Raw genomic sequence first — 72,089 nt, forward strand, 5'->3', positions numbered from 1 at the left:
AGGATGTAACTCAGGATTACTACAGGGTCAGTAATGTAATGTATGTACACAGTGACTGCACCAGCAGAATAGTGAGTGCAGCTCTGGAGGATAATACAGGATGTAACTCAGGATCAGTACAGAATCAGTAATGTATGTACACAGTGACTGCACCAGCAGAATAGTGAGTGCAGCTCTGGGGTATAATACAGGATGTAACTCAGGATCAGTACAGGATCAGTAATGTAATATATGTACACAATGACTGCTCCAGCAGAATAGTGAGTGCAGCTCTGGAGTATAATACAGGATGTAACTCAGGATCAGTAATGTATGTATACAGTGACTGCACCAGCAGACTAGTGAGTGCAGCTCTGGAGGATAATACAGGATGTAACTCAGGATAAGTTATGTATACACACAGTGACTGCAGCCAGCTTTTTTGCTAATGTGAACACTGTCACGTGGTAATAGAAGAGCACTGTGTTACAGTAACATGTCGACACTGAATAACCGTTGTACGTGGCCATGGTAAAGCAGTACTATGTGAGCCCGGTGGGGAGTAATAATGTAATTCTCAGCTTCTGACTATTGCTCGTTGTCATACTGAATATTGAAAGCTCATTCATGCTTTATCTATAATTCTCCACTTGTCATTCCATAAAATACCCCAAAATAATTCACATACAATTAGTCATCCACAGGTATTGTATATCTCCATTTTATTTTCAAGGAAGCATGACGGCAACATCTGGGTATACGTTGGTGACATTTGGCACATACTTTAACCCCCTTTGTGCTGCAGAGTTCAAATATAACATCTTTCCTATAAAAAAAACAACTCAGTTTTCTACAGATAAAATCAGATTTAATATACATGGCAAGGCCTTTAAAATAATAAATAGAACAAAGAAAATGGTTTAGTGAACGGTTATCCTGTTAGGCAGAGCAAAGGAGAGCGGCGCTTGAGGACACGGTGACTTCAGCAGCCAATTAGACTGTTACTGTGCCGTAGAATTGAGGAACAGTTTGGTTACCGTGGGAACACCAACAGACACCAACTGTGGGAATTTAAAAAATAAATAGAGGTCAACTGTCAGGATAGAACCATGATCGGGACAAGCACGTGATCATGATCGAGCGCCATGGAATTACGTCACTAATCTCCAGCCACCGGCTCCTCAGGAATTGCTTTATTGAGAATATGACATGTTGGGTGACAACCATAGGAATAGTACTGTCCAAACTCCAGAAACGTCTAGGAATCACGTGAATGATATTTTAAGCAGATGGTTCAATAAATAACCTTACCTAAAATTACAACTAGAAAAAAAAAACAACAACATTTGACAGAACATGGTGTGCGCCTTTTGACTGGTCTGCCTGTAAAAAAGACTCGTCACTTTCCTCTAATGTGTAATTCTTTCACTCGGTCTAAATGCCGCTGTTCTCCTGAATCTGGAGATGCTTTTTTTTGTTTGTTTCTACTCCTCTCCATTCATGAGATATGACCCCATCTTCACTGTATATGAATCTAGTCTTATTAGGCAAGGGGGCGTGGTCCTCATAAATAACCTCAGAAGAGTTGTGGACCACTCCCACTTGGCTAACAATACTAAATTTATATAAAGAAAATTAGGGGTCATATTTCAAGAACGGAAAGGAGCAGGAAGAAAAGAAAAAAAATCGCCAGATTCAGGAGTACGGCGGCATGTACAACAGGTAATGACAATTACATATTTATGGCAAGTAGCTAAGTGTTATGGTCACAAGATTAATGCTGCCCGGACCACAGGCGGTACTAAACGTGGACAGACTGAAAATGATCCCGAAATGGGGAGTAAAGTCAAGGAGGCAGCGAGTGTCCAGCTTCTCCTCGCTCAGATGTTTCCGTATAGGAAGAGGCCTGTGACCTAACCTGAACTGGCGGGGAGCAGCCCACATGACTCATTTTTAGAGTTTCCTTTTTAAAAAAATAAATTCTAATAATATGGTAATGTCTAGCTGTATTTAAGGAGCCTGCCCTCTTTTCTTAGAATGCAGAGCTGTGCTCTTCCTCTAGAAAATGTTTCCATGCCTGTTCATTTTCAGTAGTAGTGGAGGAACGCCACAATTTTAAGATGTACGCAAAGATGCTGCAGATGTTTTATTTCATGGGAACGGAAGGGTTAGACCGATGGTCGACCTATTGGCCTGTGCACATGGGGGTGCTTTAGTCGCATGTGATCAGCCACACTGTGTGGACTCACTTTTAGTATTTACTTAAAGGGAACGTGCAATGTCCCCATATTAACCAGCAGATATGGGGTTAATTGGTAGGTTAATAGCATTCCAAAGCTGCGTGGCCACTGTACTGAAAGTCTGGCTACCTGGAGGAAATGAGCTTTATTCCTCCCTGCAGCCTCCGGCTTTCAGTCATAGTGGCACAGCTACAGTCACTGCTCAGTACATAATGAGCAGCGCCTGCAAGCACTCCCCGATAGTGACTGACAGCCATCCATGCTTTCAGTCAACCCCATATCTGCAAGTTAATAGCATTCCAAAGCCATTCGGCCACTGTACTGAAAGCCCGGCTATCTGGAGGAAATGAGCTTTATTCCTCCCTGCAGCCTCCGGCTTTCAGTCATAGTGGCGCGACTACAGTCACTGCTCAGTACATAGTGAGCAGCGCCTGCAAGCACTCCCCGGTAGTGACTGACAGCCATCCATGCTTTCAGTCAACCCCATATCTGCAAGTTAATAGCATTCCAAAACCATTCGGCCACTGTACTGAAAGCTATCTGAAGGAAATGAGCTTTATTTCTCCCTGCAGCCTCCGGCTTTCAGTCATAGTGATGTCACTACAGTCACTGCTCAGTACATAGTATGCAGCGCCCGGTAATGACTGACAACCATCCATCCATGCTCTCAGTCAACCCCATATCTGCAGGCTAATAGCATTTGGGGATATGACAGGATCCCTTTAATTAATTAAAAGAGCATGTCCTTATTAAACTCGATTAGGAAATGTAAAAACCACAACTTTTTCTTAAATATAAATGTGAACCCTAAAGACAGAGGTCCCCCCAAAAATTAAAAAATAAAATAAAATAACAGTCGTCTAAGCAACACAAGTGTTTGTTGTTAACTCACATATGAAAAATAATAAAAATAAATAATAATGTCTAAATGTGAAATTATCATAAGGGATCAGAAGGAGGGCGCTGGATGTCTGGGCCACTAAATAACCACTTATGCAAGACCACATAGCCGAGCTTATGGTAGAAAAAAATAATAATATATCAGGCAGTTGTCCCTATGTGGTCCCTGTTCTTCCAGGCAATGTAATCCCATTTTATAAATATGATGGACATTATGCAAATCACTTTATTAATACATTAAAAAAACACTGCAACATTTCAGCCACTAGGGGTCTCCCTTCTGTCTGCTCCCTGTTAAGTGTAATCCGTGTCTAGCAGCAATGACACAGAGAGGGATTGCAGGAGGCGAGGATGAGGATGGAAGTTCTCGGCTTTCTATCACAGAGAGCACGGGGTTGGCTTTCAGTTCAGGGCATGCAAGCCACTGAAGAATGGCAGAAGCCATGATGGGAAGCATTAAAAAGAGAGTTCCAGCACCTATAGTGCTGGAAGAATATTGATAAAGGGAAACCATGCAAAAAAAAGTAGATTGGGACATTTCCTGGGCTGGTAAGTGCAGAATTGACTTGTAGTAGGGATGAGGGCAGAAATACTTTTTCTTCAAGTTTTCTGTATAAGGACAGGTGCTGTTCTATGCGCTAAAACAACCATGGGGGCAACTTTGCAGACCGTCATGTAAACTTTCTATCTGAGACAAAGAAGTCTTATAAAAATAATAAGGTCAGTGTTACATCAGGGTTCTGTCATAGATATTGGGGGGTTGGAGCGGTTTTCTTTTTTTCCTTTTTAACAAACTGATAAAGTTGTCCCATTCCTCACAATTTTCTCCCTGCCCACCAGCTCTGCAGACATAGGGGGCAACAAGTGAAGTCAGGATTGGCTACATTACCCGACCGTGTGCCTCAGCGTGGACAGCGAGTCTTGCCTGTGCCGCACTTTGCTATAATTTAACATTTAAAAAAATAAAAGCATTAAATAAAAAAAAATAAAATATTAAAATAAAATTTAAAAAAAACTTCTAGACTTGAAATTTTCAGCTGAAAGGTTTTTAGTGGAGTCCAGATGGATGATAATTCACCCCCCCATGAGGGGCACAGGGGCGAGGGTGGCAATTATGACGAGCGTTTTATCGGGGTGGGGCGGTTAATAAATAAAAAGGGGTGCAGAATCGGCAGGGGGGAGAGGCGAGAGCGTTTTACCACCTCGTGCCTTAGGGCCCAGGTCTTAGACCCTTGGGGAATATTTAGGGTTCTTAGGGGCTTCGGTGAAGGATTTCAGTTCATAGGGAATGCCAGTGTCCATCTCTATAGATTTCCGGGAGAATAGTAAGCGAATGTCTTCGTTGAGGTATATCTTTCCAGATTTGGAGCGCTGAAACCTGAAAGAACAAAGATTATTGTTTAGGACATAGAAAATTGCTTCTTTTTTAAAAAAAAAAAATTACAAATTTTTTTTAAGTAGTTTTCCCAATAACTGGTAAATCGCTCACCGTTCTTTTATACCTTTTTTCCTGTAGTAATTTTATATACTTACTAGCTATTGAACCCGTTCTGCCCCCACGTGGTGAAAATTTTTATTGGTGGCTTTTTGTGCCATGTGAAAGGGAACCTGTCACCAGAAACAACTTTGTTAACGGCAGATATGGGGTGAATCTGCAGGGTAACGGCGTTCTGATGCTGTCCGGCGTCTGCACGCAGGCGAATGCAGCGGGAAGAAAATGATCCCTTATTCTCCCCGCCAGCATTTGGTTCCAGTCATGGAGGCGCCGCTGGGTCAGTGACCGCTCTCAGTACACACAGTGCTCAATGTAACCCCCGACACTGACTGACAGCCGGCGACTATGGCCAGCGCGTGCGCACTGTCTACGGGGCATGTGAATACTTCACGAAAATGGCAGAGTCTCTCCCTGCTCGCGAAGAAGCTGCTAGTGACGTCCTGAAGATAATGGCGCCATAGTGCAGCATGCGCGGACTCCTGCACAACACTGCACCGGCTTCGGAGAGAAGGACATCTCCGGTTATATTACAGACTAGCTATTGAACCCGTTCTATGCCCGGGTGGCGAGCATTTATATTGGTATATGGTCTCCATCCTGTCATGTGCTGCTCCCATCTTGCTCTCCCATCCTGTCATGTGCTGCTCCATCCTGCGCCCCCATCCTGTCATGTGCTGCTCCATCCTGCGCCCCCATCCTGTCATGTGCTGCTCCATCCTGCGCCCCCATCCTGTCATGTGCTGCTCCATCCTGCGCCCCCATCCTGTCATGTGCTGCTCCATCCTGCGCCCCCATCCTGTCATGTGCTGCTCCATCCTGCGCCCCCATCCTGTCATGTGCTGCTCCATCCTGCGCCCCCATCCTGTCATGTGCTGCTCCATCCTGCGCCCCCATCCTGTCATGTGCTGCTCCATCCTGCGCCCCCATCCTGTCATGTGCTGCTCCATCCTGCGCCCCCATCCTGTCATGTGCTGCTCCATCCTGCGCCCCCATCCTGTCATGTGCTGCTCCATCCTGCGCCCCCATCCTGTCATGTGCTGCTCCATCCTGCGCCCCCATCCTGTCATGTGCTCCCATCCTGCGCCCCCATCCTGTCATGTGCGCGCAGAGTGCGGGCGGCTGTGCAGAGTGCGGGCGGCTCCTCGCCCCTCTCTACAGGAAGCGCGGGCGGCTCCTCGCCCCTCTCTACAGGAAGCGCAGACGGCTCCTCGCCCCTCTCTACAGGAAGCGCAGACGGGTCCTCGCCCCTCTCTACAGGAAGCGCAGACGGGTCCTCGCCCCTCTCTACAGGAAGCGCAGACGGGTCCTCGCCCCTCTCTACAGGAAGCGCAGACGGTTCCTCGCCCCTCTCTACAGGAAGCGCAGACGGGTCCTCGCCCCTCTCTACAGGAAGCGCAGACGGGTCCTCGCCCCTCTCTACAGGAAGCGCAGACGGGTCCTCGCCCCTCTCTACAGGAAGCGCAGACGGGTCCTCGCCCCTCTCTACAGGAAGCGCAGACGGGTCCTCGCCCCTCTCTACAGGAAGCGCAGACGGGTCCTCGCCCCTCTCTACAGGAAGCGCAGACGGGTCCTCGCCCCTCTCTACAGGAAGCGCAGACGGGTCCTCGCCCCTCTCTACAGGAAGCGCAGACGGGTCCTCGCCCCTCTCTACAGGAAGCGCAGACGGGTCCTCGCCCCTCTCTACAGGAAGCGCAGACGGGTCCTCGCCCCTCTCTACAGGAAGCGCAGACGGGTCCTCGCCCCTCTCTACAGGAAGCGCAGACGGGTCCTCGCCCCTCTCTACAGGAAGCGCAGACGGGTCCTCGCCCCTCTCTACAGGAAGCGCAGACGGGTCCTCGCCCCTCTCTACAGGAAGCGCAGACGGGTCCTCGCCCCTCTCTACAGGAAGCGCAGACGGGTCCTCGCCCCTCTCTACAGGAAGCGCAGACGGGTCCTCGCCCCTCTCTACAGGAAGCGCAGACGGGTCCTCGCCCCTCTCTACAGGAAGCGCAGACGGGTCCTCGCCCCTCTCTACAGGAAGCGCAGACGGGTCCTCGCCCCTCTCTACAGGAAGCGCAGACGGGTCCTCGCCCCTCTCTACAGGAAGCGCAGACGGGTCCTCGCCCCTCTCTACAGGAAGCGCAGACGGGTCCTCGCCCCTCTCTACAGGAAGCGCAGACGGGTCCTCGCCCCTCTCTACAGGAAGCGCAGACGGGTCCTCGCCCCTCTCTACAGGAAGCGCAGACGGGTCCTCGCCCCTCTCTACAGGAAGCGCAGACGGGTCCTCGCCCCTCTCTACAGGAAGCGCAGACGGGTCCTTGCCCCTTTGCTCCTGCTGTCTTCTGTCAAACTTCAAACAGCCATAACCCCCCACTTGGAGAGGATGCCAGAAATATAAGAATAAGGAGAGTTCTAGTACATATTAGACTGGTATGTGTGCCAAAAGCAGTTTTGTACTTGTGGTGTAAGAGGAGAGTGGCTTTCTTACATATTTTGCGTGAAAGGACAGGTACGCATGATACAGGGGCGGGTATGTAGCAGAGCATTAGCAGATTTGGATTTAAAGAAAAAGGATAAGAAACCAGAAGCCACTGAAGACCATCACCAGTCACCCCTCAATCCTAATTGGCAAATCTGGGTGACGAACGGTGTGAAAGTGATAATCCGCCCATTGCCGTTTGGCCATACCTCAGATGCATGAGGTAGCACAGGACCCTCTTGGCTTTCTCCTTAGCAGCAGCTCCTCCGGAGGCACAGTGCGGCCCTTCATTCTCTCCATCGTTCTCTTGCACGGGAACCAGGAAGATTCGGTGACGCAGGAAAGTCACATGGTTGACGGGCATGTCCTTAAAGTCGTAGGTGACGAGGAACATCTTCACCACGGTCTTATTGGGGTTAAATAAGGTCTGAAAAGAAGAACATACAATAAATAAACATGAAAACATGGGGGGTGTTATTATCATAATGCATCCATTTGCAATAAAATAACGGGGGGAAAAAAAATCTAAAATTAATAATTTATTTTATTTTTGTTTGAAATCTTTTTATGTGCTTGTGACTGAACACACCCTTTAATCCCCTCCTCTTGGATTGTGCCAATTTCCTGTGTGCATTTTAACTTTAGAGACGGCTGGATGATGCGCCTGGTCACCTGCATCCAGAACACAGGCCGGAACATACATTTATTGTAGCAGGGACAGGGAGGACAGGGTTAAGTCCAGCTCTGCAGGATAGAAAAATTTTATAAAATGTGTGTGTATGTTATTATTTATACATATTAAATATTTCTGTTTTGGTATGTGTCCTCTGCATGTGCCATTTTTCCTTCCATTAAGTCCTTCGGACGGCCCTTGGTCCTGTCTAGATCTGTGTAGGTTTCAGCTCTCTGGTTGCCATTTGGATACACACCGGCACAGATACTACATGGTAAGGTTTTTAATATTAGGCAGAGTAGGCCCGTCCCGATCGGAGTCACCTTGACGCGGTGGGATGGCCTTTATGCTATTTTTGATAAAAAAAACAGTATTACTAAAAATTCTGTTATTTAAATGCACTTTTTGCTTTTTAATTTGTTTGCTATAGCAGGGTTTTTTGCTCTTTGTTTCTTGTAGGTTTTGTATGTACATATATGATGGCAACATTTATGGGACTGTATGTACTTTCCCATTTAGTCTGCATTTCTATGATACATATGATCTATGCAGCTGTCCCCATATTGTGCGCGCCCCAGTTTTGTACAGTTCATCACATGACACGTGTTATTATCTTCTCCCATACCCTGCTATACATATGTTTGTTCGTTATATTGGACCAGCAATTGTCTTTTTTCCTGCTTTGTTCTATATAGGGAGGGAACATAACGCTGCATGAACCCATCACCAGCCACTGTGTACAGTACACACTAACATTAACACACACACGAAAAAGTGGTTAACCCCCTATGTAAAATAGGACACCGCGCCCGGTGGGGTTTATCATAGAATAAGACTTATCTGGAAGTTAAAAAAAAAAAAAAAAAAAATGCATAAAATTGAATCAATATTTAAGAAAAAAAATAAAAGTGTCTAGTTATTATTGGAAATGTCTGGATTTTTATTATTTGACTGCACATTCTGACCCACTCAATACAATATTCTAGAAAAAAAAAAAAAGCCCACTATGATGGTGCCAAATTCAGATGCTAAGAACAATGCAGCACCACTATAATACTAGAACAACCGGGAATATCAGCAGGTTTGGCTCCATTGATAAGATGTACAAAAAAAAAAAAAGAAAAGCTGAATCCATTCATAACAATAAAGGACAAAGAAGGGTACTACATGGAGGCTGAATGATCGGTATACTGCTGACACCGTGTGGTGAAATTGCAAACTGCAGGCCAGCTCAAAGCCTAAACCTGCAATACACTACTCAACATTGAAAAGTGTAAGGGTATGTGCACACGTTTAGGATTTTTCACGATAAAAATGCATAAAAAACGCATACATATGCATCCTATCATTTAGAATGCATTCTGTAATTTTTGTGCACATGATGCGTTATTTTCTGCGAAAAAAAAACGCATCGTGGTAAAAAAAAAGCAGCATGTTCATTAATTTTGCGTTTTTTTCGTGTTTTTCCCGCCATTTAATGCATTGGGAAGCTCCGGAAAAAAACGCGTAAAAAAAAAAAAAAGTGTAAAAAAACGCATGCGGATTTCTGGCAGAAATGTCCGGTTTTTGTCAGGAAATTTTTGCTAGAAATCCTGAACGTGTGCACATACCCTTAAACAAAGAAGGAAACATTGTGGAATTATGGAAATCACAGGATTGATAGATATGTTAAAGACATGCACACAATGACAAAATAGAAATAAAATCGTCAAAACATCTTGATTTATTCATTATGCAGTATGAGCGCCATGTGCAGAAATCCCAGCGCTTACAGCCTCGGCTGCCATCAGTGAGGTTATCAATGGTCGTCTGAGGAATGTACTGCCACGCTGAATGCACTTGAAAAAATCATCAAGATCCGCTGCTGGCAGCTAACGTGCACATTCTGACCAATTTCGAGCACATCTGGGACATCATTGATCGGCAATTACACAGGAGCTGCCAGCAGCGGATCTTGATGATTTCACCGTGGCCGTACATTCCTCAGATGACCATTGATAACCTCACTGATGGCAGCAGAGAGTGTCGGAATTTCTGGATCTGGTGCTTGTAATAATCGGTACTGAATAAATCAAGAGATTTTGAACATTTTTGTCTCCCATTTTATTAATCATTCTGACTTTTTTCTTCTTGGTGCTGCAATGTCAAAGTGGAGTGCAAAGCCCTGAAAATCATCAGCAAAACTTCTTACAGACAAAACCTAAAAAAATAAAATGAACAAATAAAAATGGGGGCAGCCCTACAAAAGTCAGATGAGGACAGTCTGGTAGAGAGTCGCACAGAGGGATAAAAGAAAAAAAAACCCTTTTCTTTCAAGGACGGCAGAGGTCAGGTATAAGATCTATTTAGCCTGACCCCCTGTATTGTATGACGGACTTGTGCGCCCCCCACAGTGGTGTGAAGCTGACGTCTATGGTGCCAGGAGCTGTGACCACAGATCCCATCACCACTACTACAAGCCTCCAGTACAGTGGTGACTACCATCAGCACAGCTCCGCCGGGATAAGACTTTTCCTTTATACATTATTCCACTCCTCCTGGTTCCGATTATATCGCACTAAGGAAAACCTGTGTATCACACCAGTGTATATAGCAAGGATAGGCTGTAATCACAGCGATAACATCAGTCTCTCTAGTGAATGGATAGGCTACATTCCCAGTGATGTCATCAGTCTCTAGTGAATGGATAGGCTGCATTCCCAGTGATGTCACCAGTAGTCTCTAGTGAATGGATAGGCTGTATTCTCAGTGATGTCACCAGTCTAGTCAATGGATAGGCTGCATTCTCAGTGATGTCAACAGTCTCTAGTGAATGGATAGGCTGTATTCTCAGTGATGTCACCAGTCTCTAGTGAATGGATAGGCTGTATTCTCAGTGATGTCACCAGTCTAGTCAATGGATAGGCTGCATTCTCAGTGATGTCACCAGTCTCTAGTGAATGGACAGGCTGTATTCTCAGTGATGTCACCAGTCTCTAGTGAATGGATAGGCTGCATTCTCAGTGATGTCACCAGTCTCTAGTGAATGGACAGGCTGTATTCTCAGTGATGTCACCAGTCTCTAGTGAATGGACAGGCTGTATTCTCAGTGATGTCACCAGTCTCTAGTGAATGGACAGGCTGCATTCTCAGTGATGTCACCAGTAGTCTCTAGTGAATGGATAGGCTGCATTCTCAGTGATGTCACCAGTCTCTAGTGAATGGATAGGCTGCATTCTCAGTGATGTCACCAGTAGTCTCTAGTGAATGGATAGGCTGTATTCTCAGTGATGTCACCAGTCTAGTCAATGGATAGGCTGCATTCTCAGTGATGTCACCAGTCTCTAGTGAATGGACAGGCTGTATTCTCAGTGATGTCACCAGTCTCTAGTGAATGGACAGGCTGTATTCTCAGTGATGTCACCAGTCTCTAGTGAATGGATAGGCTGTATTCTCAGTGATGTCACCAGTAGTCTCTAGGGAATGGATAGGCTACAATCTCTTATGACAAGGAAAGGCAGATGAACGGTATAACCTGTGTGCTGTCACTGCTCTATAATGCATGTATCAGCTGCATTCCCATGATGCTCTCCGTGGGGCGCTTGCCTTAACCCCCTGAGTTGATGCCACTTACCACTTGTATGGTTCCTGTGCTGGGGACACTGTATCCCTTCCTGCCGACGCCATCAAGATCAATTACTCCCTGCAGAAAACGAAGAACAGAAATCACTCTTACGATGGAGGATGACAATGGACACACAATGGAGGATGATGAGAGTCCATTGTAGCACAGATGATTTAGAACTGAAATTTCTTTATCACCATGGAATGAACATGTTTCCATAGGGCTGAAGTTTTTGTGGTGTCCCCGGCCTCCTCCGCACCCCAATAATCTGCCTAAGTCTTCCCCGAATCCGGTGCACAGGAGCTATATACATCACGTCTAAAGTGAAATTCACCATTCTTACCAGGAAGGGCGAGGGGGCGCTGTGCTCGGAGATATGGAAGTAAGTGACCTCCACTGGAAGCGTGACGTGCTGAGGACAGTATGAACCGCTGGCGCCAATTTCTGCCGTGAAACCTTCAATCTGGCCGGATGGAGCAAATCTTCCCCGTAGGATGGACTCCTGGATGAGAGGTGAAGCCGCATTAACACTTCTGCCTTTCCCCAAGAAGCAGTGTCCTCCGCACAGCAGCACAGAGCATTTCAGGAGAAGCACGTTGCAAGAGGTCACAGACTAAACGTTGCATAGTGGAAAGAGCCAAAAAAGAAACAGCAGCACAGAGGATTTCAGAAGATAAGTGGATGGATGGAGATGATATTGGGTTACAGGGCAGTATAGGGGCAATACCAGTATATGAAAGGTCGCAGACTAAATGTTAAATAACGGAAGGCGCAAAGTCTCCAGCAGCACAGAGGATTTCAGAAGAGGAATTTGCTTCTGATCTCAGGGCATTGACCTGTCCAAACTTGTGGTTACGGTGAGGACATGGCTGTGTAAGGCCGGTGCCATGATTTAGGAGGTCACACACTGGAAATACCTCAAAGTTCCCAAGCAGCGGTCGACTGACACAAGGTTTTGCCCAGTTTCCAGCGCAGCTCCTTCCCGTTTGTCCTTTCCTTAAATTACGTAATGTACGACTAAACAAATAATTAAAAAAAAAAAAAAAGATGAATATTCGAATTTGTCATATAAATTAGTGAGCCGAAGAGCTGACAATCTAAGGCGCCCAACTTACGATTTCAGGCGCAGCTCTCGCTTCGTCCTGCGGCTCGTACAGTCCGTCGGGCTCTGATGGGAGGAAATTGGAAGCATCAGATAGAGATACCAGAGAGCGCTGCCGGCAGTCACTGGAGCCGACGGTGACGTCACTGGAGCACTACAAATCAGTGATGTCACAAACGGAATGTCACAACTCACTAAGTGCCCGATCTACGGTCTCACACTCTAGTCACATCCAAAGCTGCATTTACACGAAGTAAAAAAATAAATGAATTGTAAAATAAGATTATTTGATGTCTCATAGATAAATGTGACATGAAATCACTGAGGACGTCTATGACCACCACAATGGAAAAAGCTCAACCTCGAGGGTGTGACTGTAGTGAGTGGAGAGGGTGCAGACGCACCCGAGCCCGGAGCCTAGGGGCGATCCACCCAACAGGTCACTTTGGCCGCAAAACTGTTTTAGTGGGGGACCCTGTTGGTAATTTTGCATTGGGGCCCAGAGCCTTAAAGTTACACCAGTGCTCAAACCATTGGACACCTAATCCAACAGGATTAGTTAAAAAAAAAAAAAAAAAAAAGTCACAGGTCATCCTATAAAAGGTACAAAAAGGCATAAAATGGTTGTCAGGAGCCACATTTTAGGGCAGAAAAAAATCCTCTTGATTTTACTTAGGGCAATCAGATTGATTGATGGGGATTTAGTCTAAAACACAGAGTCATATTATATATGCAGAGTTTTAAGCAAACAATGAAGCATGATATTGGGCTGTAAAACTTAGGTGCCACCTTTACTGAAATCTTTGCATAGCATTTAAAAAGACAAAAAAACACAACAACGTTTACCTCTCTATACTGCCCTTTCATTCAGGTACTGAGTGGTTGTCCAGGGTCTCACACTGAGCTAGTCGCCCCATTTATCTGAAGATCATGATGGCTGAATCTTTCCTTTAAATTTAGCTTAAAAAAGAAGAAATCCTAAATGCTCCTTACATAGAGGGAGAACATAGCACGCCGCTCAGGTAGGTATATTATAGGAACGCATATGGGGGTCATCCCTACCATTGCCAGGTCCATTGCACCGCGCTCTTCCTCAAGTCTCTCCCCCAAGCAGCCTCGGCGGCCCCCGCATCGTCCTCATAGACAGGGCCACATCCCAGGAACCTTGTGTGCTCTGTGCCATGCCCCAAATTCCCCCCGTCCTGTGACCCCGCTGTTCTGCATTCTACGCCCTACCTGCCTGTCACACACCTGTCACACATGGGACGAGGGGGGAATATTCTAGGTGCCGAGACAATAAGCTGAGGCTATGAAGGGCCTCCCTGCCTCCCCCACCAGCCCAAACCCTATAAAAAGGGGATTTATCATTTTAATTGCAAAATGGCGACTGATATATTTTACGTTGCAGCCAAATATTACCATATCTGAAGCTTTAAATTTAATTTTCACTATTAATTTAACTTCCCCTGCCGACCGCTTATCACATACAAGAGAGAGAAGGATTTGTTGTTTATTTTTTGACATTTGGCACAGAGCGGAGCCCAATAGTTCAGGACCGAAAGCTAAAAAGGCCTGGATGTCTGTGGTGCCTCATGTTAGGAAGCAAGCTACGCAACGCCGGTGACCGGACACAGACGCTCTGGGGAGGATTAGCTCCAAAAAGGACGACGAAAATATTAAAACCATAAACTCGAAAACTAAAACCATGAAACGAATGAGACACCCGACGCCCTGGATGTGAAGCCAGGAACAGAAGTTCAGCCAAAAGCCAGGAGAAAACTACAACCAGATGTGACAGAAGCGGAGGGGATTCCTGGGCTGATGAGGGGGGACGCTGGACATTGTGGGAGCGCAGTCTAGTGACCGGGAGGGAACAGGGAAGTAATTCATTACTATAGTAAAAGTGAGAGAGACGCGGACAGGAGAGGACGACGAGGATTAGACAGGATTATCTCACACCCGCAGGAGCTGAGAGAACACCGTGTATCCGGGATGTGCAATACTGGATCCAGCCCGTGGGATGAGGATAATGGGGCCACATGTGATACCGGCAGAGAAAAATAGAGCAACTTCTGGAATCCATGCATAGGAGAGAGGGAAAAAGAAACATGAGGGAAAGCAACAGAAAGCAGAAAGGGAGACAATCACCATGTACAAGAATATAACTATTATAATAATACTGCCCCTATATACAAGAATATAACTACTATAATACTGCTCCTATGTACAAGAATATAACTACTATAATACTGACCCTATGTACAAGAATATAACTACTATAATACTGCCCCTATGTACAAGAGTATAAGTATTATAATAACACTGTCCCTATATACAAGAACATAACTACTATAATACTGCCTCTATGTACAAGAATATAAATATTATAATACTGTCCCTATGTACAAGAATATAACTATCAGGGGCGTACGATCCATATCGGAAGCCCACTTGACCACTATTAGGTCTGTAAGTTGGGGTGGGGTCAGTAATTGTGGGGGCCAATGATACGAAACGGAGGGAAGGTAGGGCCAATCATACTGAGTGGAGGGCTGGTAGGGGACGATCATACCAAGTGGGCCATTGTAATGAGTGGCGGGCTGGTAGGGAGCTAGTCGGAGCCACTGATGGGAGGCTGTGGGAACCATAATAATGCGTGAGGGGACGTGGGGAGCTGTGTGGACCTCACACTGAGCTGGGGAACGGTGCTGGGGAGCAAGAATATAACTACTATAATACTGCCCCTATGTACAAGAATATGACTACTATAATACTGAACCTATGTACAAGAATATAACTATTATAATACTGCCCCTATGTACAAGAATATAACTATTATAATACTGCCCCATGTACAAGAATATAACTACTATAATACTGCCCCTATGTACAAGAATATGACTACTATAATACTGCCCCTATGTACAAGAATATAACTACTATAATACTGCCCCTATGTACAAGAATATGACTACTATAATACTGAACCTATGTACAAGAATATAACTATTATAATACTGCCCCTATGTACAAGAATATAACTATTATAATACTGCCCCATGTACAAGAATATAACTATTATAATACTGCCCCTATGTACAAGAATATAACTATTATAATACTGCCCCTATGTACAAGAATATAACTACTATAATACTGCCTCTATGTACAGGAATATAACTACTATAATGCTGCCCCTATGTGCAAGAATATAACTACTATAATTCTGCCCCTATCTACAAGAATATAACTACTATAATGCTGCCCCTATGTGCAAGAATATAACTACTATAATACTGCCTCTATGTACAAGAATATAACTACTATAATACTGCCCCTATGTACAAGAATATAACTACTATAATACTGCCTCTATGTACAGGAATATAACTACTATAATGCTGCCCCTATGTGCAAGAATATAACTACTATAATTCTGCCCCTATCTACAAGAATATAACTACTATAATGCTGCCCCTATGTGCAAGAATATAACTACTATAATACTGCCCCTATGTACAAGAATATAACTACTATAATACTGCCTCTATGTACAAGAATATAACTACTATAATACTGCCCCTATGTACAAGAGTATAAGTATTATAATAACACTGCCCCTATATACAAGAACATAACTACTATATTACTGCCTCTATGTACAAGAATATAAATACTATAATACTGCCCCTATGTACAAGAATATAACTATCAGGGGCGTACGATCCATATCGGCAGCCCACTTGGCCACTATTAGGTCTGTAAGTTGAGGTGGGGTCAGTAATTGTGGGGGCCAATGATACGAAACGGAGGGAAGGTAGGGCCAATCATACTGAGTGGAGGGCTGGTAGGGGACGATCATACCAAGTGGGCCATTGTAATGAGTGGCGGGCTGGTAGGGAGCTAGTCGGAGCCACTGATGGGAGGCTGTGGGAACCATAATAATATGTGAGGGGACGTGGGGAGCTGTGTGGACCTCACACTGAGCTGGGGAACGGTAGGTGTCCTCATTTAGTTTGGGAGGTAGGTGGCTCTAATACTTTTTGAGGATGTGTGGTAGTTCTTATGCGGAGTCGTGGGCTATGGGAACCATCATATTGAGTAGGGGGCTGTATGGACCCTCATACTGTAAGGAGGCCACGATACTATGTATATGTGGAGAGAGAACTAAGGGAATATCATACTATAGGGGGCACACTGTTGTTGGCATTGTGGAGACATCATACCTTCCTGGAGGCTATGCGTAGTCATCATGTTCTACACCGTACGTGTGGGGTAAAACTGACAATACAGGTCCTCCTGGTTTATGAAAGTTGGGAGATATGACACCATCAAATAGATATATATATATATATATATATATACATACATACACACAGAGTACAGACCAAAAGTTTGGACACACCTCATTTAAATTTTTTTCTGTATTTTCATGACTATGAAAATTGTACATTTACACTGAAGGTATTAAAACTATGAATTAACGCATGTGGAATTATATACTTAAATAAGTGTGAAACAACGGAAATTATGTCTTATATTCTAGGTTCTTCAAAGTAGCCACCTTTTGCTTTGATGACTGCTTTGCACACTCTTGGTATTCTCTTGATGAGCTTCCAGAGGTAGTCACTGGAAATGGTTTACACTTCACAGGTGTGCCCTGTCAGGTTTAATAAGTGGGATTTTTTGCCTTATAAATGGGGTTGGGGCCATCAGTTGTGTTGTACAGAAGTCTGGTGGATACACAGCTGATAGTCCTACTGAATAGACTGTTAGAATTTGTATTATGGCAAGAAAAAAGCAGCTAAGTAAAGAAAAACGAGTGGCCATCATTACTTTAAGAAAAGAAGGTCAGTCAGTCCGAAAAATTGGGAAAACTTTGAAAGTGTCCCCAAGTGCAGTGGCAAAAACCATCAAGCGCTACAAAGAAACTAGCTCACATGAGGACCGCCCCAGGAAAGGAAGACCAAGAGTCACCTCTGCTTCTGAGGATAAGTTTATCTGAGTCACCAGCCTCAGAAATCACAGGTTAACAGCAGCTCAGATTAGAGACAAGGTCAATGCCACACAGAGTTCTAGCAGCAGACACATCTCTACAACAACTGTTAAGGGGGAACTTTGTGCAGCAGGCCTTCATGGTAAAATAGCTGCTAGGACTGGCAACAAGCAGAAGAGACTTGTTTGGGCTAAAGAACACAAGGAATGGACATTAGACCTGTGGAAATCTGTGCTTTGGTCTGATGAGTCCAAATTTGAAATCTTTGGTACCAACCACCGTGTCTTTGTGCGATGCAGAAAAGGTGAATGGATGGACTCTACATGCCTGGTTCCCACCGTGAAGCACGGAGGAGGAGGTGTGATGGTGTGGGAGTGCTTTGCTGGTGACACTGTTGGGGATTTATTCAAAATTGAAGGCATACTGAACCAGCATGGCTACCACAGCATCTTGCAGCGGCATGCTATTCCATCCGGTTTGCGTTTAGTTGGACCATCATTTATTTTTCAACAGGACAATGACCCCAAACACACCTCCAGGCTGTGTAAGGGTATTTGACCAAGAAGGAGAGTGATGGGGTGCTACGCCAGATGACCTGGTCTCCACAGTCACCAGACCCAATTGAGATGGTTTGGGGTGAGCTGGACCGCAGAGTGAAGGCAAAAGGGCCAACAAGTGCTAAGCATCTCTGGGAACTCCTTCAAGATTGTTGGAAGACCATTCCCGGTGACTACCTCTTGAAGCTCATCAAGAGAATGCCAAGAGTGTGCAAAGCAGTCATCAAAGCAAAAGGTCGCTACTTTGAAGAGCCTAGATTATAAGACATATTTTCAGTTGTTTCACACTTTTTGTTAAGTATATAATTCCACATGTGTTAATTCATAGTTTTAATACCTTCAGTGTAAATGTACAATTTTCATAGTCATGAAAATACAGAAAAATCTTTAAATGAGAAGGTGTGTCCAAACTTTTGGTCTGTACTATATATATATATATATATATATATATATATATATATATATATATATATATATATATATATATATATATATATATATATATATATATATATATATATATATATATATATATATATATAGTCCCAAATAGAACTCATTGTGGGGCGCTGTGATTTCCATGTCCGCCCCTGATACCTACTATTGACCTGCTCTTCTGTACAGGACGAGACACATCCCTTGGCCTTGCCTCTCTTCCTGCCATCTGCAGACATAATCTAGGCCCATTTGAGGCAAATGCCAACAATGAAGGAGTTAAATGAAGCCTATGTTGTATACGCGTACACCCCCATGACAGCAGAGGATTAGCAGACATTGTCCTCTTGTGTCCCAGAACGTTCCATTCACCGAGCGGACGGCCATTACTGTGCATGCTATAGATCTCCGGCACAGAACGGTATTGGGGGACGAGCTGGTGTTGGTGGATTACTCAGGGGCCTGGGACACAATGGGGACAATGACGAGAGGGTAGGTCATAGGACAATTCCCACTGCGTGCTCCGGTGTATGTTCTCTTTTGGCATCTAGGAAAGATGGGGGATTTTTATTTTTAGAAGCTTGGCCTAGAACCTTACTTTCCCAAATTCCCAAAATCAGCCAAGTTTATGTTGGAAAATATAGTAATCCTTGCTCAATTTTATCTGTTACTTGGAAAACTCAGTAGCCGTCGAAATAAGCAAAAAATGAAGAGTCAATCACTTTGTTTCCCTTCATATAGATTTTTGACGTGGATTTTGAAGCAGATTCCACATCAAAACCGCTTTAAGTAGTCTTTGAATAAGCTACCTACAGATTTAAACATATCTATAGTGCACTGGTTTTCAATGTGGAAGAAGAAGCAACCTGCTTGGAAGAAAATTAAAAAAAAGCTCTAAACTTGACAGTCGAATAAATAGAAAAAAAAAACGTTTTGAAGCTTTTTCTTGATGCAAATATTTCAGCTAAAAAAAAATCCACATTAAACATATTAAAAAAAAAAGAAATCACGGTCACTAATGTGAACAAATTTATGTTGTTGATATGAGTAATGTAATGTTTAGGAACAGTTAAGTGGTTGGGACCAGCCCAATTAATGGGAGGGGGTTAGGCTATAAAAAGGGGAACACTTCCTGCTTTAGGGAGATGAGAAGATTAGATTGAAAGTGTGACAAGTCTGAGTGCTGAAAAGCACATAAGTACGAACTTTGGGGACCACCGCCACTAACTTTTGCAGACCTTCCTGTAAACATCCGGGGCCTAGAGCCCAAGTTAGGTACAGAGGAGCATGCCTTTATCACTTCCCAGAAGAGCAAACCGGATGGGGAACCATATCAGAAAGGCGGGTCAGAGAGAGCTGCAGTGCCGGACAGAGTATCTCAGGGGCCAGGGGAGCCAAACAAAGGATAGTTCAGGTGGAAAGAAACGTGAATGGAACATCGTACTGTGCTGTGACCAAGATGGAGACTGGACTGTTCAAGTAAAGTTTGAAAAGAATCAAATGTCTACTGTTCAATGTGCGGCTGTTCCTGGATCGTGCAGAAAAAACGGAGGCTTCCGGCCAAACCGTGAGTGTTATGTGCACCCACATCACAAGGGAAACGGGACACCATCTACTTGTGGGGAGTCAGGGTGTGGGAACACAGCAGCCTCTCGCCCATGACTCCCGCCCTAGACACCTTACATGAACACGCCCTTATGCTTACATAGTTTTCTATGTCTATGTAAAAGCTGGTTTTGCTCCAAAATCAACATAAAAAGGGACTATAAAATACTCTTGAAAAAGCATCCTATAGATTTCCAAGGGGAAAAAATAAAAAAAATAAAAAAAACACATCTAGGCTGTGTTCACGTGACATCTTTTTCGCGTGGATTTCAAATCCATCAAAAAAGTAAAAAAAAAAGTTAAAAAAAAACAAACAAAAATAAAACGACCACAAAAAACATCCAAAAACCCCCACTGGAAAAAAATGCTCAGGAAATGACCCCAAAAAGGCACAAAAAAAGGCTTCAGGGTAAAAAGAAAAAAAATATAGACTTTCCTGAATAGTCTTCCACTTTAAAAACTCATCGGGTTCGCCTGAGTGTTTAAGACGTCGTGTGCACTGTGCACACAGCCCTAGAGTTCACATTTTGGGCTTCTTTTCCACATGTGGCAGGTTTTACTTTTTTTGATGCATTTACCAACAGGATGCTGATTCAAGGAGCATTTGAAGCAGTTTTTGGAGCAGAATTCTCTTCAATATCCCCATTAAAAAAAAAAAGTTTTATATGAACATAAGGCTTTGAGGTTACAGCAGATTTAGGTTGACCTTGAACATGGCAGGACCCCTTTTAGTGCTCACATGACACTTTCATAATGAAGACTTTTGGCTTCAGCCATCTTAGTACCGTAATTTACAAGGGAAATGAGAAGGTTTCATAAGAATGAAGAAATTCCCTTTATTAATGTTTTTTTGTGACCGATTTCCACCCCCCCGTGCGCTTCCTGTTACACAAGTGTGTCGGGGTGTGCAGTTATCACACGCTCTGCGATACATTCACACACGTCTTGTGTCACCCTTCTGTCCCGCACGTCATGCATCCTCGCGCTTTCGTAAACATTGCATCAAATCCGTTTTTTTTGTGAAGCCTGTGTGTGACCACAATGCCTTAAAGGGGAACTCCACACAGAGGGCCTCAATCAGATGAGGGCCAAAAAAAAACCATGGTGCTCATAACTAAAGCTGAGTTATGATTGGTTGCTAAGTCACAAACAGCGCCACCCCTGTCCATGGTTTGTATCTGGTATTGCAGCCCAGATCTCCGAGTGAGAGAATGAGACAGAGCTGTAATACTGCACACAATCTGGGGAAGGCGTGCTATATATTTTTTTTTTTGGGAAGTAAGCAGCCTTGTTTTTCTAGCCCTGGAAAATTCCTAGCCCTGCCCCTGAAAATATGTCTTTTGTACAGATGTAAACGCTACATTTTCCTGTAACACATCACCGCATGCTCCATGTAGACACTGAACCAGCAGATAGTAAGGCTACGTTCACATTTGCGTTGTGCGCCGCAGCGTCGGCGCCGCAACGCACAACGCAAACAAAAACGCAGCAAAACGCATTTACAACGCTGCGTTTTGCGCCGCATGCGTCCTTTTTTTCATTGATTTTGGATGCAGCAAAAATGCAACTTGCTGCGTCCTCTGCGCCCGGACGCGGGCGCCGCAGGGACGCATGCGGCGCAAAACGCAAGTGCGACGCATCTCCATGCGCCCCCATGTTAAATATAGGGGCGCATGACGCATGCGGCGACGCTGCGGCGCCCGACGCTGCTGCGCAGACCGCAAATGTGAACGTAGACTAAGACGTTAACAGAGGTAAGATCCTGAGAGCTAACAGGAAACCAGCAAAAGCCTGAATGTAGCTTTGAATGTGACTAAAGAGTAAAACAAAATTTCACATAAAAAAAGAGAAAAGTATTAATTACATTTCACAAAACTGCAAGTATATTTTCTTTACTGGAGCACCCAATAATTATAATTAAAAAAAAAAATAATAAAGATGACCAAGCTGAAGATGTCATCAGGGGATCATAAAAATATCATCAGATTTCAGCCACAGAGTATAACTACACGCAGTGATCATTGGGCGATTCCAATGTATCCCCTTAGAATAATTTATATAGCTGGAAAACCCAGTTAAAAAAAGGTTAAAATGGTCAAAACAACAAAAGGAGTAATACTTTCCTTACCAATTCTCTGCTGTTTCTTCTGCTAACACTTCCTAGGTCCCCCACAATTAGTTGCTGGCGCCTACATTTGCCCCCAAAACTCAGCACCCACAGCACGTGCCCGGTTACTACACACCTGAAACAATGTAGATTTAGATTCCTGGAGGCCAGCTTACCTTCGGAGAATTCCTTGCGGTTGGCAACAAATGGTTCCAAAAAGGTGCAGCCTTGGAATCTGTGCTTCGGCAGGACCCATGGAGTGTCTGGCAGCTCTCCCCTCCCTTCCATCTTTTGCTGTGTCCTTCATCTTCGGAACAGGAGTCTTCCATCTCAGTGGAAGGGAGGAGCTTCCTCTTGACTGCCGTGCTGCAACTTGCTGGGGAGCAGGGGCGGGCAAGCCCAGGAGGAGTCCTCTCTAATAAGCCAGGGTCTTCTACATCTGCAGGATCTGCAGTCTGCGGCTGTTGATCTTGCATACAAAGTGCAGAGGTTTCCTTGGATGTGTCTAAAGATGACAAACCCGTGACGGAGTTGCCATTGGCACTGCTGTGACTGCCACCCAGGCTACCTGCCTCCAAGTTTTCTGTAAACGTCTCTGGATGGGCAGTGTTGTGCAAAACATTATCAAGTATGTGCTGGTTGCTGGTGGACTCCTCAGAAGTCCTAGGGTCAATGGAGATGTTTGATCCGTTGGTTTCAGAGGCAGTGGACAATCCTTTGGAGTCCTTCATCTGTGTCTCTTTTGGGCTCCTTTTGTGCAAATTGGTGCAGGGTGAAGGAGAAGAGGAGTAAGTCTTTCTACAAACAATTTTAGGGTAAGACTGCATGCTTACTTGCCTTCCTTGAGGCTCTTGGGAAGAAAACCCTTCAGCTCTGTGTTCAACGACTCTCAACCCGCTATGGGAAAAATGCTGAGCAGAACTACATGTTGGGATTTCTTCTGTAAGCAATCCGTCCTCAAAAGTGTCATCATCATCGGCTAGTGGGCAGCTCAGATAGTCCCCATCAGACTGGTAATTCCCAGGTGGACACTCACTTTTAGTGTGACCCCAGAAAGCTCTCCTTGGGCTCCTTGGTGGCTCAGGAAGCTGTTCTGCTGGTCCCCTCTTCAAGGCTTGTCGGCAAATGGCTTTAGACCCAGGGCTATCAGATGTTATGGAGACGTGATAGACTTTTTGGAGTTTGTGCTCATGCACAGGATAGTCCACCAATACCCTGCAATCCTGACTAGCATTGAGAACACCAGTCTGGCCTGTAGAAGTTACATCCACAGATGTAGACCGGCTGTTCTCACCACCATTCCCCTCCTGCTTGGGTGGTGGATCCATCTGCATATGCCTCATCAGTCCAGCACGATGGAGACTCCGAAGAGTTGGATAGGCTATGGAAATGGGCAACCTCCAGTGAAGTCTTCTGTGTATAGAAGGACCAAGGAAAGAGCTTTTCTCCAGTGGATTACTCAAACCCCGGTGATTCCAGACAGCTCTGCATCTGAGAAAAGAGAAGACAAGATCTCAAAACAAGGACCAATATTAAATATTTTTGCACTATTGAGGCATAGCCAATAATTTAGGGGAAAAATACTAGGTCACAGATGGTTAAAGGGGTTAAAGCCGCATTGCCCCATTTATCACTGCCCTACTGTTGGCACACAAACAGGTACCAGGTCATTCAACATAGGAAAAGTCCTAATTACTTCAAGAGGATATGGTTCCAAAGTTTGGAACTTTGTTGTTTTCTTCTGAGCGCCTTTTGTGAACATGTCAGAGTTCAGCTGAACCTTGATGTAGTCTGTGGTCATAAAAACATGTAATTCTATACAGATTTAAGAAAAATAAAATGTTACTGGAGGTGTGCTTTAATTAAAGAGGACGTTTCACTGGATTTTTTAAATTAAAAATGAGCAGTTTCTCTAATTGTCATTACTCCATTGATTATTGAACAGTTTTTCAGTTTCTTCAGTGCCCCTCTTCTCCAAAGTTATGCCCCCCCCCAGTAATAGAGCAAATTTTTCCCTACAACCAACTAGGCGTGTACCACAAAACTGCCTTGTAGACATTTTACTTTTTCTCCTCGGATGCTGGCCAATCAAAACACAGCTACACCCTCAAACGTTCTGTGGTATACGCCCAGTTGGCTGTAGGGAAAATTTGCATAATTTTTAATTTGCATTATTTTTTTTACCAGAGGCGCACAAAAGAAAAAGAACAACTGTTCTTGCATCACTGGTGCAGCGGCAATAAGTTCAAATGTGAAAAAAATAATCCAGCGAGAGGTCGTTTTTAAAAAGTAATCTTGAATGAAACTCAACCTATATATGAAGTCAAACCTTGAAGAATAAAAAAAAATCCAGGGAGAGAAAAGATAATAACAAATTACTTTTAGCTGCACAATATAGCTACTGAAATATCAAGTATTTTCTTTTCTTACACTTTTGGTTAGAACTGGCCAACAAGCTCTTACCCCTGTGTGTCTGTGTGCTGCCTTTGGCAGGACGACCCCTCCGCTATGGCAGCCGATATTCCAACCTGGCACATCTAGCTGGTGAGGGCGATCATACTGGCACCAAGAGCTGCGAGAGAGGCGCAGGGTGGGAGCGATACCCAACAGCATACCGGAGAGGAACTCCACCTGGAACCAGTCCTGCTCCAAGTGCTGGAAGAGAAGGAGGAAACCCCAAGATAATTACAGATTACCGTATGTATTTTAATTGCTAACCGTGTGTGCGTGAAGAAAAAAATATATAATATACCTATCAAAAAAAATAAGGCAGCACAAGCAAAATAAGGCAAAATGCAGTTGGTAGGACGCATACATATACATTATATACAGGGTGGTCCAAAAGTAGGTGGACAGTATGCATAATAGGGTTATGAAGGGGGAGATTTATAAAACATGGTTTTTGGGGTTCAAAGTTCTCACCACACATCTAGACAAGTTTCTTGGGGGGTCTAGTTTCCAAAATGGGGTCACTTGTGGGTGGTTTCTACTGTTTAGGTATATCAGGGGCTCTGCAAACGCAACGTGATCATTCCATCTAAGTCTGCATTCCAAAATGTCACTACTTCCCTTCCGAGCCCTGCCGTGCGCCCAAACAGTAGTTTCCCCCCCCACATATGGGGTATCAGCGTACTCAGGACAAACGGGACAACCACTTTTGGATTCCACTTTCTCCTTTTACCCTTGGGAAAATTTAAAAAAAATTGTTGCTAAAAGATAATTTTTGTGACTAAAAAGTTAAATGTTCATTTTTTTCTTCCATGTCGCTTCTGTTCCTGTGAAGCACATGAAGGGTTAATCAACTTCTTGAATGTGGTTTTGAGCACCTTAAGGGGTGCAGTTTTTAGAATGGTGTCACTTTTGGGTATTTTCAGCCATATAGAACCCTCAAACTGACTTCAAATGTCAGGTGGTCCCTAAAAAAATGGTTTTGTAAATTGTGTTGAAAAAATGAGAAATCGCTGGTTAAGTCTTAACCCTTATAACTTCCTAACAAAAAAAAAAATGTTGTTTCCAAAGTTGTACTGATGTAAAGTAGACATGTGGGAAATGTTATTTATTAACTATTTTGTGTCACATAACTCTCTGGTTTACCAGAATAAAAATTGTAAGTTAATAATAATAATAATAATAATAATAATAATAATAATAATAAAAAATCAAAATAAGTGTTATTATTTTCTGTCCACCTACTTTTGGACCACCCTGTATATTATATACACAGGGACCCCCTGACGAAGGCTGACGCCGAAACGCGCGTCGGGGACTGGCACATCCAGGAGACGGTAGCAATTCAGGTGACCTCTGCTCCAGGCACCTTCATTACCTTGATTATATTAACTACATTCATTATTTCTAATATGCACAACTTACCAAGGGGTGTATTTGTTATTGGTGCCTGTTACCTTGAGCTAGTACCTGTATATACTTGTGTATATCTAGATATATATATCTAGAGATATATATATTATATATATATATATATATATATATATATATATATATATATATATATATATATATATATATATATAATTTTCCCTGCACTATATATTCTTTGTCATTGTTTGCTGGATATATATATATATATATATATATATATATATATATATATATATATATATATATATATATATACATATATATATATATATATATATACACACGCCACTCACTGCATTTGCAGTATTATATGCACTTCAGCTAAAAATTATTTTAGGCCATTTTGTGGGTATACATCCTGATATAGGCCGTATTTTTTCTACTATACCCAGTTTAGTGTGCATGTATATATATGTGTATATATTTCAGTTCTGTGGCTGATGACAAATAATTATTATTATTTTAGTGTTTACAGCTCGCCACTATTCTAAACATCTCAGGACTGTGTCCATAATTTTGCTCTGTCTCCATGGTGTTGTGCCGTTTTGTTGGTTTCTTTTTTCCCCCCTACCAATTGGTGTATTTTCTCCACAAATAAACTAATTACGGTATATTGATTATTTGGGCATTAGTTCGGTTTTTTGTTCTTTTCGTCTACATACATATGTAGTAGATCAGAGGCAGATATACCATTGGAACTCTTCTGTCTGTCCAGCCCTGACACACACTAAACTCTCTCTCACACTCTCTCACACTCTCTCTCACACTCTCTCTCTTTTTATATACATATACATTATAAATATTACATACATATATACATTACATATATTACATACACACACACATATACATGATATATATTAGATACACGCATATGTATATCAAGGGCAGACATACCAGTGGCCCTCTTCTGTCTGTCCACCCCTGACACATATATACACACACTTATTATAGCTCAGTAGATGACCTATATTTTGGGCTCCAGCCTGGGAGGGAACTTCTCTTACAAGATGGTGAGCTGTCAGGCTCTTCTGTTGGGCACAGTAGGGGGGGATGCATGGTCAGACAAGGACGAGGCCTGGGGTCAGCACTTTTGCCCACAATTCAGTGGCAGTGAAAGGATTGTCACTTAACCCCGACAGAGCTTCCCAGGCACTGCTGGCGTTCGGTTACTGTTCAGGGCCCAGATACCATTTCTGGGGGGCCCATAATTCAAGTAGACTTGTCATGCTGAGCCCCTGACCACCACCAGACTAATGAGGCCTCATGTTACCCAGGGTACAAAATACCCCCCCTTCCTAAGAGACCTATAGGGGAAGTATAGGAATGAGGGGGGAGACAAATGATTTTTCAGGGTCTTCAGGTATGAGATCAGGGATTTGCAGGCAGGAATGAAGAATATTCATGAAGAATGTAAGAAGCTGCAGCCTGATTATTATTATTATCTGCAGGCTGCACAGGAGGAGCCGCTCCGCCACTCGCCTGATAGAGAATTCCCAGCTCATGAGATAACCACAGACAAGCAGCAGAAATAGCTTCATATATAAAAAGAGAGGGCGACACGCCCAGGGACTCAGCGGGTGTTACTCATTACATAGGAAGTGTCACCAGGGAGCAGCTCTACACACTGACACAGCCGCAGCACCAGGCACATCTATAGGGTCAGTCTAGATGAAGAGCAATCCGGAGGAGTGCAAGCTCTGGGGGCAAGAACACAATAAGCGTATGGAATAAAATAGATTAAATAAATTGTATTTCATAGGTAAAAACATGAGTATTGTGGGAAATCGAAGACACGATGTCTCACAGAAATGTACTGCGATTACCCATCTTGTCCTAAAGTAGCTTACATTGTAGTCCACAGATGCATTTACCTTTCTCCTCTGTCAATAGAAAAAATCCAGCAACGCTGAAAAAAGATACCTCTCTAAATGCAGCTCTGAAGTATAATACAGGATCAGTAATGTAATGTATGTACACAGTGACTGCACCAGCAGAATAGTGAGTGCAGCTCTGGGGTATAATACAGGATATAACTCAGGATCAGTAATGTAATGTATGTACACAGTGACTGCACCAGCAGAATAGTGAGTGCAGCTCTGGGGTATAATACAGGATGTAACTCAGGATCAGTAATGTAATGTATGTACACAGTGACTGCACCAGCAGAATAGTGAGTGCAGCTCTGGGGTATAATACAGGATGTAACTCAGGATCAGTAATGTATATACAAAAGGGAATCTAGTGAATACATGTTAATATAACCATAACATTCAAAGGAGACACATTCATCACCCCTGAATTATTGTGACAATCTCTGTATATCACTGTGAAGGTTACCCTCTCCGCGGTTACAACCATTGGGCCCCTACAGATCTGCAGCTGGATGACTTTAGTCGAGCAGCATCCAATATACACATATGGAAACAATTGATTGATGGTGTCTCCTATACTGACGGATTGGGGTCAGAGGTTTGCTCAATCGGAGGAGGACTGATCAGTCAGATCCCAATTGATCTAACATTTATCACAAGCTCTGGTTTTGTGTTTACAGCTGGAAAGGCTCTACGTATCGGCCATGATTCATAGCAGACAATGGAAAGAGCAGCACAACACTCACATGTATTGCTACGTTCACATTTGCGTTGTGCGCCGCAGCGTCGGACGCTGCAGCGTCGCCGCATGCGTCATGCACCCCTATATTTAACATGGGGGCACATGGACATGCGTTGCGTTTTGGGACGCATGCGTCCTTTTTGGCGCAAGCGGCATGGCGCAGAGGACGCAGCATGATGCATTTTTTTTGCGTTCAAAAATAGAACGCATGCGTCGCAAAACGCAGCGTTGTGCCTGCGTTGTTCCTGCGTCGCCGACGCTGCGGCGCACAACGCAAATGTGAACGTAGCATATCATGTGCACTTAGGGACAGAGATTCAGATCTGTAAACAACGTTTGCAAAGACCCAGACAGAATGGATTAGAGACAGCAATGGCAATTGTTAGCGGCTCCGAAATCACAGAGTATCTGGCTATTGGCTATAAAGAGAAGAGACCCGACGGACGACTGGCCGTACAACCAAGAGGCAGATCAGACTACAGGGGGCGGACAAAAAAAAAAAAAACAACAGCCAATCGCTCCTTGCCAATCCGAAGAGGGATTGTCTGCTTTCATCAGATAGGAATTCACAGCTACTAGGACAGACAAAAAATCCAAATCTTTTCATCCACACCGCTTAGCGTTTGTCACCATCATGAAATTCAGGCCAATAACTGGCTATGAGTCAAAAACTGACCATGATGTCTATACGACACTGTTCCCCATTAGTTGCCGCTGCTCCACTGATTCTGGAACAGTTTCTCTTTTTCTTTGGTCCCCCTCCTATCCAAAATTATGCCCCCCAGTAATAAAGGTGCACATTTCCCCTCCTTTTAATCAACTGGGCGTGGACCACAGAACCTCGGGGGCGTGTACTTTTGGCTCCTCTGATAATGGCCAATAACAACGCTGCCACGCCCACAGAAGTTCTGTGCTACACACCTAGTTGGCTGAAGGGGAAGATGTGCACCTTTATTATCAGGGGACATTACTTCGGAAAGGACGGGCACAGAAGACAAAGAAAAGCTGCTCCAGAATCAGTAAAAAAGCAGCAATTAGAAGAAGTACTCAGTTTACATTAATAAAAAAATCCAGTGAAAAATGTTTACAGCACTAGGCCAGCCAATGACGGCTTCTCTTATTGTGCAGAAGCCATTAGGAAAGACGCCATATCTGCAGGGTTTACCGTTAGACCACGTGCACACGGTCAGGATTTACTGCAGAAAATTCTGCTGCAAATCCTGATGTGTTGGCAGGAAAAACGATGCAGGTTTTTCACCACTCGTCAGTATGGGGTAAAATCTGCTGCTATAATGTAAGAATTGACATGCTGCAGATTCAAAAAATGCAACGTGTGCACATACCCTTATCCGTCAAATCCAGATTTGTGCAAGACGCTGTTAAAACATTAGCGAATGTACCATAGCCAGCATACAGAATAATTCCTCTGTTATTATCCTTCAGGGCGACATGTCTCCTCCAGTTCTATATATGTAAATGCAGAGTGATACGCAGCCCAGAAACTCCTATATATAGAGATCAGGAGTTCTGCAGGCGTGGGCATGAGGCTAAACTCACAAAGCAGGCGACATCCTCATCATCTAGGGGTGCGAGAGCCTGGAGAGGAGGAGAACACTTATTATGGTGAATGACAACTTGTAACTTCTTTAATGAAAGGCTTGTTAAAAAATAAATATTATTAATGGGGGGTGTGTGTGTGTGTGTGTGTGTGTGTGTGTGTGTGTGTGTGTGTGTGTGTGTGTGTGTGTGTGTGTGTGTGTGTGTGTGTGTGTGTGTGTGTGTGTATATATATATATATATATATATATATATATATATATATATATATATATATATATATATTTATTTTCTGGCTGGAGGAAGTGTTATGATCTGGTGGCCTAAGAACTTAACACCGCAACTAGAAGTAGCCGAGGAATGTACCTAGCGCTCCCTAGACATCTCGACACAGCCGGAGGACTAATTACCCCTAGAGATAGAAAAGGGAAAACTATCTTGCCTCAGAGAAAATCCCCAAAGGATAGACAGCCCCCCACAAATATTGACTGTGAGAGGAGAGGGAAAAAACATACACAGACTGAAATGAGAATTTAGCAAAGGAGGCCACTTCTAGCTAAATAGAAAGGATAGGACAGAGTACTATGCGGTCAGTATTAAAACACTAAAAATATCCACCACAGAAAATACAAAATCTCCACAGCTAACTAAAGATATGGAGGGTATATCTGCATCTCCAGAGATACCAGCTTGGCTAAACAAATCCTTATACAGACCAAGCTGGACAAGACAAAAACATGGAAAAGAACTGAACAATAAGGCCACAGCATGTGGACAGCAAAAATCAAGGCCAGAGCTTATCTTTGTTGAAATGAACTGCAAAGCAGAAGAGACCAGGCAGGGATGTGAATCCTCCAGGAACAATGGAAACTGGCACTGACTAAAGGGTGAAGCAAGACTAAATAGCCCAGTCAAAATTGCAAAAAGTGAACACACCTGATAAATGCTGAGATTCAGAGACAGCAGCGCTACCACTTACAACCACCGGAGGGAGCCCAAGAGCAGAATTCACAACAAGGAAGAGAGAGTTCAGGAAGAGAGTTGGGGCCGTGCAGACGTGAGGATCTGCAGCTCCTGTGAGGAATGCTGGGGCCACGCAGACGAGTGGTTCTGCAGCTCCAGGAAAGGAAAGAGAGGAAAAGAACAGTTTGTAGAGTGTGAAGGAGGAAGAAGCAAAGGAGAAGTGAAGAGCTGGAGGGGAGCTGCTACTGAGCTTCCTTCACGCTGAAGCACATGAAACCGATAGCCGGAAGACCGAGGTTGTGGGGGTGGCTCTATGCCCCACAGCAGAAATCGCCTGTCTACCAATACACCTGAAGGCACAGCAACACATAAAGCCAGGAGTCATCTTAGAGATGCCTGTAAAAAGGCTCGAGTTGCCTGCCATGTGGGTAGTGTCCTACTAAAAGGGACAGAGAGAAAGTGAGGACCTTCTGTGAGGCCTTAGGCAGCAAGCAACTACAGCACAGCGCAGAAAGGAAGGCTTCCAACCCCACCTGGCTAGGGGGATCTCAGAATCGCTTCCAGGTGGGCCGGACTGCACCATCACCTGTGATCCGTACCCTGGACTGTGGCTGCATACTACAGTAAAAAGACTGCAACCTTGTGTCCTCCACTTCTTTCTGGCACTACACTATTTGTCATCCCTGCCTACTACACCGGGAACCCTGGGGACCCAGCTTCACCTGTGGGAAGCCATACCATCCCTGCTGCCATATCATCACCTCAGTGGAACCCTTTAAGCAGCATCGGTCATCCCTGACCGAATACCACAGGTGGCGTCACGAACAAACTTTACAAACTTTATTTCCCATTTACTTCAAATCCCCTTTTATTGGACGCCCAGGGCCACGGACTGGGTCGCTGCCGCCGTGACACATCCCTTTAAGAACAGGCCCAGTACCGAGTACCCCAGGGTCCTAGCGGGCGCTCCACAGCAGCATCTGATTTCACGTACTCCTGCACTTCTTAGAAGCACTTCTCCATATTAAATCGATGCAGTTTCTTTTAGCAGTGCAGGGGTTAAACTGTTCAGTTTGGAGTCTCTGAAGCATTCCTGCTTGGATGATCTCAGCTGTGCAGTATCAGCCACTCCCATCTCATATATACAGGTGCCTCTACCAATCTGGATTACATGTGTTTGTCATGTACTACCTGGTATGGAGTGAATGAGTCGGTTGTTGGTACAGGAGTTTGGAGTATTGATCTGCGATTGTTGCTTGGTGTTCCTCTCTGTTGTATGCAAGTGCATATTTGTATGTTTGGTATTTTCGTTTATCCCTGAACATCCTCCCTTGTTGGTCTGGTTTGTGTATGTCCATACACTGACTACGCACTCCCCTGGGTGGGGGAGAGGAACTGATATAGGGCTGATTCAGGAGTTCAGCAAGGTATGTGGCCATCAGAAGTAATCCGAGAAGCAGGGAAAGCTATGACGCCTCTAGCGTTTTGGACAGGGCAGGAGCCCCTGACCCCAGGTATTCAGACAACAGAGTTGTGACACAAAGCTGATGTTGTCCCATTCAATTCACTGGTCTCAGCGGTCAGGTAACCAAATAAATGGGAAGTCACAATTTCGGCTCCAGGCAGAAGACATCAGAGATGTCTGCGCTGCAGCGACTGGGGTTCCAATCAGGTACACTTACAGTAGCTTCATTATTAATACCATTACCTGATAATAGTTTTTCTTTTAGAAACCCTTTTATCAATCAGTTTCCTTCCCACCAAATACCATGTCGACACTCTTCCTAGGCTAGTACCTATTCCTAAAGCTCTACAAACCAGATCGCGGTCACAAGCCCTGCTCGTCTTTACCCAGGTTCTGACCATAAGGGCACAGCTTCTCTTCAGCAGGCTCTGTCTCCAATAGCCCAATTCTTTCTAATATAGACTGGTTTATAAGGCCCCGTCCCACCTCATCAGGTAGTACAATGTCCAGGGATGGCTGCAGTGCAAAACTGAACTATCCATTAGTTGGGGAAAAAGGAAGGTTTAAGTACTGCCTTGGAAGACCCACATTTGTCCTACTCGAATTTGCTGTGACTGCATTTGAAAAGTTGAGACAGCAAATTTGACAAGTATAACTACAGTTGCCTAGCTATCACAGAGCCTGCTTTTTATCATTATTATAGCTTCTCCCAAGGTTGCCCTTGGCACCGCGCGCTCCTCCCAGATGGCATCCCCATAGCAGACTCCTCCAGATATAACGCTACCTGTGCGTCAATGGCGTTCTACACAGGACACCGAAAAACCCACACTCCTCTGCAGTCAAGTCAATCACCATAGTGTATATATCTTACAGACTGCTCCCATGACACCGCATATCTTCCAAAGACTCACCCAAGTATGCTGGGTGACTCACCAATGTTCCTTAATCCCACCTGGTTACCTGACCTCAGCGAATACTTAGAAAGCCAACTACTCTTGGCCTTCAGTTCTTTATAGTTTCCAACGTCCAAATCAGCTCTGGCTTTTAGCCCACCTCAGTCCCCCAGGTGGAAAATACCATAAGCCAATCCCACAGGCGAACCACGACTCCAAAAAGCACTACATGGCACAAAGTAACGGGACTACCAAATATCCATGGCATCCAGGACGATTCCCCTTGTTGACAGCAAAGAGAAAATCCCATAGATTTGCGATTCTATGTGATCCCATAGAATACGCCCAACAAGCAAGTCGCAAGGACCCAACTGGTTCAGACTTTTTGCAATTGCTTGTTGCAGTCACGGTACCTATGGGTTACAATACTACCCCCATTCACCTGCAATATGCTGTAGTAACTGTACAGAGCGATCATTGACCATGTAACCAGTGTCATGGCCGAAGTCACCGTCTAGACCAAATTTCTAGGGAAAACAATTGACTTAACATAACGATAATCTGTTATACTGGTCATGGACCCTGGATATTTACATCTGGGACACTTATGATAAAATGTTAAGAAAAAAAAAATTCCTTTGAAAACAGAATTAAGAATGTGAAAATATGAAAATGCCGATCAGATTGGGGGCAAATTGACACAAAATTTATGATGGAAATAAAAGACTGGAATGTCTGCAGGATGGGCTACCATGGACAGAGAAGACTTGAGGTGCTCCTCGGAGGAGAGGGGACTTGAACACTCTCTCTTCGTCACGTGTCAACTTTCCGGAATATCTGGGATACCTCTTGGGGTCTCGAAAGAGTTATCAAAAGTCTTCAGTCCCACTCTAAGCTTGTATCAGCGGAGAACAGGCACACAGGTGTGTGTGGCCGCTAATTGACATGGCCATGGTCCACTTTACGTGCCATGACACTAGCTATTGGTTGACATCTTTTAAAAGTTGGCAAGTATGCTTATATACCAAGCAGAGAAACATATTGGGGGACAACGTTGTCGATTTCCAGCAATTCCATGGAGAATGAATATAGCAGCAGCACACATTGTAGAACCTTGGATTGTGGGGTTCCAGTGGTCAGGCCATCACCGATCTGCTACTTATTACCCATCTTATGGATGGCGGAGCATTTTAAAATGTTAGAAGAGCTTTAAAGAGTTTTTCCATCGAGGAATGCTTAACATCAGAGATGTAATTCAAAGCTTCTGAGCCCCAATGTAAACGGACTCAATGTACCAGGCGACCTCTGTAATAACTGCATCTCATTATGTTACAGCAGGGGCTTTGGGTCCCTGCAGGCATTAGGGCCTGTGTGCAACTCATCCACCTCTACATTTACATCATTTTCTGAAACTCTTGAGGTTTTGCATGAGGAATTGTTATAGAGGGGATGGACTGAAAGCTTTGCAAAAAAGACCCATGTACAAGGGAATTCGAAATCTCTGCAAAAGCTATTCTGCGAGACACCCACGTACGAGGAACAGCGGCTGTTCTGCAAGACGCCCATGTACGAGGAACAGCGGCTATTCTGCGAGACGCCCATGAATGAGGAACAGCGGCTATTCTGCGAGATGCTCATGTACGAGGAACAGCGGCTATTCTGCGAGACACCCACGTACGAGGAACAGCGGCTGTTCTGCAAGACGCCCATGAACGAGGAACAGCGGCTATTCTGCGAGATGCTCATGTACGAGGAACAGCGGCTGTTCTGCGAGATGCTCATGTACGAGGAACAGCGGCTGTTCTGCGAGATGCTCATGTACGAGGAACAGCGGCTGTTCTGCGAGATGCTCATGTACGAGGAACAGCGGCTGTTCTGCGAGATGCTCATGTACGAGGAACAGCGGCTATTCTGCGAGATGCTCATGTACGAGGAACAGCGGCTATTCTGCGAGATGCTCATGTACGAGGAACAGCGGCTATTCTGCAAGATGCTCATGTACGAGGAACAGAGGCTATTCTGCGAGAGAGGCCTACGTACGAGAACAGTGAATGCTCTCCGAGACAGACCCAAGTATGAGGGAAGGCAGACGCTCTGCAAGAATGAAGCAAATACAAAGGAAAGCAGATGCTGTGCAAGAAAGCCCCATGTACGAAGGAAAGCGTATGCTCTGCAAGAACGATTCAAGTACAAGCGAAAGCAGATGCTCTGCATGAGAGGTCAACATTTAGGCACATACTGCACCATAAACAGAAATAGTGAGCTCTGCAGTCACACAGTCTGAGGATGAACACATGATGGAAGATACAAGCTCTGTGGTTGATACCTCGACAGTGTGTAGCCCATGAGGGGAGGGGGAATTCAGGCACAACTCAGGAACATTTAATCCCCTGTTCAAGAACGTACTAGCTTTCTTAATAAAGATCCACGTGTATTAATATCCGAGGCGTAATTCTGCAGACGCTGGCCTGGTGCCTGGGCATGCCTTTGCTCAGGAGACTGGTAGACAGGGATGCCATTCTGTGCCAGTGGCCATAACTTAAAGATAAGACAAAGGCTCTGAGCTTCCCACAACTCCATGACTAGACAATAACCCTTCCTTGCGTTACCTCACCAGTTCACTGGACTGTAATATATGACATGTAAAAGATGGACACCTCTGGTCAAAATTACTGTTATTGTTAACAGTTGAGTAAGTTGAAGATGAAATGATCGCTAAAATGCCTAAAGTTAAAGATGACACTTTGCTTCGTATTTTAGGCAAATTTATATAGTTTTTATTATTATTTCCATTTTAAAAATTGCAAAAAGAAAATGGGCAGATGCAAAAATTTGAGCACCCTTGGAGATGTGTGTGCTCAGATAACTTTGATCAAGGTTTCCGACCTTAGTTAGCGTATTAGGGTTATGGCTTTTCACTATCAGCGTTGGGAAAGACCATGTGATGCAAATTTCCAACTGTTATAAAAACCCAGCCTCCTTCAACCTTCTGCCAAAAAAACAGCAGCCATTAGTTCTTCTAAGCAGCTGCCTGCCACAAAGAAGGAGAAGGCTATGAGAAGATAGCAAAGTGTTTTCAAGTTGCCCTTTCCTCAGTTTGAAAAGTAATTAAGAAATGGCAGTTAACAGGAACAGGGGAGGTCAAGATAATGTCTGGAAGACCAAGCAAAATTTCAGCAAGAGCTGCTCTTAGGATTGCTAGAGAGGCAAATCAGAACCCACGCTTGACTGCAAAAGACCTTTAGAAAGATTTAGCATACTGTGGCGTTGTGGTGCATTGTTCTACTGTTCCAAGACACCTGCACAAATATGGCCTTCATGGAAGTCATCAGAAGAAAACCTATCCTGCATCCTCACAATAAAATTGAGTATCAGAAGTATGCAAAAGAACATCTAAACAAGTCGCATGCATTTTGGAATCAAGTCCCGTGGACCGATGAAGTTAAAAATAAAACTCTTTGGCCACAATGATCAAAAGGTATGTGTGGAGAAAAAAGGGAACAGAATTTCAGGAAAACAACATTGCGTCATCCATTAAGAATGGGGATGATCAGTCACGCTTTGGGGTTGTGTTGCAGCCAATGGCACGGGGAACATTTCACGGGAAGAGGGAAGAATGGATTCAATTACATTTCAACAAATTCTTGATGCAAACATAACACCATCTGTAAAATAGCTGAAGTTGAAATGAAGATAGTTTCTACAAATGGATAATGATCCTAAACACAAGTCAAAATCCACAATAGACTACCTCAAAAGGGGCAAGCTGAAGGTTATACAATGGCCCTCACAGTCCCCTGATCTGAACATCATTGAATATCTGTGGCTAGGCCTCAAAATAGCAGTGCATGCAAGGCGACCCAGGAATCTGACAGAACTGGAAGTATTTTCCAAGGAACAATGGATGAAAATCCCTCAAACAAAAATTGAAAAACTCTTGGCTGGCTACAAAAAAGCATTTACAAGCTTGCAAAAGGATGTACTAACCATGCAGGATGCACAAACTTTTGCATAGATCCAGTTTCCTTTTTGTAATTTTTAAAATGTAAATTATGAAAATACACATATTTTGCCTAAAAAACAAAACTAACTTTAGGCCTTTTAGAAATCATTTCATCTTCAACTTGTTTAACTGTATACAATAACAATAATTTTGGCCAGACGTGCCCAAACCTTTACATGTGACTGCATATATAAATTCATTAATGCAACTCTATATTACCTCACTCTGCTCTCCCCATAGGTGTGGGATAGTCCGGTGTGATCGCTGTTTCGTTACAGCTACCCTATAAGAACAAAAGATGCCTCCGGCACACCACACTTACTGTAGCTTTTAGGGCCTCACATTCTATACCCACAGACATTAATATGGAGTTGTAACTCCAAAATAAAATATGGAACAGCACCCGGTCCAGGAGAAAGATTGGAAAAAACTTTATTCTGCCATCATACGTTTCGACCAAATGGTCTTTATCAAGTATATTTGATAAAGACTATTTGGTTGAAACGTTGTATGATGGCGGAATAAAGTTTTTTCCAATCTTTCACCTGGACTGAATGTTGTTCCATATTTTATTTTGGAGTTACTACGTCCAATTGGGCCTGTGGACTTGGAGCGTGCATCTTTATTTTTTTCTGATGTGCTGTCAGCTGTCTTTTTTTTTTTTTTTTTTTTAATTAATATGGAGTTGGTCCCCGTTTTGCACCAACAACAGCCTTCGCTCTTCTGGGAATGTTTTCTACAAGATTTTGAATGAGTCTGTGGGAATTTGTACCCATTCACCCTAAAGAGCATTTGTGAGGTCAGACACCGATGTCAGTGAGATACCGGGCTCACAGCCTCTGCTCTAGATCATCAGGTGTAGGATGGAGCCGAGGTAGAGTCTCTGTGCGGCCGGTCATGTTCTTCCACCAAACTCCCCCCACCATGTCTGTATGGACCTTTGACAATTGTCCAATGTCTCGTGCTTAAGGATTACGATTTCCAAACAAGGGATCAAAGCCGACCCCTAACAAACAATCCCATAGCATGGTGGGGCAGATGTTATATACACCGAAGGGGAGGTGGAGTGATGTTATACACCAGAAGAGAGGGAGGCCTAAATGAGAAACTGATTTAAAATTATTAAAATATGAGTCCTGATACCTTTATCAACAAGGCACGAACGTGTATTTGCAACCTCAGCTTCTTCCCGTCATTAGATGTAATAGTACATCCTCTCTGGGGTCTCCATGTATAATGCGGGCGAGGGGAGGGGGCAGAGCTGGCATTGTCCCCAGCTGTTGGCTGTATTACACAGCTGGCACTTGCCTCTTAACAGCAGCAAACAGGTCTGAGCTCTACCTGCTGGTATTGACCCCTTAAATGAAGCCACCTTGGCCTTCGAATGTGTTGCCATGGCAGCCAGGGCCTGCTGAAGGCCGCTTACCCGCCATGGTGGTCCTCCTGTGTAGACCAGCCTGTGGGTGATGTTCATAGAAGAACAAGATTTTTACTATACACAGCAATACAACAATACCTCATTAAAACAACAGACTTGTGTTTTTTTGATCGCTGCAACTCCATCAAGAAGCAATAAATACCTCATAATTTCCCCAAAATAGTATCAATAAAAATGTTAGCTCGCCGCACAAAAAAAAACAAAAAAAAAAACTCATCCTTATCGATGTAAGATCAGAAGCAAACTGGTTTTGTAAAAGAACCCCAGTTTGGTTGGTTTTTTTTTAATTATAAATTTTAGAAAAAAAAGTTTTCACCACCTTGATTCCCCCCTCCCCCCCCAATTTTACTACACTTGGATTTTTTTCTCTTAATTTTCCAGTGCATTGAATAGTAAATTGAATGAGGTCATTAAAAACTACAATTCTCCCCCCCCCCCCAAAAAAAAACAAGAAAAAAAAAAAAAAAACACACAACAACACATACATGCCTATATGGCCATGTGGATAGAAAAATGAAAGAAAAGTGCAAAAACTGAAGACAAAAAGAGAAAAAAAAATTGCTTGGTCGGGCAGAGACTATAGCTGTAGATTACTTTGCCACCAGTCAAAAAGCCAATGAAAACAAAGCGATGGAAGATGTAACTAAGGCTCATTCAGATGCCAGTTTTTCACGGATGGAACTCGTACCCATTGTAGTCACATGTCCAAGTTGTGGACCAAATAGTCAACACCAAAACATGGAGACATGTCAGATTTTGATCCAAGTCAAGGATCAAAATTATGTAAAACTACTCTATGGAGCTGAACCCCAGTTCTTCCCGATTTAATCTTTGCGGTATGGTAGGAAATCCCCCATTTAACCCACATCCAACAATCAAAGGACGAGCGTCGTGGCCTCCACACTTGCCATGCTGCCTCCTCTTCCCCAAGGACTGCCGCTCCATGGTAAAGTCTTTGCTCACCCAGGGTATAATGGGGGCTTCTCTTTTTTTTTTTTAGGGGATCTCCATATAAAATCCCCCATGCGTTCTGATCAGTGCACGAGCAGGGAGGAGGCTCCGACGATCCCTCATATTATTTGGATGATGTTATCCCAGGCTCCGACACTGACTGACACCCACTTGCTGGCACGGGAAGGTGTAAGCCACGAAAATTAACCCTTTCAGTGACTGAAGCGTTACGCTGGCACACGTCAAAAATTATAGATTTTGCAAATTTGTTTTTGCCACTTGGCGCATTTGAACCTGCCTAATTACTTGTATTACGGTATATACTGTAGAACTATATTGCAGTATATAGTGCAAAATCAGATTCTTCTATGGAGGAGAAGCATCAAAACAAAGGGGACGGTGGGGCTGGAGAAAAAGATGGGAGACTCGAATGGACGCCAGGTGGCAGTGTCATGGCACTTAAATGTCGCTATCAATGCTTCTTTTGCTGCTGTTATAGGAAGGTGCTGGCTGTATAACACAGCTGGCACCTTCTTGTCTGCAGTAGGCCGACTGAGTGCACGCCGTTCTACCAGAATCGGTACATGACAATAGTACATCATGGAGCTAGAAGAGGTTAAAGTATACCATGGCTGCTTTCCTCTTGAAACAGCACCACAGCTCTGCACTGGTTGTGTCTGGTATTGCAGCTCAGATCTGTAGAAGTGATTGTGGTTGAGCTGCAGCACCAGATACTATCCTTGAGTATGGTAATGCAATTCGGAATGTTTTTTCACCAATTCTTTTTAAAAGCAACATTCTATGGAACGATACATACACCTAGTCACCATATGATGGCATAATTCTTATTAGCACCCACGAAGGGTCAATGATCAGGACATCCACTTTAAATGTCCCCTGAATTAAAAAAAAATAAATAAATATTTGAATAAAACTGCCATACGGTTTTAAACATATGGGTCTTTATATTCAGTGCTAATTTTTATGGTCTTTATTAAGGGGGCATGGATAACGGTAATTATGCAGAGCAACCAAAACACACACCATAGAGGATCTGGTCAGCCACACGCCCCAGAGGATGCCGTGATCCACACACATCTCTTCCAGATGTCCATCTCTGGAAACATATGGTAGATTTTGAAAAGGAAAACAAAAAAAAAAAAAAAAAAAAGGATTACTTGGGTGGAACAGCAAAAATAAAGTACCACAAATAGAAAAACTGGTCACAGGTCTATTTTAAGAGGTTTGTCAGCCTAACTCGATAATTTCACCAAGATTGAACGACCACTGGATGTTGGGGTTTGGACTCTCCCCTCACAGTAGAAGTTAGGGAAAGATACGGAACGAGCATATGGACTTCGTCTTCCCGATCCATTAGTTTTCAAGGAAGATAGGCCAGTCCCAGAGGTTTCTGGCAGCAGCTTTCTCCACATGCTTAAGAGATCTGATGTGGGCGGCTAGCTTTGGACTCAGTTCACATGGGTGCTAAAAGCTCACTACATACAATTGGCATGGTCCACTAACCCAACCACACAAGACAAGGTGGCTCATTACACCATCACCTTGTGGAAGTTCCTCATGCTGCTCCCAATGACTAATGCCTCATACACACATACGGGAAAAAAAAAATATACTAATCCAGCCCTATATTTAGACAGTGCAGACTCAGACGGTCAGAAAATCTCTAGACACTTATCTAATTTTACACAACCTCTTGTTTGACCTAGGCTATGCTGAGGCGAGCATAGACTATTGCAGACATTAAAGATTTTGTGCTCTTCTGCATTGTGGACAGGGGCAGGAGATGCTCCATGAATTGCTCCAGACTACCATAGGCGGTGATTCTGCACAAACTGGAGGTCAGTATGAAAAATAGTCCATATGTGTGAGCATATCCTTAACAGAACTTTTATGCCCAAATTTTGGCTTGTGTTCTCTATGAGAGAGTAGCCAGACAGGTCTGGCTGCAGCCTACCCCCGAGATGTAGTCAGTCCAATACCAGATGTGCTGGATCAATGTCCAACTCCCATCCTTGAGTACAAATTGTCTGATGCTTTCATACACAAACCGTTGGTTAAACCTGTCGATATCAACAGGTTTGGCTGACATTAATCTAGTTGTGTATGGGGGAATTTAGATGGAGCAAACCTCGGCCTCATCCAGCCGTACTTTCTTCACGTATGTGCTCACCAGAGATAGAACATATCCTTTATGGTCTATGTGGCTGATCACACGTCCGAAAGAAGGAGTGGACATCACCATTGTCCATTTTAGAGAAAAACTGGATTATTTTTCTTTCGGTACTTGTAAACCAACAGATGCCACGCTAATGGTAAAAATGGACAAACGGAGCAAGGACGGATGAAAATTGGATCCAGCACACCGAAACAAAACACAATTCATTCTCTTCTCGTAAGCAAAATGAAAAACCGGTGTCTGAATGAGGCCTTTAGACTAGCCCGTCTTAAAATGCACAAGATTTATGACGGTGGTTAATGCCTTTTGAGAAATCTGGTGGTACTGGCAAGTCGATTGGTGCTCATTTACTGGTTGACCAAAATGCTATGTGAACAGAATGACGGCCAATATGATGTAATCAGCAGCACATCAATTGATTACAGAGGACAACATGTTGCCGAGAAGGAGGATTTTAAGAGGGGTATTCTCAAGTTTGGAAGTAGCCCCTATACCATGGATAGGCGGTAAACTCCTGACCCCTGGGACCTCCACTGATCCTGAGAACAAAGGCTCTGAATAGCTCAGTGTGAATGGAAGGTTGGTCGATCATGCGCACTACCACTCCATGCATTAATGAGACCGCTGTAGTTGGGCCAGCGCTGCACTCGCCTGGTCTTAAGCACTTCTATAAGGGCGTAGTCAGGCGACTAAGTTGGAACAAGATCGAAATGCAGTACACGGACTGGCCGGCAGCTCCCCACACCCAATCATGACATTTTCATGTATTTCTATGTGAATGGAGAGGTAGTGTGTAGAAGCGACCACTGCTCCACCCACACAGGGCATTTCAGAGCCCAGGTTTTCAAGGTCAGAGGTGGGAGTTTGTGGTCGGAAAGTTATTCCCTATCCTCAAGCTTTCAAAACATCGCACCCAGCAAACAAATGTTTTACCTGATTGTTTAGACAATTTTTGCACATGGTGCCGCACATTAGGCCAAACTACCTTTCCGGATAGGTTGTGTTCCTTTTTCATTGAACTCACACCCTCTTGTCAGACAAGGCACATAAGCACATAGGATGCGTTCACACGTTGAGGTCAACATGCGGCTTTTAGCCTCAACGGCCCTGTGACACTGAAGTCGTTTCACTCTATACCTGCACAATTACTGAATCCTGCGCTTGAAAGACAGCACAGCCATTACGATCAGCTTGTCAGGCGACACAGCTGATTCCCTGAAAGATAAGGTAGCATGGAGACCAGGAAAAAAAAAATGCTGCAGTACAGGGCCATTGTGGCTAAAAGCCGGAAAACATTTTTATTTTGTATTTTTCAGCTTTCATTACTGTCCCCATTGGAGGTCACAATCTAAATTCTCTATCAGTATGTCTTTGGAGTGTGGGGAAGAAACTGAAGGAAACCCATGCAAACATGGGAAGAAAATACAAACTCCTTGCAGATGTTATCCTTGGTGGATTTTAACGTACTGGCACTGCTCACCCTTCTCTCTCCTCCCGGCCATTGCGCCTTCCCCAAACTCAATTGTATTCATGTCTGAAAGACGCAAATACAATTGACGTCGGCACCACCCAGAACAGGAGCTGTAACCAGCTCCCTGCTTTGCTGGGATCTCCGGCACATGCAGAGGACATTGGATATCGCGACGCAGTAGTCATCGTGCCATCTAGCGCCCACTGCTGTACTAGATCGAAGAGATGGAGCTGCGTTGGACAGGGAGCCTTCATTAGATAAGTTTTTTATTTCCTTTTTATTCTAATATTTTCCTAATGAATGAAGGCCTGTGGGGACCTTCCAAGAGGGGGCTGTGGTGAACATACTGAATAGGGGGCTGTGTGGGACATTATACAGTATATTAGCGGCTGTGGTTGACATCATACTGCATGAGAGGCTGGATGGACATCAGTGTATATTAGGGGCTGTTGTGGATGTTATACTGTATATTATTGGTATGTGAAGGACATACTGCATATAAGGGGCTGCGGAGCCATAATACTGTATGGGATGCTGTGGGGACCATAATACTATATAATGGGGGGCTGTGGTTAACAGAGTGTATATCGGGGGCTGTTGGTGGATATACTATATGGGTGGCTGTAGTGACCATCATACTGTGTAGGAGGACAGTGTGAGGAGGGGGTACAGTTTGGAGAAGACAATGTGGTAAGCAAAATGAGGACAGTGTGAAAAAGGGGCACAGTATGGAGAGAGGTTAGCATGATGGGGTGACAGTTTTGAGTTTTAGACTGTGTAATGAAAAACAGTGGAGAGTGGACATACATGGTACAGGCCGTGGTTCATCGGGGCAGACAGTCTGGCGGTTATACCTCGTTAAGGTGGCCAGTGTAGTTCATAAGGGCAGACAGTGTAGAGCATATAATATAGGCGGTTTACTTAGGTCATAATATGGTCATATATTTTTATGCAGCGAGCATTTTAGTGACTCATTTTTAAGGGAACAGTGTCGGGATGTGCTGTAGAAGACCGGAGAAGAGGGATATCTGCAAGCTGTGGATATAAAAGTCACCATGGCATCTGGACAAGATGGAGACAAAAAGAAAAAACTAGTCAGAGAAGAAGTCACCTATAAAAGGTACCTGGATGATAAATGGTTACTTGTTGATACTGACTAAGTCTCATTCTATATAGTCCACAGTTTGATAATGACAGATAACAATAGTAAGGAGGAGATGCTGGGCGTTAAAGACATACTTGGAGTTATAGGTTCAAGAGAAAGAAATGTATATAGGCCTGACTTGATATTACAATTGACTACTGTACTAAGCTTGGTGATGTATTCGAGTACTGATGGCGATTCTGGTAATGTATTCAAGTACTGATGACTATTCTGATGGCATATTCATGTACTGATGGCGATTCTGGTGATGCATTTCTCTACTTATGGTGGTTCTAGTGATTCAATGATTTACGGATGATGGTTCTGCTGCCATTTTTATGTACTATTGATGGCTCTGGTGATGTATTCATGTACTGATGATGATTTGGGTTTCTATTCATGTATGGATGATAGTTCTGGTGATAAATATAGGCACCAGAACCGTCATCACTACGTGAATATCTCAAAAGAGCCATCAATAGCACATGAATACAGCACCAGAACAAACATCACTACCATGAATATGTCACCACAACCACGATCAGTACAGGAATGTCACAAGAACTACGATCCATACAGGAATATGGCACCAGAACCATCATCAGTTTTGCTTGAAACCATTTGTTGCATGAAGGATATAAAAACCATCATATGTATCCCTTTATAGTGGGGTCTGCTTAGCTTCCACTGGGGTATCCGCCAAATGCTGCACACCTTAATTGAAACCAAACGTCCCCCATTATAGTTAATATTAGTTTCCGTGACTGTCCTTGGGTTTGACATTTAAAATACAGGACATCAGGGATGAATATTGAGGTTTTTCCCTGGTATCATGTAAAAGGTCCACAACAAACTATTCCATATCTAGCTATGAAAACACACTTCCTGTTAAGCCTCACCCCTAAGTTACACCACTTTTTTATACTTTTGTTGGTATTATTTTGGTGTAGCAATTCTAGTGGAAGAGGTAGTCAGACCTTGTTACCTGTCAAATCATAAGACGGAGGGTGGGATGCATTAGGGGTCCAGTTACCTTAGTTTCTGACCCATTCCCTTACATAGGGACTACGGGGAGGGGGGGGGGGGTGCCATCAGCTTCATCTGACTGGGGCAAAAAAGTACCTTATCTGGCCCTGGCCAAGTCATGAAAGGCATTTTTTATGACTTCTGGTGGGGACACATGCTCAGTCACTCTCCTCACAGTTAGCAAGGTATTGGCAGTGATCTATTTTTTGCCCTTCTTGTCAGGTAAGGACCGGAGCCACTGCAGTAGCACGGCGGTGTAACTGAAAAGTACTGCCCCTGATATACAGTTGTGCTCAAATTATTACATACCCCGGCAGAATTATTGCTTTCTTGGCCTTTTTTCAGAGAAAACTTTTCCTCCACTCATGGGTAGTGGTTGGGTTATTTTCAAACTATTGCGTTTTCTCTTCTTAAATCATAATGACAACACAAAACATGCAAATGACCCTGATCAAAAGTTCACATACCCTGGTGATTTTGGCCAGATAACATGCACAGAAGTTGACACAAATGGGGTTGACTGGCTACTAAAGGTAACATCCTAACCTGTGACCTGTTTGCTTGTAATCAGTGTGTGTGCATAAAAGCCAAGTGAGTTTCTGGGATCCAGACAGACTCTTGCATATTTCATCCAGCCACTGACTTTTCTGAATTGTGAGTCATGGGGAAAGCAAAAGAATTGTCAATGGATCTACGAGAAAAGGTAATTGAACTGTATAAAACAGAAATGGATACAGAAAGCTATCCAAGGAATTGATAATGCCTGTCAGCAGCATTCATAATGAGATCAACAAATGGAAAATCAGGGGCTCTGTAAAAACAAAAATGTCGTCCCAACTGCCAGAAAAATGGTTCGGGATGCAAAGAAAACCCCACAAATAACATCAACTGAAATACAGGACTCTCTGAAAACTAGCGGTGTGGCTGTTTCAAAATGCACAATAAGGAGGCACATAAAGAAAAATGGGCTGCATGGTCAAGTCGTCAGAAGAAAGTAATTACTGTGCAAATGCCACAAAGTATCTCGCCTACAATACGCAAAACAGCAGAGACAAGCCTCAAAACTTCTGGAACAAGGTATTTAGGAGTTTTGAGACCAAAATTGAACTTTTTGGCTACAACCATAAACGTTACATTTGGAGAGAGGTCAACAAGGCCTATGATGAAAGGAACACAATTCCTACTGTAAAGCATGGCGGTGGATCGCTGATGTTTTGGAGATGTGTGAGCTACAAAGGCACAGGAAACTTGGTCAAAGTTGAAGGAAAGATGAATGCAGCACGTTATCAGCAAATACTGGAGGCAAATTTGCAATCATCAGCCTGGAAGCTGGGCATGGGACGTAGTTGGACGTTCCAACATAACAACGATTCAAAACAAGGCCAAGTCGACCTGACAGTAGAACAAAGTGAAGGTTCTGGAGTGGCCATCTCAGTCTACTGACCTCATTATCATTGAGCAACTCTGGGGAGATCTCAAGAGTGCAGTTCATGCTAGACAGCCCAGGAATTTACAGGAACTGGAGGCTTTTTCCCAAGAAGAGTGGGCAGCTTTACCATCTGAGAAAATAAAGAACCTCATCCACAACTACCACAAAAGACTTCAAGCTGTCATTGATGTTAGAGGGGGCAATACACAGTATTAAGAAATGGGGTATGTGAACTTTTGATCAGGTCATTTGGATGTTTTGGGTTGTCATTATGATCTAAAAAGAGAAACCACAGTAGTTTGACAATAAGGCCGGAGTCACACTACAGCGAGATACGGCCGAGTCTCGCAGGTTAAAAACAAGCTCTGGCACCCGCACTCCGGAGTGGAGCGTGCAGCTCCATGTATTGCTATGCGGCTGCACGCTCCGCTCTGGAGTGCCAGAGCTTGGTTTTAACCTGCGAGACTCTGCCGTATCTCGCTGTGTGATCCCGGCCTAAATGGCTTCACACAACCACTAACCATGAGCGGAGAAAAAGTTTTGGTGTTATCATTCATATTCTCTTAAAAAAAGGCCAAGAAAGCCAAAAATTCTGCCGGGGTATGTAAACTTTTGAGAACAACTGTAAGATCTGACCTCACATGCCAAATCAGTCAATAGTTTATTTTTCTTTTTTCAGCTTCTAAGAAGTTTCGTTCTGCAGATCTTAAATAGCTGCCAGAAAGGGAAGGAGGCCAATTCTACTGTGAACGCACCCCTAGAGGTAGGACCAAAAAGAGTGATACACATGAAGAAAAAATAAAATCCCTTTGCATGCCCAGTCTTCACTGTTTTAATCTATTTATTTCTATCTCTTAACAGTCTGCATACTGTTGATAACAAAACTGCCAGAGGGAGAAGGAAGCTGACTCTGCGCCATGCATATATCTTTAAGTAGCGCAAAAGGGAGGGAGACACACACAGAAAAGCACAAGTTATTTTTGTTACTTGCTAGAAAATACTTCAAACTACTGTATACAAGGCTAAGCCTAACAAGTACTTTTCCCTCATTCTACCTAAACTATATTTAAAAAAAAAAAGTGTAGAAAACATTATAAATAGCAAAGCAAAATTCAGTTTCAAGGATTGTATGAGTCACCTTGTTACTCAGTTAGAAGCTCACAGATAATGAAAAGCATCCAGGAGATGAAGAAGACTGTATCCACAACACTAAAGTCATGAGGTCCTTCTGCTATTCAAAGAAATGGGGCTGAGCTGCAATACCTGCAGTAGCCAGCTGACTAAAGTGGTGCTATTCCTATAAAAATAAGGGAAGTTAAAGGCATCCAATATTGAGATTTGTAAAAAGGTTAAAAAAAAAATTAAAAACAGTACAGTGGAGTACAGTGCAACTCTGCAGAGTTATTAGTGTCTGTATATTCTATATACTCCTGAGATAAGGTAATCCGTGATATGGAGAACAGCAGGCGGCACACACAATGACATCTAGGTTAATGTCCCCAGAAAGTATTTTGCAAGTCACTGTAGAAGACAAATAATGTGGAAGTATCGCTGAAATCCAAGATGACGTTCAAATATGCCATCTGTGTGCCTCTGGATTAAAGGATGAAAACCCGACAAGCCCCATTATAGTTGGTCGGGTCTTCTGGGCACCGCATGTGCCTTGTGGTTTGACAGATCCACCTTCAACATGAATTCGATTTACAGAATGGATATTCACCATCTACAGGGGAAACACACTCATGGGGCATCCCTACTATGTAAGGTAGGGAGGGGTTACATTCGTAGGGCATCCCTACTTTGTAAGGTGGGGAGGGGTTACATTCGTAGGGCATCCCTACTTTGTAAGGTGGTGAGGGGGTTACATTCGTAGGGCATCCCTACTATGTAAGGTGGGGAGGGGGTTACATTCGTAGGGCATCCCTACTATGTAAGGTGGGGAGGGGGTTACATTCGTAGGGCATCCCTACTTTGTAAGGTGGGGAGGGGTTACATTCGTAGGGCATCCCTACTTTGTAAGGTGGGGAGGGGGTTACATTCGTAGGGCATCCCTACTATGTAAGGTGGGGAGGGGGTTACATTCGTAGGGCATCCCTACTATGTAAGGTGGGGAGGGGGTTACATTCGTAGGGCATCCCTACTTTGTAAGGTGGGGAGGGGGTTACATTCGTAGGGCATCCCTACTATGTAAGGTGGGGAGGGGGTTACATTCGTAGGGCATCCCTACTATGTAAGGTGGGGAGGGGGTTACATTCGTAGGGCATCCCTACTTTGTAAGGTGGGGAGGGGTTACATTCGTAGGGCATCCCTACTATGTAAGGTGGGGAGGGGGTTACATTCGTAGGGCATCCCTACTATGTAAGGTGGGAGGGGGTTACATTCGTAGGGCATCCCTACTTTGTAAGGTGGGGAGGGGTTACATTCGTAGGGCATCCCTACTTTGTAAGGTGGGGAGGGGTTACATTCGTAGGGCATCCCTACTATGTAAGGTGGGGAGGGGGTTACATTCGTAGGGCATCCCTACTATGTAAGGTGGGGAGGGGGTTACATTCGTAGGGCATCCCTACTATGTAAGGTGGGGAGGGGGTTACATTCGTAGGGCATCCCTACTTTGTAAGGTGGGGAGGGGGTTACATTCGTAGGGCATCCCTACTATGTAAGGTGGGGAGGGGGTTACATTCGTAGGGCATCCCTACTATGTAAGGTGGGAGGAGGTTACATTCGTAGGGCATCCCTACTTTGTAAGGTGGGGAGGGGTTAGATTCGTAGGGCATCCCTACTTTGTAAGGTGGGGAGGGGGTTACATTCGTAGGGCATCCCTACTATGTAAGGTGGGGAGGGGGTTACATTCGTAGGGCATCCCTACTTTGTAAGGTGGGAAGGGGTTACATTCGTGGGGCATCTCTACTTTGTAAGGTGGGGAGGGGTTTACATTCGTAGGGCATCCCTACTTTGTAAGGTGGGGAGGGGTTACATTCGTAGGGCATCCCTACTTTGTAAGGTGGGGAGGGGTTACATTCGTAGGGCATCCCTACTTTGTAAGGTGGGGAGGGGTTACATTCGTAGGGCATCCCTACTTTGTAAGGTGGGGAGGGGTTACATTCGTAGGGCATCCCTACTTTGTAAGGTGGGGAGGGGTTACATTCGTAGGGCATCCCTACTTTGTAAGGTGGGGAGGGGTTACATTCGTAGGGCATCCCTACTATGTAAGGTGGGGAGGGGGTTACATTCGTAGGGCATCCCTACTATGTAAGGTGGGGAGGGGTTACATTCGTAGGGCATCCCTACTTTGTAAGGTGGGGAGGGGTTATATTCGTAGGGCATCCCTAGTTTGTAAGGTGGGGAGGGGTTTACATTTGTAGGGCATCCCTACATTATAAGGTGGGGAGGGGTTACATTCGTAGGGCATCCCTACTTTGTAAGGTGGGGAGGGGGTTACATTCGTAGGGCATCCCTACTATGTAAGGTGGGGAGGGGGTTACATTCGTAGGGCATCCCTACTTTGTAAGGTGGGGAGGGGGTTACATTCGTAGGGCATCCCTACTATGTAAGGTGGGGAGGGGGTTACATTCGTAGGGCATCCCTACTATGTAAGGTGGGAGGAGGTTACATTCGTAGGGCATCCCTACTTTGTAAGGTGGGGAGGGGTTAGATTCGTAGGGCATCCCTACTTTGTAAGGTGGGGAGGGGGTTACATTCGTAGGGCATCCCTACTATGTAAGGTGGGGAGGGGGTTACATTCGTAGGGCATCCCTACTTTGTAAGGTGGGAAGGGGTTACATTCGTGGGGCATCTCTACTTTGTAAGGTGGGGAGGGGTTTACATTCGTAGGGCATCCCTACTTTGTAAGGTGGGGAGGGGTTACATTCGTAGGGCATCCCTACTTTGTAAGGTGGGGAGGGGTTACATTCGTAGGGCATCCCTACTTTGTAAGGTGGGGAGGGGTTACATTCGTAGGGCATCCCTACTTTGTAAGGTGGGGAGGGGTTACATTCGTAGGGCATCCCTACTTTGTAAGGTGGGGAGGGGTTACATTCGTAGGGCATCCCTACTTTGTAAGGTGGGGAGGGGTTACATTCGTAGGGCATCCCTACTATGTAAGGTGGGGAGGGGGTTACATTCGTAGGGCATCCCTACTATGTAAGGTGGGGAGGGGTTACATTCGTAGGGCATCCCTACTTTGTAAGGTGGGGAGGGGTTATATTCGTAGGGCATCCCTAGTTTGTAAGGTGGGGAGGGGTTTACATTTGTAGGGCATCCCTACATTATAAGGTGGGGAGGGGTTACATTCGTAGGGCATCCCTACTTTGTAAGGTGGGGAGGGGTTACATTCGTAGGGCATCCCTACATTATAAGGTGGGGAGGGGTTACATTCGTAGGGCATCCCTACTTTGTAAGGTGGGGAGGGGTTACATTCGTAGGGCATCCCTACTTTGTAAGGTGGGGAGGGGTTTACATTCGTAGGGCATCCCTACATTATCAGGTGGGGAGGGGTTACATTCGTAGGGCATCCCTACTTTGTAAGTTGGGGACGGGTTACATTCGTAGGCCATCCCTACTTTGTAAGGTGGGGAGGGGTTTACATTCGTAGGGCATCCCTACATTATAAGGTGGGGAGGGGTTACATTCGTAGGGCATCCCTACTTTGTAAGGTGGGGTGGGGTTACATTCGTAGGGCATCCCTACTTTGTAAGGTGGGGGGGTTTACATTCGTAGGGCATCCCTACTTTGTAAGGTGGGGAGGGGTTACATTCGTAGGGCATCCCTACTTTGTAAGGTGGGGAGGGGTTACATTCGTAGGGCATTCCTTCTTTGTAAGGTGGGGGGTTACATTCGCAGGGCATCCCTTCTTTGTAAGGTGGGGAGGGGTTACATTCATAGGGCATCTCTACTTGGTAAGGTGGGGGGATACATTCGTAGGACATCCATACTTTGTAAGGGGGAGGACGAGGGAAGGGGGAGGACGACACTTGCGGGGTAGCCAGGGTGGCGTACTCCTCATGTAGGGGCCACTGGACAAGTCTGAGGGCTCATGTGGTCTCAGAGTTTGTGGCTCTTCCTGCACCATCCTCGGCAGTTTCTATAAACCACTTAGGCCTCAGAAGCCCATTTTTTGTTGAGATATATCCATCAGTTGTAGCAGAATTTCAGCAGCGTTTAGTCCACTTTCAATCATTTTTCTTGTGTGCCAAAAAGCGCTAAAACTAGCCATCAGTGAGACCCGTCCTGCACCGGCCGCCATCAGTGAGACCCGTCCTGCACCGGCCGCCATCAGTGAGACCCGTCCTGCACCGGCCGCCATCAGTGAGACCCGTCCTGCACCGGCCGCCATCAGTGAGACCCGTCCGGCACCGGCCGCCATCAGTGAGACCCGTCCGGCACCGGCCGCCATCAGTGAGACCCGTCCGGCACCGGCCGCCATCAGTGAGACCCGTCCGGCACCGGCCGCCATCAGTGAGACCCGTCCGGCACCGGCCGCCATCAGTGAGACCCGTCCTGCACCGGCCGCCATCAGTGAGACCCGTCCTGCACCGGCCGCCATCAGTGAGACCCGTCCTGCATCGGCCGCCATCCTTGCCAATGTCTTCGGTTTTTTGCATAACAGTTCATGGTGGAAAATACATTGGTGGATTCAGTATTTTACCTGCCCCCATGTCATTGTCGCCAACCATTTTCTCCAGATTCTGTGGTTTTAACCCACACCTTCAAAATATTCCGAAAGGTCCATTGGGTCCATGGGCCTGTATGGTGGAGCCTGCGAGGACACAGCGTGCGGAGGAACACGGATATGCGGGTGATTATAATCTGCGTCCTGCCTGCTGCTCAGGCTGGAAGGTCCTGGTAAGGACGGGCACATGTAGGTCTCTTCTGAGTGCTGTACCCTGTGGTGCCAGCTATGTGCCCGGCTGGCGCCAGGTCCTATTACATACACTGTATGGGAACACCATATGGCGGTATAGTGCGAATCAGCTGTATGTATATGTGGCAGTGCCTGAATAATGCCCTCCAGGGCGGTCAGATCACTGCATGTCCCGGGCATCTGCCCCACCTCTGCCTATAGGGGTATATAGGAGCAGCGGGTGGTATATAGGAGGGGATGTGACTCTCTGTATACAGCACTCTGCATGGCAGGTTGGCAGCACAGACCTGACACTGTACCTGGCAGGAAAAAGAGAAAAAAAACAAGTACAACACAGAACCCCAGGAGAGCCCAGGAGGAGGGGGAAGGGTATTAGATTGCAAGCCTTTAGGTCAAGGCCCAGCAAGGAGAAGCAAGTCCCAGAGCAGAGCTGCACACAGCACTGACTCATCCACGTCCCCTCCCAAACCCCAGGAGGATGGGGGGCTGCCCCCAGACCACCCCCCTCCCACCCAGACACCAGCAAAACAACCAGACTTACCCCAAACTTTTCCAGGGAAGAGAAGCTGGAGGGGGCAGGGTGCAGGGTGAGGAGGGGGCAGTGCAGGGAGGGAGCTCTGCTGTCAGTGACTGCCAGGGGCAGCTGATGCTGGGCAGGGAGGGGAGTGCGGGCAGGGGGCGCCTGCCGGGTGGAGGGGCGCAGAGAATGCCCCGCACACTGCCCTCTGCACTCTCTGCTGCTCCTGCTGCTGCTCTGCCAGCTGATTGTGCTTCCCCTGCCCACCCCTCACCGAGCCACGCCCACCCCTCACCGAGCCACGCCCCCAGGCCGAGCCTGCAACCCGATTGGTGCTCCGGGCTTCATTGCCATTGGTGGGCAGGGATGTCACTGCAAAAGTGCCCCCTCCCGGCCGGACTGCCACTCTCACCTTGCAGCATTAACCCCTGCACTGCCGGGACTAGCATTAACCCCTGCACGGCCAGGACCAGCATTAACCCCTGCACTGTTAGCGCCAGCATTAACCCCTGCACTGCCGGGACTAGCATTAACCCCAGCACTGCCAGGACCAGCATTAACCCCTGCACTGCCAGGACCAGCATTAACCCCTGCACGGCCAGGACCAGCATTAACCCCTGCACTGTTAGCGCCAGCATTAACCCCTGCACTGCCGGGACTAGCATTAACCCCTGCACTGCCAGGACCAGCATTAACCCCTGCACTGCCAGGACCAGCATTAACCCCTGCACTGCCGGGACCATCATTAACCCCTGCACTGCTAGCTCCAGCATTAACCCCTGCACTGTTAGCTCCAGCATTAACCCCTGCACTGCCAGGACCAGCATTAACCCCTGCACTGCCAGGACCAGCATTAACCCCTGCACTGCCAGGACCAGCATTAACCCCTGCACTGCCAGGACCAGCATTAACCCCTGCACTGTTAGCTCCAGCATTAACCCCTGCACTGCCATGACCAGCATTAACCCCTGCACTGCCGGGCCCATCATTAACCCCTGCACTGTTAGCTCCAGCATTAACCCCTGCACTGCCAAGACTAGCATTAACCCCTGCACTGCCAGGACCAGCATTAACCCCTGCACTGCCGGGCCCCGCACTAACCCCTGCACTGCCAGGACCAGCATTAACCCCTGCACTGCCAGCTCCAGCATTAAACCCTGCACTGCCAGGACCAGCATTAACCCCTGCACTGCCAGGACCAGCATTAACCCCTGCACTGCTAGCTCCAGCATTAACCCCTGCACCCTTAGCTCCAGCCTTAAACCCTGCACTGCCTGTCCAAGCAACAGTATTAACCCCTGGAGAGCCGAGTGGAAATGCAGCATTAACCCCAGCATTGTGGGCAGCATTAACCTCTGCCCCGCCAGCTCAGACTGTGCTGCCTGTAACATCCCTACGGTGCCAGCTGTGACTACATGGCGACCTTTGCCGTCACAGGACAGGCAGAGAGAAGCGCCTGTGCGCCACTGTGACATCGCAGCGTAATAAAGGCTTATGGAGACAATCATGGGACCTCGTCTGCGACAAGCAAGATGCAAAACATCCAACAGGTTCCTACTTTTTGCCAATTGTTGTCGCAGTCGCGCTTTGCCTGGTGGGTTTGATGTGACCCCGTTTTCCTGCGATGTAGCAGTGGCACGCCGCCATCTTTGGCCAATCAACCTGTGGGGAAGCAAAAGTCGCCTTCTAGCCCCAACCTAAGGCTATGTGCACACGTTGCGGATTTGGCTGTGGATCTGCAGCAGTTTTCCATGCGGTGTACAGTACCATGTAAACCTATGGAAAATCAAATCCACAGTGCACATGCTGCAGAAAATACCGCGTGGAAACGCTGCGGTATATTTTCCGCATGTCAATTCTTTGTGCGGATTCCGCAGCGTTTTACTGCTGTTCCATAATTGGAATCCGCAGGTATCAAAATGCAGGCGAAATCTGCATAAAAACAGCACAAAATCTGCAGTAAATCCACATGTAAAAAGCAGGGCATTTTACCTGCGGATTCTGCAGAATCCGCGTGGAAAAATCCACAACGTGTGCACATACCCTTATACTGGTATCAGCACTGCAGATTGTAGGCTTAACCCCTGCATTGCCAGCTCGGATTGCACAATTAGATCGAGGGGGAGTTTCCTTGGGATCAATAAGAAAATTGAATTCTGCTCGAAATTCAATGACTTTAGAATACTTAGCTATTGCTGTTTGGGGTCCCCATCACTACACTATTTAACGTGACGTGAAACCCAAAGGGCCTTGATCTCAATGTAATACCTGTAACATGGCCCTGCCAGCCATTTATAATGTCGGTGTCCTTTGTTTCACAGGGGTCTTTACGTCTCAGGCCCAGATACAACTGCTGCCCCTCCACCAAACATGGCTACACCTCTCCCGCTATGGTCGGCCGGTCACTGCATCAGCCAAAAATTGACTATCCATTGTGTGCATCCACACAGAAATAATCCCACCTCGGATTACCCTTAGTGTCCCACACAGCCTAAATTCTAATTGTATGGCCTAGATGTAGTATGTTACCCCACAGAGCCACCTTAATGGCCCTCCACGCATTATAATAACTCCACAGTGCTCCCACACTGTACCCTCACACATTATAATAACTCCACAGTGCTCCCACACTGTACCCCCACACATTATAATAACTCCATAGTGCTCCCACACTGTACCCCCACACATTATAATACCTCCACAGTGCTCCCACACTGTACCCTCACACATTATAATAACTCCACAGTGCTCCCACACTGTACCTCCACACATTATAATAACTCCACAGTGCTCCCACACTGTACCTCCACACATTATAACTCTACATTGCTCCCACACTGTACCCCCACACATTATGATTCCATTAGTGCCCGCACACATATGGAGCGGCCCCCAAGCGCAGGGCAGCGGGGTACTCAGTACCGGGTCCCTCGGTCTCGGTTCTAGGGGTGTCACGGTGGCCCAACCCGGTCCGTAGCCCTGCTAAGGGGCGCCCAAATAAAGGTGTAGGTGAGAGTTTGTCAAGTGTTCGTGACGCCACCTGTGACCGATGCTGCTAGGGGTCCGCTGGGGTGATGGAATGGCAGCTAGATGGTGTAACTTCCCACAGGTGAAGTATGTCCCCAGGGCTTCCCTTGATGAGTAGATGGTAATGGTGTAGGTTGCAGTAAATAACGAGGACACAGGGTTGTAGTCTCTTTACCTTTTTACTGAAGGCTTCGGCATCCACAATCCAGAGCACTGCTAACAGGGCTGGCTGAGACCGGCCGGTCCGAAGGCACATCCAGAGTTCCCTTTGCAGGTGGAAATCAGTAGCCTTCCTACTAGCGCCTGGGTGTTGTAGTACTTCCCTGCTGAGCACCACGGGATAGTCCTCACAACTGTCGTGTATGTTTCTGTTCTCTCTCTCCGTCCCCCAGATGGTTTGGATAGGATGCACCCGTATGACGGGGTAGGCCGGGAGTTATTTTATAGGGACCCTAGAGACGCCCCTCTCCCACAATTGCCTCCGTTGTCTTCATTAGGTGTAAAGGTGAGACAGCCAACCTAAAATTAACTGCCCTGCCGTTGGTTTGAAGTAATGCGTAGAGCCTATTACTTCCTCGGCGTTCCGGCCGCCGGCTACGCGCCTCAGAAGGATGTTGCCGATCTCCGGGCACGACTCCTCCTGGTTCTATCTACTTTGTGCTGTGATCTCGTTTCTCACTTCTCCACAATATACTTCGCTTCGTGTCCTTTCTTAGGATGCCGCCGCAATGAGGTGCAGGCACGGCTCTGTAATGATCTGTCTCGTGCTAGGCCACTGCCAGGATCCCACCTCTGACAGGGACCTCCCTGAGTCTTCCTAAGCAACTCTCTCTCTCACTAGATGTTACGTGGGCAAAACCCAGTCAACTTCTCCCTAACTTCCTATCCGACTCCCAGTTTTACCAGAGTGTGAGGAGTGGCCTAATACATAGAACGTTTTGCTCCCCCTGGTGGCCAGAGTGTGAAGTGTTGTGAATTTGCTTTTTGCTCCCTCTAGTGGTTACTAGTTTTTTGACTCTGGTTTTTCTGTCATTCCTTTTATCCGCACCTGGGTCGTTAGTTAGGGGTGTTGCTATATAAGCTCCCTGGACCTTCAGTTCAATGCCTGGCAACGTAGTTATCAGAGCTAGTCTGCTGTGCTCTTGTCTACTGATCCTGGTTCCAGTTATATCAGCTAAGTCTGCCTTTTGCTTTTTGCTATTTGTTTTGGTTTTGTATTTTTGTCCAGCTTGTTCCAAATCTGTATCCTGACCTTTGCTGGAAGCTCTAGGGGGCTGGTGTTCTCCCCCCGGACCGTTAGACGGTTCGGGGGTTCTTGAATTTCCAGTGTGGATTTTGATAGGGTTTTTGTTGACCATATAAGTTACCTTTCTTTATTCTGCTATCAGTTAGCGGGCCTCTCTGTGCTAAACCTGGTTCATTTCTGTGTTTGTCATTTCCTCTTACCTCACCGTCATTATTTGTGGGGGGCTTCTATCCAGCTTTGGGGTCCCCTTCTCTGGAGGCAAGAAAGGTCTTTGTTTTCCTCTACTAGGGGTAGCTAGATTCTCCGGCTGGAGCGTGTCATCTAGAATCAACGTAGGAATGATCCCCGGCTACTTCTAGTGTTGGCGTTAGGAGTTGATATATGGTCAACCCAGTTACCACTGCCCTATGAGCTGGATTTTTGTATTCTGCAGACTTCCACGTTCCTCTGAGACCCTCGCCATTGGGGTCATAACAGTTTGCCAGGCCAATATTAAATGTTTAATGCATTGCAGAAGAGGGATTATAAGAAAGAAGATTCTGAGTTTTTTTTTTTCTTTTTCCCCTTTACCTCAGAGTGGCTATGCTTGCTGCAGACATGAATGTCCAGACCTTGATTACAAGTGTGGACCAGCTGGCTACTCGTGTGCAGGGCATACAAGACTATGTTATCAGAAATCCTAGGTCAGAACCTAAAATACCGATTCCTGAACTGTTTTCCGGAGACAGGTTTAAGTTTAGGAATTTCGTGAATAATTGTAAATTGTTTTTGTCCCTGAGACCCTGTTCATCTGGAGATTCTGCTCAGCAAGTTAAAATTGTGATTTCGTTCTTACGGGGCGACCCTCAGGATTGGGCTTTTTCGCTGGCGCCAGGAGATCCGGCATTGGCTGATCTTGATGCGTTTTTTCTGGCGCTCGGTTTACTTTATGAGGAACCCAATCTTGAGATTCAGGCAGAAAAGGCCTTGCTGGCTATGTCTCAGGGGCAGGACGAGGCTGAAGTGTATTGCCAAAAATTTCGGAAATGGTCCGTGCTGACACATTGGAACGAGTGTGCACTGGCCGCTAATTTTAGAAATGGCCTTTCTGAAGCCATTAAGAATGTTATGGTGGGTTTTCCCATTCCCACAGGTCTGAATGATACTATGGCACTGGCTAGTCAAATTGACCGGCGGTTGCGGGAGCGCAAAACCGCAAATTCCCTCATGGTGTTGTCTGAACAGACACCTAATTCGGTGCAATGTGATAGTAAAACCGCAAATTCCCTCATGGTGTTGTCTGAACAGACACCTGATTTAATGCAATGTGATAGAATCCTGACTAGAAATGAGCGGAAAATTCATAGACGCCGGAATGGCTTGTGCTACTACTGTGGTGATTCTACACATGTTATCTCAGCATGCTCTAAACGTATAGCTAAGGTTGTTAGTCCTGTCACCGTTGGTAATTTGCAACCTAAATTTATTCTGTCTGTAACTTTGATTTGCTCACTGTCATCTTATCCTGTCATGGCGTTTGTAGATTCAGGTGCTGCCCTGAGTCTCATGGATCTCTCATTTGCTAAGCGCTGTGGTTTTACTCTTGAACCATTAGAAAATCCTATTCCTCTTAGGGGTATTGATGCTACACCATTGGCAGCAAATAAACCGCAGTATTGGACACAGGTTACCATGTGCATGACTCCTGAATACCGTGAGGTGATACGTTTCCTGGTTTTACATAAAATGCATGATTTGGTTGTTTTAGGGCTGCCATGGTTACAGACCCATAATCCAGTCCTGGACTGGAAGGCTATGTCAGTCTCAAGTTGGGGCTGTCGTGGTATTCATGGGGATTCCCTGCCTGTGTCTATTGCTTCTTCTACGCCTTCGGAAGTTCCGGAGTATTTGTCTGATTATCAGGATGTCTTCAGTGAGTCTGAGTCCAGTGCACTGCCTCCTCATAGGGACTGTGACTGTGCTATAGATTTGATCCCAGGCAGTAAGTTTCCTAAGGGAAGACTGTTTAATCTGTCGGTACCTGAACATACCGCTATGCGTTCATATATCAAGGAGTCTCTGGAGAAAGGACATATTCGTCCGTCTTCTTCCCCTCTTGGTGCGGGATTCTTTTTTGTGGCAAAAAAGGACGGATCTTTGAGACCTTGTATTGATTATCGGCTTTTAAATAAGATCACTGTCAAATTTCAGTATCCTTTACCGCTGTTGTCTGACTTGTTTGCCCGGATTAAGGGTGCCAAGTGGTTCACCAAGATAGACCTTCGTGGTGCGTACAACCTTGTGCGCATTAAGCAAGGTGATGAATGGAAAACCGCATTCAATACGCCCGAAGGTCATTTTGAGTACTTGGTGATGCCTTTTGGGCTCTCCAATGCGCCTTCAGTTTTTCAGTCCTTTATGCATGACATTTTCCGGAAGTATCTGGATAAATTTTTGATTGTTTATCTGGATGATATTTTGGTTTTTTCTGATAATTGGGATTCGCATGTGGAGCAGGTCAGGTTGGTCTTTAAAATTTTGCGTGAAAATTCTTTGTTTGTCAAGGGCTCAAAGTGTCTCTTTGGTGTACAGAAGGTTCCCTTTTTGGGGTTCATTTTTTCCCCTTCTGCTGTGGAGATGGACCCAGTCAAGGTCCGAGCTATTCTTGATTGGACTCAGCCCTTGTCAGTTAAGAGTCTTCAGAAGTTCTTGGGCTTCGCTAACTTCTACCGTCGTTTTATCGCTAATTTTTCTAGCATTGTGAAACCTTTGACGGATATGACCAAGAAGGGCTCCGATGTAGCTAACTGGGCTCCTGCTGCCGTGGAGGCTTTCCAGGAGTTGAAACGCCGGTTTACTTCGGCGCCTGTTTTGTGCCAGCCTGACGTCTCACTTCCCTTTCAGGTTGAGGTGGATGCTTCGGAGATTGGGGCAGGGGCCGTTTTGTCGCAGAGAGGCCCTGGTTGCTCTGTTATGAAACCTTGTGCCTTTTTCTCTAGGAAGTTTTCGCCTGCCGAGCGAAATTATGATGTGGGCAATCGGGAGTTGTTGGCCATGAAATGGGCATTTGAGGAGTGGCGTCATTGGCTCGAGGGTGCTAAGCATCGTGTGGTGGTCTTGACTGATCACAAAAATCTGATGTATCTCGAGTCTGCTAAACGCCTTAATCCGAGACAGGCCCGCTGGTCATTGTTTTTCTCCCGCTTTGATTTTGTTGTCTCGTATTTACCAGGTTCAAAGAATGTGAAGGCCGATGCTCTTTCTAGGAGCTTTGTGCCTGATGCTCCTGGAGTCGCTGATCCTGTTGGTATTCTTAAAGATGGAGTTATCTTGTCAGCTATTTCTCCGGATCTGCGACGTGTGTTGCAGAGATTTCAGGCTGATAGGCCTGAGTCTTGTCCACCTGACAGACTGTTTGTCCCGGATAAGTGGACCAGCAGAGTCATTTCCGAGGTTCATTCCTCGGTGTTGGCAGGTCACCCGGGAATTTTTGGCACCAGAGATCTGGTGGCCAGGTCCTTTTGGTGGCCTTCCTTGTCAAGGGATGTGCGGTCATTTGTGCAGTCCTGTGGGACTTGTGCTCGAGCTAAGCCTTGCTGTTCTTGTGCCAGCGGTTTGCTCTTGCCCTTGCCTGTCCCGAAGAGACCTTGGACACATATCTCCATGGATTTCATTTCTGATCTTCCGCTATCTCAGGGCATGTCCGTTATCTGGGTGATATGTGATCGCTTCTCCAAGATGGTCCATTTGGTTCCTTTGCCTAAGCTGCCTTCCTCTTCCGATCTGGTTCCTGTGTTTTTCCTGAACGTGGTTCGTTTGCACGGCATCCCTGAGAATATTGTGTCAGACAGAGGATCCCAGTTCGTTTCCAGGTTCTGGCGATCCTTTTGTAGTAGGATGGGCATTGATTTGTCGTTTTCGTCTGCTTTCCATCCTCAGACTAATGGACAGACGGAGCGAACCAATCAGACTTTGGAGGCTTATTTGAGGTGTTTTGTCTCTGCTGATCAGGACGATTGGGTGACATTCTTGCCGTTGGCTGAGTTTGCCCTTAATAATCGGGCTAGTTCCGCCACCTTGGTTTCGCCTTTTTTCTGCAACTCTGGTTTCCATCCTCGCTTTTCTTCGGGTCATGTGGAGCCTTCTGACTGTCCTGGGGTGGATTCTGTGGTGGATAGGTTGCAGCAGATCTGGAATCATGTGGTGGACAACTTGAAGTTGTCACAGGAGAAGGCTCAGCGCTTTGCCAACCGCCGCCGCGGTGTGGGTCCCCGACTACGCGTTGGGGATTTGGTATGGCTTTCTTCCCGCTTTGTTCCTATGAAGGTCTCCTCTCCCAAATTTAAACCTCGTTTTATTGGGCCTTACAAGATATTGGAAATCCTTAATCCTGTATCTTTCCGTCTGGATCTTCCTGTGTCGTTTGCTATTCACAATGTATTTCATAGGTCCTTCTTGCGGCGGTACATTGTGACCGGAAGTTCCTTCTGCTGAGCCTCCTGCTCCGGTGTTGGTTGAGGGCGAGTTGGAGTACGTGGTGGAGAAGATCTTGGATTCTCGCCTCTCCAGGCGGAGGCTTCAGTACCTGGTAAAGTGGAAGGGCTATGGTCAGGAGGATAATTCCTGGGTGGTCGCCTCTGATGTTCATGCGGCCGATTTAGTTCGTGCCTTTCATGCCGCTCATCCTGATCGCCCTGGTGGTCGTGGTGAGGGTTCGGTGACCCCTCACTAAGGGGGGGGGTACTGTTGTGAATTTGCTTTTTGCTCCCTCTAGTGGTTACTAGTTTTTTGACTCTGGTTTTTCTGTCATTCCTTTTATCCGCACCTGGGTCGTTAGTTAGGGGTGTTGCTATATAAGCTCCCTGGACCTTCAGTTCAATGCCTGGCAACGTAGTTATCAGAGCTAGTCTGCTGTGCTCTTGTCTACTGATCCTGGTTCCAGTTATATCAGCTAAGTCTGCCTTTTGCTTTTTGCTATTTGTTTTGGTTTTGTATTTTTGTCCAGCTTGTTCCAAATCTGTATCCTGACCTTTGCTGGAAGCTCTAGGGGGCTGGTGTTCTCCCCCCGGACCGTTAGACGGTTCGGGGGTTCTTGAATTTCCAGTGTGGATTTTGATAGGGTTTTTGTTGACCATATAAGTTACCTTTCTTTATTCTGCTATCAGTTAGCGGGCCTCTCTGTGCTAAACCTGGTTCATTTCTGTGTTTGTCATTTCCTCTTACCTCACCGTCATTATTTGTGGGGGGCTTCTATCCAGCTTTGGGGTCCCCTTCTCTGGAGGCAAGAAAGGTCTTTGTTTTCCTCTACTAGGGGTAGCTAGATTCTCCGGCTGGCGCGTGTCATCTAGAATCAACGTAGGAATGATCCCCGGCTACTTCTAGTGTTGGCGTTAGGAGTTGATATATGGTCAACCCAGTTACCACTGCCCTATGAGCTGGATTTTTGTATTCTGCAGACTTCCACGTTCCTCTGAGACCCTCGCCATTGGGGTCATAACAGTGAAGTGTAATGTGTGACTGTGATACCTGGTCAGGTAAACTCCTTTAGTGCAATCAGATGTACCATCACTCCCCCTTGTGGCAGAGCGACAATACTGCAACGACCAGGACTCTGGGGCGCTGCACTTCCCCCCCCCCCTCCGTTAAATCCAGTACTCCCGGACTGGAAAAAGAAGAACAACAATACATGTTAGCAAAAGACATACAACATTTTGGGAAATGCTGCAAACAATTAAACATATAACAGTGTTGCAAACAGAAACTTATTTACATTGTGCTTTAGATTTTAAATAACACTTATAATTAACTAACTATAAATAACTATCCTTACCCAGCCGGGCATACTATCTACTTTCTACTAAGTGCAAACCTTTCTTGAACAATAATTTGACTTTTCCTTTAAGGGCGTAAGGGCAATTACCCACTAAAGGTATATTATCTAACACTACACTACAAATTAACTCTTCTTTATTTTCCTAAGTGCAAGATTTATCAACCATCTATCTATGGCTCTCTAGAGGACTCACTAACCCCTACGGGTTCACTTTCATTGAAATTCGGCTTTCAACTTTTCTTCTGTCCTCAATTTCTATTTCTCAACATCATCAAACATTTCTTATTATTGGCTTACCAACTACATACTACTACTATGTATCAACATTATTACTATCTAACTTCTTTAAGGCACACTATGGTTTAGGCTAAGTGCAACAATTAGACATTCCCTTTAAGAGGAAACCAAGTATCTTCTGAGGTAGTGCAAATTATTTGCAAGTCAGTTTAAAGCAAGAACTTCTGCGCTGTACTCAGGAACAGTCCCTTCAAAAAGCTCTTCTTTCTGTAAAACCAGTAGGGGTCACCTTTAAGAAGGTGCAAACTATATACAGGCAGTTTGTAATCATGTGCAGTTCATGATTCAAATGTTCTTTTGCAAACAGTGATGAACTTGGTGCAATACTAGGAACAATAGGGATCCCGGGTCAACAAAGGGATCCCTTTAAGAATAACCCTAGACGGGTTTAGCAGCAAAACAGAAAAACAAACAGTTAACTATTTACATACTCGTGGTTCCGAGGTTTATTCTTGTTTTGGCAATAGCAAAGGTCTTACCATGCACACCATCCTCCCTGGCTGGGAAAGGGTGGAGTCCGAGTTCCGCGCAGGGGTCTGCACAGCTTGGTCAGGAACAGCGGTTGCTTCAGTTGCAGGCCCGGTCTCCTGGGCTTCCGGCGTCGCTAGGAGAGCGGCACACCGCTGAACGTTCCGAGCCCACCAGCTAGCCCCCTTCTGATACCGATCATAGGTCACGGCATCTCCAGGGCACAGGTCGCGTTCAGCGTCATCCTGTCCGTAGCAGGGTTCCACCTCGTCTCCGTCGACGTGGACTCTCACGGTTAATCCAATCTCCTGCACCGATCCTTTTACTTCCCGGGGATTGAAGGCCACCACGACTCCCCATTTCGGTGAGGGGTCGTCCACGTCGCCCTTCAGATCAATCGTGACCGCGGGTCGGGTCTCTTCCCTCCACGTAGCCACCAGGCGCCGCCGGTGTTCCATCCAGGGCAGGATCTTCAGATCCCGTACCCACGGCTCACGACCCGGCGGTGGGGTCCTTGGGTCCTCCGCGGTCGGAGCGGGTGAAGAGGGGAACGCGAGGGACAGGCGGATCTCCGCAGGGTGGCCAAGCCGGGAACCCACATGAGGGTGGGCTTCTCGACAGCACGCCAGCTGTCGGGCTTCGGCCACGGCCACCCAGTCATCTGGCGACCGGCTGCTGGGCCTCCCCGTGGGCAGCTCTGCGGCGGTCAATCACCTCAGCCACGGTGGATCCGGGCTCGCTTCTGGTGATGAGGCCCTGCGCCAGGCCGGAGTGTCCCCACGTGGCTGCCTGGAAGTCGCCATGTTTGTCCCCTCCTCTGGATCTTCTTCCCGCGCTCTATTTTGGGGGCGGCCCCGTCTCCATGGTCTCCACCCTCCATAGAGGATAAGAAGGCGGACCTCGGCTGCTGACGGACATGTCCTCAGGATACAGCAATATTTAGACTGGGCGGCCATTGCTTTTCGCGCCTCTCAGTTTGTTCACGCCCACAAATCCACGCCCTTCTTCTTCTCCTGTGCTCCTCATTGCGCTGTAATGGCGGCGGTTTTGGCGGGAATTTTTGGCGGCAAATAGCAATACACAGTCTTTGCAATAAATCACGATTCAAGCACAATTCAGTCACAGTTCCAAGGCACACATGACCTGATTCTCAGGCTTAAGTAGATCCTGTTCGTGACGCCAAGTTTGAAGCGGCCCCCAAACGCAGGGCAGCGGGGTACTCGGTAGCGGGTCCCTCGTTCTCGGTTCTAGGGGTGTCACGGTGGCCCGACCCGGTCCGTGGCCCTGCTAAGGGGCGCCCAAATAAAGATGTAGGTGAGAGTTTGTCAAGTGTTCGTGACGCCACCTGTGGTATTCAGTCAGGGTGACCGACGCTGCTAGGGGTCCGCTGGGGTGATGGAATGGCAGCTAGATGGTGTAACTTCCCACAGGTGAAGTATGTCCCCAGGAATTCCCTTGATGAGTAGATGGTAATGGTGTAGGTCGCAGTAAATGACGAGGACACAGGGTTGCAGTCTCTTTACCTTTTTACTGAAGGCTTCGGCATCCACAATCCAGAGCACTGCTAACAGGGCTGGCTGAGACCGGCCGGTCCGAAGGCACATCCAGAGTTCCCTTTGCAGGTGGAAATCAGTGCCTACCTTCTAGCGCCTGGGTGTTGTAGTACTTCCCTGCTGAGCACCACGGGATAGTCCTCAACTGTCGTGTATGTTTCTGTTCTTTCTCTCCGTCCCCCAGATGGTTTGGATAGGGCGCACCCGTATGACGGGGTAGGCCGGGAGTTATTTTATAGGGACCCTAGAGACGCCCCTCTCCCACAATTGCCTCCGTTGTCTTCATTAGGTGTAAAGGTGAGACAGCCAACCTATAATTAACTGCCCTGCCGTAGTTCAAAGTAATGCGTAGAGCCTATTACCTCCTCGGTGTTCCGGCCGCTGGCTACGCGCCTCAGAAGGATGTTGCCGATCTTGGGGCACGACTCCTCCTGGTTCTATCTACTTTGTGGTGTGATCTCGTTTCTCACTTCTCCACAATATCCTTTGCTTTGTGTCCTTTCTTAAGATGCCGCCGCAATGAGGTGCAGGCACGGCTCCATAACGATCTTTCTCGTGCTAGGCCACTGCCAGGATCCCACCCCTGACAGGGACCTCCCTGAGTCTTCCCAAGCAACGCTCTCTCTCACTAGATGTTACCTGGGCAAAACCCAGTCAGCTTCTCCCTAACTTCCTATCCGACTCCCAGTTTTACCAGAGTGTGAGGAGTGGCCTAATACATAGAACCTTTTGCTCTCACTGGTGGCCGGAGTGTGAAGTGTAATGTGTGACTGTGATACCTGGTCAGGTGAACTCCTTTAGTGCCATCAGACGTACCTTCACTCCCCCTTGTGGCAGAACGACATTACTGCAACGACCAGGACTCTGGGGCGCTGCACATATACCTCACAACCGTCCAGGATTCAGCAGGACAGTCTTAATTTTGGGGACCTGTCCCACTGTCCCGGAAGGTGTGGGATATGTGCCGACTTCAATGTCATCTGTATCCTCAAAAAACCGAGTCAGTTGCATATAACAGTGGAGCAAGGAGCTGACAGTCTCTTACACCACCATTTAATCTGCGTAACAAGGACCTCCAGGTCACCTGAGCTGAGACACCTGTCAGGTACTTCAGGCCCTACCTCGCCTGGCAGCAATGGTAGTAACAGAAGCAGCGATCATGGATGTGGCAGGGAAGTATGATGGTTGTGTGAGGAAAACATACTGTGTGGTAGGAACTGTGGGGTCACGTGACTAGGCAGCGGAGATGAGGAGCAGGACACAGGCGAGGCGGATGTGTGTGTACAATATTGCTCATAAGGCACCATTTACATATGGCGAATATTGTATATCCATAATATGTATAGATTATCTTCCCTACATACAGTGTTGGACTGGGGTGCCAAGGGCCCACCAGTAACCAACTCCAGGGCCCGACTTTTCAGCTACATGCAAATGTAACATTATCCTCAATCACAAATTTATAGAACAATGAACTGGTAGATTGATAAATGAATAAGATGCCGCCTGTGTCTGCACATAGTGATTCATGTATATTACGCCAAGATTTGCTGACATAAGGGTATGTTTCCACCTTCAGGATGGCCGGCAGTATGGACGGAGCGGCAAACCCGCTCCGCCCTAAGCTCCGCCCCCTTCTGTGACGCGATGATGCCGGATGTGTTCATTGCACACATCCGGCATCATCGCCGCAAGGTACACGGACATGCTGCGATCTTAAAAGACGTGCAGCATGTCCGGAATCGCAAGGTCGCCGGGTGCATGTTAGGCTACGTTCACATTTGCGTTGTTGTGTGTTGCATCGGCGACGCAACGCACAACGCATGCAAAACGCATTGTTTTGTGACGCATGCGTCCTTTTTTTGCTTGATTTTGGACGCACAAAAAATGCAACTTGCTGCGTCCTCTGCGCCCTGACGCGTGCACCGCAGTGACGCATGCGTCACAAAACGCAAGTGCAACGCATGTCCATGCGCCCCCATGTTAAATATAGGGGCGCATGACGCATGCGGCGCCGCAGCGGCGCCCGACGCTGCGTCGCACAACGCTAATGTGAACGTAGCCTTACCACGCATAGTGGAGATGGGATTTCATAAAATCCCCTACACTATGCTGTAACATCTGGACGCTGCGGCTCTGCGCAGCGTCAAACACGCAGCGTTTCCTGAACGTGGAAACATACCCTTTGAATGCAATGGAACGTGTTCTTGCCTAGTCACAGTACATGTAAAATTCACTAAGGACAAATCTCATCCATGATCTACATAAGAAAAGTGCATCATATTATAGCTGCTGCCCTGAAACGCGTTCTGCATGTCCGCTTTCTCAAAGGGTTAAGCACGCCGTTATAGATATGGATTCCAAATGTCCTAATCAGGAACCGCTGTGTTGCCGACACATGTTAAGGTATGTCACACAGGCAACACGGCCCGATTTCTGGGCGTCAACACAAAGCGCACATGCTCTAGCAGTGTGGTGCACCATTACACTGCAGGCATGCGCATGAGACTCTGCACACTAGCGGTAAAAAAAACAAAACGTGACGTGACGTGTCAACAGCAAAAAGGTTCAATTAGACCCATAAAGATACTGTACATAACTACAATTAGAAGAAGGTGAACTTGTGTATGCAGACATAGACACTGTACATATAGGCATAAACAGAAACACAAAGGTATACAATAAATAAGCTATATAGATATTGTAGGGAAGAGATGCACAATGATCGGTGTATTTCTTACAGACTTCGATAATGTGGTTCAATGTATCTAGAAACAAACAGACATGAAGATGGAGATAGAAAAATTACCAAAATATCATTCTATGTAAATGATAATACTATAAAAATGAATAATAATAATAATAATACGGTAATAATAATACAGCAATTGATAAAATACGACATTGGAAATAAACAAATAAATAAAAATGGTTGCTATTACAAATAAATAGTGCAAAACTCAATTTCATTAACACCATGGGGCACAATAGTGCCAAGGTTCTCTATCCAACGACACTCAGTTTGGACCAATAAATGTTTGAGATCACCATCTCGGACACCACAGTGTATTATGTCTATGCCTCATGTTTAAAAATCCCTAGTACATACGGTAGTTCCCATGTAGTAAGGCCAACATAAATGTACAGGTCACATAGTCAATAACACGAGAGCATCATACTGTGTGTGGGAAATGTACTGTGGGGCATCATGTCGTGTGTGTATAGGGGGCTGCCGAGGCACCATAATGTGTGGGGGGCCACGGTGACATCATATTGTTTGTGGAGGAATGTGTTGTGGGGGTGCTGTGGGGACATCTTACTGAGTATGGGGAAATGTATTGTGGGGACATCATGCAGTTTGTGTGGGGAATATATTTTGACACCATCATGCTGTGAGTTGGGAATGGGCATCATAATTTTTGTGAAGGAATGCACTGTGGGGCATCAAAATTTGTGTAGGGGGCTGTTAAAACATCATTCTATGTGGGGAGCCATGGTAGCATCATACTGTGTGTGAAGGAATGTATTGTGGTGGTATTATAACTGTGGGTGGGGTATGTGGAGACATCATACTGTGTATGGGGGAATGTACTGTATTTTGGTAGCATCATACTGTGTGTGGGGAATATACTTTGGGGGCATCATGCTATGTGTGGGGGTTAAGGGGACATCATACTGTGTGTGGAGGAATCTACTGTGGGTGATCATGTCAGCAGGTAGCGATATGCAGTAATGGACAAGAGGCAGAGCAAGAGTTAACAGGTTTATTAACGGGTATACTTCACGCAGGTAGGTAATGGGATAAGCAGGGAGCATAGGGGTTGTTATTAGCACGATATGAATGCGGGGCAAGGTAACAGAATAAGCGACTGTTCATAAAAGGGTTAACTTATCAGTCCGATGGCTTCCTGGCTGCAGAGCCTTTAAGTTCCAACGGTGGCGCCTACGCAACTGGCGCGTGATGACTCCGGTTTTGTCCTGCGATTTCTACACTCTGAGCATCGTGTGAGCGCAGGCCCGCGCTGTAGATTCCCTGTGTCCAGTTACACTGACTGCGGACAAGCTTCTGCCGGGTGCCCGTTGTCGCCCGTGACTGCTACTTATAGACGTTCTGGGCCGATGGTTACTGTGCGCGTTCCGCCTAAGACAAACCGGGTGACAATCAGAACTGTGTCATTGCTCACCCGCATACCTCCGCAGAGCTGAGCCAAGTCTGGAGTTGTAACAGACTGTGCTGCAACCCCTTACGATGAACTGTGGATCCAGGACCCCGCCTGGAACAACGAGAGCTCATCGCCATCGCCAGGAACCGGACCTCCAGCTTCTACAGAAACGGGGGATGTCGTCATAGACAGGAGGCAGATCGAGAGTTAAAGGCTTTATTTAACAATAAATGCACTCCACACAGGGAGTATTAAGTTGCAAGGTAATAGGTTGCATAGGTAATGGGGACTGAAGTGGGAGGGTGGCAGGTTAGGACAGGGACGAATGATAGTTCAGTAACTAAAGAGGAGGAACTTATCAGACTGTAGTCTACTTGAATGCGGAGTCTCAGGGTTCCAATGGTGGCACCGACAACAGCGGCACGTGATGTCTCGGTGAAGTCTGTGACGAACAGGGATCCAACGGTGGCACTGACAACAGCGTCGCGTGACGTCTCAACGTAGTCTTTGAAGAGAGAGTAACTTTCCCAAACCTACGTGTGTCTGGCACGGTACTGAGTCCAACGTATGAAACCACGGGAATGAAACTTCGCTCCGCGGTGTACACGAATCCTGGATAGCAGAGCACGGACCTATACGCCTGTCTCTCAACGTGTCGCACACCCAGTGCAGTCTGGCATCAAGTCTGAGTCACCTCTAGGCTCGCAGGATAGCGAGGGATTGTCGGTAGGTCGTCCACCAGCAGTGGACCTGTATGCAGGGGTACTGTCGAGTCGGTCTGCACAAACAGATCGCTCTGCCCTCACAGCGGACACAGTACCCGACTCAGCACTCAGCTTTCCCGCCTTGGCTCTGGCTTCTTTCCCACGAGCAGCACTATTTATCTCAGCCCCGCCTACTACAGTCACATGCAAGGGGTCATTCTGGAATTAAAGTCTTCCCCCCTGCAACATGGGTGACAGCCCCGGTAGTTCCAGAGCCAGCGAGAGAAAGGTACCCCTGTTCTGGTTCTTCCTCCTACATTCCCCCTCTCTATCTCCCGCCGACACTGTTCCAGACCTTGAACTATCTGTCGCCAAACAAACTGATCTTGATTGTAGCGAATAGGGGGTATGCCTGCAGTGGAATGCTCGGAGCGCCGTAAAGTAGAATGAGTAGTAGCTTCAATTGGAACAACCAAATCAGGTCGCCTTTGAGGATTGGTAGACATACTTTCCTCAGCTGAATTGTCCTCGGACTATTCTTCTTCATCTCTCACAAGGACTGTTGGAACTTCGTTTGGAGTATCCAGTATTTCCTGCTCGGGGTTGAGATCTCTTGATAAACAGGGCCATAACATGTTTCAGTGAACTATGTGAGTAGGAGCATCTTCTTTCCCCTCAGGCTGAATCTCATATACAAGTCCCCTGGCTTCGACTCTTCGCTTCACCTGGTATGGGTTCTTCTTCCACCGGAACTTCATCTTGTCACGAGGACGCCTCTCTCGTACAAGGACACGGCCTCCAGCTTGCAGAGCTGTCCCACATAGGGGAGCGGTTCTGGGATGTTTCAGTTCTTGGAGCTTGGTCTGCACCAGACGATGTAAGGTCTGCAACCGATGTCGATGTTCACGAACCTAGGTAGACACCCCCGTCCGTGGGTAGTCTTCCTCAGGCTCTAGCTCCAGTTCTGTAATCCCCATTTCTGGACAACCGAACAGAAGAGAGTAAGGCGTGTAGCCGGTGGTACTGTGTTTTCGGTTGTTATATACCCACACCAGCTCGGCCACATATTCAGACCATTGGGCCTTCCTATCCACTTCCAAAGTTCTCAACATCTGGATTAGGGTGCGGTTGAACCACTCACAGGCGTCATCTGGGACTTCTCAATCTGATACAAACGATGTAGTTCTTCCATCACTTTTCCAAGGAAACAAGCGCCCTGATCTGAGTGTATGCATTTTGGGCACCCGTACACCTGA

At 45.9% G+C, this 72,089-nt stretch overlaps 1 protein-coding gene across 2 annotated transcripts; it reads right to left on the reverse strand.

Moving 5' to 3' along the window:
* Window positions 1-686: 686 nt before the first annotated feature.
* Window positions 687-53,826, reverse strand: ATOSB (atos homolog B). Of its 2 annotated transcripts, none has more exons than XM_077284691.1 (9): window positions 53,588-53,826; window positions 24,615-24,806; window positions 22,328-23,642; window positions 12,465-12,517; window positions 12,267-12,366; window positions 11,693-11,962; window positions 11,359-11,427; window positions 7,282-7,499; window positions 687-4,497 (listed from the first exon to the last, which is right to left on the reverse strand). In XM_077284691.1, the coding sequence occupies exons 2-9, from the start codon at window positions 24,686-24,688 to the stop codon at window positions 4,344-4,346; spliced, it is 2,253 nt and encodes a 750-aa protein (XP_077140806.1). In that variant the 5' UTR covers window positions 24,689-24,806; window positions 53,588-53,826; the 3' UTR covers window positions 687-4,343. The 2 variants fall into 2 exon arrangements, with proteins under 2 accessions (XP_077140806.1, XP_077140816.1); XM_077284701.1 differs by having other exon boundaries at window positions 11,693-11,851; window positions 53,588-53,824.
* Between the last annotated feature and the right edge of the window lie 18,263 nt (window positions 53,827-72,089).

The sequence above is a fragment of the Ranitomeya variabilis genome, chromosome 1 (genome assembly GCF_051348905.1).
Source record: "Ranitomeya variabilis isolate aRanVar5 chromosome 1, aRanVar5.hap1, whole genome shotgun sequence".
In the NCBI taxonomy this organism is placed as follows: Eukaryota; Metazoa; Chordata; class Amphibia; order Anura; family Dendrobatidae; genus Ranitomeya; species Ranitomeya variabilis.

Bases quoted from the DNA above. Each gene is read 5' to 3' on its own strand.
- ATOSB (XM_077284691.1), bottom strand. From the start codon at position 24,688: ATGTGCCAGGTTGGAATATCGGCTGCCATAGCGGAGGGGTCGTCCTGC. The intron at 12,518-22,327 runs GTAAGCTGGCCT...TCCTCCCATCAG, and splicing joins CCGCAAGGAATTCTCCGAAG to AGCCCGACGGACTGTACGAG. The intron at 4,498-7,281 runs GTATGGCCAAAC...TTGTTCTTTCAG, and splicing joins TGCTACCTCATGCATCTGAG to GTTTCAGCGCTCCAAATCTG.